Source organism: Osmerus mordax, chromosome 4 (assembly GCF_038355195.1).
Source record: "Osmerus mordax isolate fOsmMor3 chromosome 4, fOsmMor3.pri, whole genome shotgun sequence".
In the NCBI taxonomy this organism is placed as follows: domain Eukaryota; kingdom Metazoa; phylum Chordata; class Actinopteri; order Osmeriformes; family Osmeridae; genus Osmerus; species Osmerus mordax.
Window position 1 is genome coordinate 16329754 of NC_090053.1, and position 66541 is coordinate 16396294.

Here is a 66541-nt window from a genome sequence, read left to right on the forward strand (position 1 = left end):
CATCTGGAAATCCCAACCTCCCCCATACCAAGTTTCACTTGTGTAATATTGAACCACTAAATCGTTATGAAGTGACTAAATATCAGTTCCTTTGTAACGGCAATGTTACGATAGGTATGTTATGCATGGTAGTTAATGTAACCATAATGCAAAATGTTGTCAAATATTTCTATGAACTTGACTGGAAAGGCAGATGGGTAATCTTTGTACACCACTAGTGGTTAAGTGCTAATCAGAAACTCTTAATGGCACAGTAATCCATTATTCATCTCTCCAAAGTGTACTCTACTAACATAAAAATACGAGATAAACCTGGACAATCTATAGATCTATGAATAAGGTAGCCATTATGTTAATTGCTTAAAATGTTACTTTTTGTGAGCCATCATAGTGGGCTGTCGATAAGCTATTTATATCCATGGCAGCGTTCCCACATGAATTAATGATTCAAGCCTTTTTAATTATTTATTGTCATTGAGAAACATGTTTTGGTCGGCTTCCCACGGTCTGGACACTTTGCCTTTGAAGCACCCACCTGTGAATTTGAGTGTGTGTTCTTGTGTGCATGTCCATGTGTGTATGTATATGTCTATGTGTTTGAGAGTGTGTGTTGGAACACCTACCATCAGAGCTGTCAAAGGAAGGGGAGGTTGTGTGGATGGTTCATTCATAAAAGACTTGCATTTAATTATTCCGTGATGGAGTGGCGTCAGAGCCCTGGGGCGAGGGCCAGGCACAGGGTGGCTGTAGGAGATCACATCTGAGCCCTGTGTCACATCAGAAGCCCCTCTAGCATCCCCGCTCGCCTTCATTCATGTGAATATGATTTCGCTCTTCAAAGCCAACACCTCAGAGAATTTTCCACACAACTGACATGTCAATCCCAGTCTAATAAACCTGTTTTTGCAGAGCGAGGCTGAAGATACTTGATATTCCTTCCAGGGAGTAGTCCAGACTCCACAGACTTGCTCTAACCCTTACTTATTAAATCTTCCGCAGCTATCATCACACACTGGCGTGTTTGTTGTCAAGGTTACCAGAAGCTATTGAAGTGTTGGATACAAACAAATGGGTTTCCACCATCTGCATGAAGGGCTCTTAGTATTCCTCTCCTTCACATTAGCCTGGAAGGTGCTTCAATTTGCCCTCTTGACCTTAATAATTGGCTGCTTTTTGCACATTTAACCTCCTTACTGTCAGGTACTTGTGCTAAGTGTTGTGTTTAATGGAACTAGGCACATTGATCTGGCAGAGGAAGCCTGCCCAGAGCCAACCTCCCTCCCTGGGCTGTCTGCCCTCGGATTTAAACTCCAGCTCAGGTGTTGTCACCGATCCTCTGCATGTGTGTACCTGTGGATGGTGTTCGTTTCTCTCTGGGAAAACGTTGGATTTAATTTGAAATAGAGCAAGTCAATGCATATGTTTTCGCCTTGATTTGGATCCCACAGTAGAAAAGTCACCTTGACTTTGGGTATTTGGTTGCAGGCTGGTGGTTTCTTGCTTATTCCTGATTTAAATGTTTCATCTGTGATGGAACTTTAAGCCCCGCCTCCTGTGTGTGTGCATGTGTGTGAACAAGTGTGTATGTGTGTGTGTGAGCATGTATGTATGTGTGTTCATGACAACTCACCTGTTATAGACGGCATGTGAGTTCTCAATTCGGTCATACAACTGAATTACACACATGACTTGACTTCAGGTGTAAAGGGGGCTCAAATATCAGTTTGTCAGAAATTGAATTGAAGAAATCTTGAAATAGGACCGTCATGGAAAAAACGAATGGCTTGTCAATGCCCCTGCATGCAAGGCCCATTAACTGAGAGTGGGAACACAATCCAGATCCCCTTTTTACTCAGGCAAAGGGCAGTTTCACGATTAATGTATTATGACCAGTAATGAAGGAGAGCTGGAAGGGCAGTGGTGAGGAAAATGTAAACCAGAATACTTTTCTCTTGTACATCCATAAAGATTTAATAGTATTTTTTTTACACAATTATTGTTAGGGAAGCTTGATTCGCTATGTGTAATCATTTTAAGTGTTACGTTGAAACGTAGTACTACCAGAAACCGTACAATGGTATCAAACCACACCGTATCAAATAGTATTGTCCTGTGAGCAGGAAGTGAGCAGTTTTGTTAAACGTTAGTATAATGTGTCAATCCTGCCCCTAGGTCACATTGGAAATGCAGTTTCAGGTAAATTCTCACCGGCAGAATGTAGAACCCAATGCTGTAAAGCACCTCAGGAGGGCTTTTATCAGTCTTAATGTTCTCTTCGGAGGATATCCTTCACTCAACACGTCCCATTGAGAGGAGCCGCTTGACCGCAGGCAGAGGCTCCAGTATCAGCCTCGCCTCAGGGAGGAGGAGGAAGACCATTAGGCTGACCGATGGGCATCTTAACCTTTATGGGTTGGTGACCACAGCATCACAAAGTGTTGGACAACCAGTGCTGTTCCCTGAGCAAGGCAGTTTTTTGCAATTGTTTTGTTATTAATGCCCGATGTTCATAATGGTGTGGGTGTTGTCAGCACATTCGGGAGGTAATCGCTGTCTTGCTGCGCACACAACACTCCGGTTGTTTGTGTTGTGGGATCCTCCAGGATTCTTGAAAAGGCCTGTTTAGCAGTTTGCTTCTCCCAGGCATACATGTTGGAGGCCCTTCACCTCTACACAAACATGTCCGTGACAGACACAGTCTCACTCCATTTCAACTGGTCCTCCATCACTCCCGCCGCTGCCTGCGTCTCCCATTTTTCACTATTTTCACGGTGTGAACAGAGAACGCTCACTACCCCCTTCCTCCAAATGCAATATCATACCACTACTCACCAGCCACCCTGCAAGACTCTTTGATGTCAAATTGATACTTTAGTGAACAGCCCTTCGTGGTATTTGGTATTGCCAGGCAACAAGAGAAAGGCTGCTCCTGTAAGACACTCCTGAACGAGGAGATGATGGTTAGAGGACAGTGATGGTTGGTTGGAGGGGGGGGTTGGGGTGCTGGGGGTGAGTGGTTGGGAAGGAGAGGGGGATGGTGGATAGTATTAACCGTAATGGTGCTGCGTGATGTAGGTAGCTGTTTGGCTTGCCTCCAGGCAGTAGAGTAAAATTAAAGCCCAGAAAATCGGATTATGAAGTCCCTGGGGGAGGGATGCCTGGTAGCCAGCAGATGAGAGCTCATCTACTCCTCGCCCCGCTCCGCTCAGCTCACCGAGCTCTCAGTTGGCTGGGAGGCCAATTTGTTAACAATTACTGCTCGTTAGTGAAGCTTCCTGTTAGCGAGTAGGGGGTCCCACCGTTGATATCGTGGCCAGGGTCTATTGTCTTGTAATTATCACAGTTTGAGAGAAACCAGCGGTTGATCCATCTTCTCTGAAGTCTCCAGCTTCTCCTGATTGCCAATTTGTTGTAGAGTCTCCATTATCGTAGACACCTGCAACGTCTACTTAAAGTTTCAAATGAATAAGGTTTTTTTTTTCTTCGACCAGTCACGTCACGTCTCACGAGGGAGGGGGATATTTATGACCTCAAATATGGAATCACACGCTGCTGTTGTCACACATGCCGCAGTGCAAACAGTTGTATCTCAATGACCTTTCTGTTATTGGCTTTTTCCTATTGCCTTCGTATATGCAGTCAATACATATTGTAAACACCCAATCCGCGATTGCTTTAGCATACCTACTCTGGGGAGAACTGTTGTACCTCAGAGAGAAACACGCCCTCGTCTTCCTCCAGTGTGGAACGTTCACCACACTAGACAGGCCAGGTGAAACACTTCAGACACGAGTGGGATAGTGGCAGGGAGACTCCTCTCCCCTCGGTGAGGAAGGCCGCGTGAGCGTCGCCCTGCCTTCTCCGCGGCGATGCTCGCACAAAGGAGCTTGTCGTGTGACTGCGCCTCCGTCTCAATGAGCCAGCACTCTGGCTCTCGCACCCCGCCCACTTCAACAGTCCCCTCCCCTTGCCCATGCCTTCCTCATGAATATTAACCAGGCAGACTGCGTCATTATTCAGGAGCTGGTGTCGGTGTAGTCATGTGCACCGAGGCTACGAGGGGGAAAAGGGGGAGTGTCTATGCGCGCGGGAGCCACAACTCCAGCGTGTGTGCTTGAGAGAGGAGAGAAAGGGAGAGAGGAGAGCAGGATAGCACCGGCTGACACTGAAAGCGCTACTATTACTACGACTGCCAACGCTACACGGCTGAACGCTGCAGACGTTGCTCTCATCGGAGACTGCATCTGCTTCACAGGAGATTTTTCTGTCCCTGACTGGGGGGTCTGAATGCCCGTTTTTGGTTGTTGACACAAGTGTGTAAGAGTGTGTGTGTGTGTGTGTGACATGCCCGCTAAGGAGTGACTGATGAGAAGCGGTGGCCAGGTCTGGAGGGTAATCCCCTGTCCGTACCACTGCTCAGGGACGACTGACGCCAGGCATTTCCACGACGACTATAATGGGCTGCAATCTGTGCACTTTACAGAAACGAGAGGAACACTACAAACTGCTGTATGAGATTGCCCAGGTGAGTGGAGGCTCTTTACCGTCTGAAAGTGATCTAGTGTGCTGTGTGGAGTTTCTGCATCTCTGCTGCTGTGTGGCTGTGAGATAAGAGGAGAGAGGGGAGGGGAGGAGGAGGAGGAGGAGAGGAGAAGGAGGAGAGGAGTGTATGTATACAGAATGGAGGATATAACAGGGAGAGGAAGTGTGTTCCTATGGTGTGTTTTACCGGAGCAGCAGCTGTGTTGGCAGTGGATGAGCATGGTTGAATCGCCCACCAGGCTGAGGGAGCAGGTGGATTGGACAGGGATGCTGAAGCACACTCACCTGAGGGCAGCACACACCACCTGGAGGGGGCTCATGGCTTTTTGATCGAGTCATGGTTCAGAATGTTCTAGCCGGACACTCTAGCTTTTATTACAGACTGGTGAGATTGATTGTTTAGGGTCAGGGCTGCTTGTTCTGTCCATGTCTTTTGTGGAGGGTGGTTTAGACTGGTGCCAATATACAGAGGTCCCAGGCAAATAAACGTTGTCTTGTACAAGATGTCTTCAGGTGTTCTCAAGGAATTTGGTGCTGTCTTGACAGTAATGTTTCTTTCTTAGAGTCCTAGAGCCAGTGTAGATAAACACCATGTTATGCCAGTTGAAGTGATTTATTATCGATAAATGATACGTATCATTCAAGTCCATCTCAACATCACAATGATGTAACTACCCACCAATATCTGATTACACCCAAATATCTCCAATTCAAGTGTCAAGGATAACAAAAGCAAGCTTTAAACACTGCCCGCCAGCTTCTCTTCTCAAATCCTTCCCTACTGTCTCCCCAATTCCCCTACGTTCTTCCCATCTTCCCCCACTCTCTCCTCCATTCTCCCATACTCTTCCCTCAGTCTCCCCCAGTTTCCCCCACTCTCCCACACTCTCTACTCTCTCCTCCACCCTTCCATACCCTCTCCCCCAGTCTCCCCCTGTCTCCCCCACCACCTCTCGTCTCATGACAGGCTAATAACTGAGACTCTCAGAATCTCATTGAGCAGAGTAGTGCTCAGCCAGCCTCTAAGAGTGAGCTCTGGCTGGCTTGACTTCACGCCAGTGTGATCACAGCCTCATTAGCCATTTTATACAACCATCCTGTGCATTAATTAGACGTGAAATGTCTCTCTTTACCTTTGTGAAGAGAGGAGAGAAGAGGAGAGGGGGAGGTTAGCTGGATGTGTTAACCGCTGCCTGTGGCTTTCAGCTTGTAAGAGACTGGAGTCACTGTAAGACTCAAAGGATGGCAATTGTCAATGGGTTTGGCTTTTCTGGAACGTTTGAGTGGGTTTCGGAATGTGAAGAGGGAATACACAGGTTTCTCATCTGCTCTATTCAGGCAAGCCTAGTTTAGCTTGTCCAGCCTGTACAGTGCCATGACAGATGTCGAGAATGCCTTTGTATGGCATACTCTGCTCGGTCCCAGTCCTGGGAGAGGAGCATAGCTCTTCTGTAGTGCTGCACTCTTTAGCTCCAGCTACTGCATGAGGAGAGTGATGACTCTGTGTCTCTACATCCAGCAGAAGGACGCGGTGTCCACCAGGTGTGTCGGCCCCTGTGGAACACCAGACTGTGCGCTCGACTGTGGAGAGAAGCCTCCCCTGCTGTATGACAAATAGGCTAGCTCAGCTGAAGCCCCCAGAGATCACCTCAGGGGAGCGTGGCAGCATCAACACGCCCCTATCTGATCACTTTGGGGGAGACAGAGGGAGGGAGAGAGGGAGAGAGGAAGAGAGGGAGAGAGGGAGAGGGATGAAGAGCGTGGTAGAGAGAGAGGAAGAGAGATGAAGAGCGTGGTAGAGAGAGGAAGAGAGATGAAGAGCGTGGTAGAGAGAGAGGAAGATAGATGAAGAGTGTGGTAAAGAGAGGCAGAGTGTGGTATAGAGGGGGAGAGAGATAGAGAGAGTATGGTGGAGAGAGGGATAATGTGGCAGAGAGAGAGATTGTGGTAGAGAGAGATGGAGAGAGTGTGGTGGAGAGAGAGTGTGGGAGAGAGGGAGAGTGTGGTGGAGAGAGGGAGAGTGTGGTAGATAGAGATGGAGAGAGTGTGGTGGAGAGAGTGTGGGAGAGAGGGAGAGTGTGGTGGAGAGAGGGAGAGTGTGGTAGACTGAGAGAGACATGGAGAGAGTGTGGTGGAGAGAGAGTGTGGGAGAGAGGGAGAGTGTGGTGGAGAGAGGGAGAGTGTGGTAGACTGAGAGAGAGATGGAGGGATACAGGCATAGAAAATCTAGAGTGAGAAAGACGGATTGTGATTAAGTGGGAAAGAAAGGCGGAGGGAGAACGGGAGTGCTTTACCTTTCCTGTCAGTCAGAGGAGTGGGTGAGAGAAAGAAAGGGGGGGAGAGAGTTTGAGATGGAGAGAAAAAAAGAAATAGGGAGGGAGAGAGAGGTAGACAGATGGGGGGACAGAGAGAGTGTGATGTGGATAAGGGAGAAAAAGAGAAAGTGTGTGAGAGAGGAAGCACTGATCCAAACAGAGAGAGAGTGAGATACAGCCGCAGCAGAGAGGGAAAGTGAGTGTCCTCTGGCCAGCAGAGCGCTCTCTGTGGGTAGAAGGTAAGTCAGTGTGTCTGTTGTCATTAGGAGACAGAGCAGAGGAGTATTACTGCCTCATCATCCTACACGCCTTCTCTCCCTGTTTTTACACATCTCTCTGTCTCTCTCATCCTATCTGTCCCTGTCTCTCTCATCTCTCTGTCTTTCTCTATCTCACACACTGTTCTACAGTGACTCTCCTTCTGTTCATTCTCTCTCTCTCTCTCTCTCTCTCTCTCTCTCTCTCTCTCTCTCTCTCTCTCTCTCTCTCTCTCTCTCTCTCTCTCTCTCTCTCTCTGTATCCATTTCACTTGCGGGGACACATCACATGCTGTCCCCCAGTGTGACTGCACTGAGCATGGGTGTGTGTGTAGATGTAAATGCAGTGTGTTGGTGCCAGGTTGTGAGAGGCTGCCCTTGCTGCAGGTTGATTCCTAAAGCAGGAGTCAGTCATGGTGGTTGGTCACCCTCCTACCTCCCTACTACTCACACCCAGAAACAATTTTGACACCATACCTGTCTGCCTGACCCCGCTAGCTGTGGGGGATTTATGACTTCGGCTCTCACTCTCTCTCTCTGTCTGTACTCTTCACTCCCTCTCTGGAAATATGTTCACCTTTCTCTGCTGGGCGGCCAAGCTATTGCGCCAGGCTGACATTTTTTATTTATTGTATCAGCATTTGCTAACCGTGGGGACGCAGGAATTTTGGCCTGCCCTTTTCATTCTTTCACTCTTTTTTAACTTTGCATGTTTCCCTCTCTGATCTGCTTTTTACTCTTTCTTTGTCTCCTGTTTCTTTTTCTTCTGTCTCACTTCTTCTACCCCTTCCTTGATGCCATGAATACGGTCAATTCTTTATTCTTCCCTCTCATACATGGACTCTCATACATTTTGCATTGTGTTAAGAGTAAATTTGTCTCATCCCATACCTCTAACCTTCCCTGAGGGATTTCTGAAGACAATGGAATCCTTTCCTTGCTCCGTGGCCTCACACAGCAATGCAAATCCCTTTGTGTCCATGGTCTTCCCTTGTGAGTGTCACACATTGTCTGTGTGCTACTCAAACTCAGCGATGTGTAGCTCTCCAAGGCTAATTAGGACGACCGCAGATGTTGATGAGAGAAGCACTGTAGCTTATCTTAGTGACATGGCTAGATATGGGGCCGTTAGCTTAGGTAGTAATCTTCCCCATTGTGATGTCTGGACAGTACGATTTATAAAGATAAAGTTGATTTTGTGAACATAACTCCTTTATACCCAAGAGGATAGTCAGCCTAACCTCTGGGTTTGTGAATTGGATTTCCGGACCTTGAGGTGACGCTGATGTGTCACCACTAGGCTAAACCAACACCTAGATACTCCTACCATAGGACATCGTGCAAACAACAAGAACTTTCTTTTCGCCGCTTTATTTACTTCACCTCATTGGGTGTGCTTTGCCTTCGGCAAGGGCACAACCTTTGTTCTCTCACATATATATTATTATTATTATTATTTCTTTTTTTATTTCTTTTTGCTCCCCTAAAACTCAGTCAATATTTGGCCTACATAGACAACCTAGGTGTCAAAGGTTTTGTCTTGGTAGCGATTGAGTTGCTAACGGTGGCTAATTTGCTAGCCACAGTCACTGACGTTACTAACGTCACTACGTCACTAACGTCACGAAAACACGCGTGACTACCTGTAGCAGAACATTCGTTTCGCATCTGTTAACTTGGGGGATAGCTAGGCTAACTATAGCTTTACTGCAAGGCAGCTGCAGAAACGCCACAAGCAAAGAGGCCAGGGTGATAACTATTTACTCATTTTACTTTGTGATATGACACACAATTGTGATGTGTAATGTACAATATAAGCTGATATTATTAAGGAAGTACATCTACTTTCGGAAACAGTAGTCTTTTATTTCACTGAAGTATTAGCATCATGACATTAGCCTGTGTTGCCCGGGCAACACATACTACAGTGGTCTATGATGTATCTGTTTTCAATCGTTAAAATAAACATTCCTCACAAATACATTTTCGTTGTAGGATTTATTCTGACATTAGTAAACGATTTGTTGGTGAAATTACCATTACCTCTGGTTTCAAACCAGTGTAGCTCACTGCAACGCTGTAGCTTACGCGAGACACACTACAAAACATCTACAGTACAGTACACAGCTGTTTAGGAAGTCAAACGGCGACAGAACATGTTCGGCACTCCCCTTACTTAAATCAAAAGTCTATCTAACTACTAACCTGAACTTCATTGCCACAGCCTAAACGTTGTCAATCTGTTCATGAAAATAATTAATTTCAGCCTAAACCGTACAACGGAACGTTAAATCCAATTCAACCAACGCAATCGCTACAGTACCAAGACGAACACAGCAGTAGTCTAGTACTGTACCGTAGTAGTACAATTTACCGGAGCAGCTTCTCCACACAGGGCTCAATCGCATTTTGCGTTGTTACTGACAATGATCGCTACCAGTGAGCTTTTTATGAATGAGCGATTTTCGACTAAATAAATGTCAAGCTTATTTACGTTTTGGGGGGCATATTTTCTGTTAGCAGATGGTACTGTTTGAATCGCGATTCCATCTTCTACTGCCGGGTAACGTCGTAGAATAATCTTCAAAGGAGGTTCTTTATTAATGAATGAATGCAATGAGTAGGCTAAATGCCTGAAAATATCATGAGAAGGGAAAAACTTAAAATGACGTTTAAGTCATAGAGATTAGGTAAATTTTTAAGAAGACATCTATTTCATTCTACACTTCACTCGTATTTTCAGTTGTAAATGAGCAGCAAAAAATGCTTTTAAATCTATGTAATCTTTATAAATAATAAGTATGCATTTTTATATAAAATATACAGAAATATCAGTTGTAAAAATGTCATTCAAAACGGACCCCTGTGGAACCGACGCAAGCAAGCACACCCTACAATTTCCCCAGAAATTGTACCATCTCTAGTTCATCTTTGCAGTTCTTTTCAAATGGCCACATCAACTCCTGCTTTATAGGACAGAGTTCCAAGAATAGACAGCGGAGCCCTCCAGGTTGAGAAATGGATTTGGAAGTATCTGTCTAAGTCAATGAGCCTCAACTGGGCCTGTTTACTGACTGATGCATATAAATGAGGGAGGACGTCCGCCACACGCCAGCCCACTCAAAGCAATCCCTCAGAAAATCCAAATCAAAGGGTTGTTAAAGAACATTGTTAGCCGTAAGAAACCGTAGCGTATGAGAGTGTTGTGATGCTGAAATATGACCACTCCATCTCTGGTTCCCGCTCTTAGCAAGCCCGTGCGGAGGTGTCGCTCGGCGGAGAGGAAGTGACAGAGCTGAAATGAGGCAGAGTCGGAATTCATGTGCGCCTGAGGTGAAGGACGATTCCCAGGAGCTCCATCCTGCATCCTTCGCAGGAAGGACCCAGCGTGGTGGAGGGAGAGATGCTCGTTCTTCTCCCCCCCTCGAGTGTTGTCTGTGGGCCGTAGCTGGTGGCACCACAGAGCTGTTCTGCTGATGGGCAGTTAGTCATTCAGAGTATAGCTCCTGCATCTCTCCTGGCTTACCCTTTACTGAGCAGGACACATCGGGTCAAGAGGGATGCTGTGAAATGCGAACCCATCGCTTATTATAATAAAAAGAAGGCACATAGCACGACGAAGATGTTGTCTGTGTGCGCATGTGTATGTCTGTTTGTGCATGCGTGTGTATCTATCTGGGTGTGTGCGTGCCTCCAGGTGTGTGCATGTGTGTGCACGCTCTCAGGCATTGTGTGGGATGGTTTTTTATCGGCACCGGCTTTTGAACTCTGCTCCCCTCTCTCCTGCCCCCTCCATATCTCCCGCTCTATCTCCAGACTGTTAGCTACAAATGTTCTCATCCATCTCCCTGTCCCATTACATTTTTGTGAATGATGTCCCTCAACCGTTAAAATTGATAGGAAAGAACAAAGGAGGGAGGAAAGATAAATGTACTGCTTGATTGATCTCGTGTCCACCCTGGAGAGATTACGCTGAAATATAATCTGATGCTGTCCTCCCATTTCGCTGGGAATACCTCGGTCCATATTTCTGGCCGTCTCCCTCCCCCATCCCGAGCTCAGCTTCATCCTGCATGTTTTTATCACAGCGCTGACCGGCCAGGCCTACCATGTTTGATCGCTACACAAATGGGTGTCTGCTGACATCAAGACATCTGCCTCTGGAACTCCAGACATGGGAAATGAGATCAGTGATATGCTGACTAGATCTTTTTCCACTTTGCCTGTTTGCATTCGCAAAGCAGCGGTAGTATTTACCTCCTGCCTCCAGTGGCCCCTGCGTCTTCACTGCTCACAGACTGATTCAGACACTGCAGTGGGTTACATAACCCCGGGCTCACACTGAATGTAAAAGCAGGGACTTTATTTTCCCATATTCACATAATGCAGTCCCAGACCTGTGGACCTGGTAGCTGTTTCCTAGTGAGAGTATAGAGAGCAGCTGTTTATACCTGTGGTTCTGTTGATCACCTGTGTCAGGTGAAATGAGACCGGCGTCATGTAAATGTGTGTGACACCGTTGGTTAGTTGGAGCTGAAACATGGATGTGGAAGACGGGAGACGAGCGCCGGCAAGTTTACGACCCGATAGGAAGTCAATGGTCTTTTATCAGTCAGTCCACTAAATCTCGTTCGGGAGGAGCAGCGAGGATTTAAGAGGCAGTTGATGAACTGACCTTTTGCTTTTCCGTCTCTTTCTTATCCCAATAAGAGCTATGCTGACCTTTTCCGCCATGTATCAAATCCCTGGACCTCCTCCAAACCCCTACACACACACGCACACCCCCTCACCCCCTTTGACACGACTGCGAGGACACTCTTCAAAATGAGTTTTATCGCATCTCCTCCACACCCATCACTGTCATCCCTTCCACATGGGACATGCAGGTTACACCAAACAGCATACACCAGTCACTTGTGTGTCTACGCTTCTTTGGAATGACAAATCTGTTTACTACAGTGTATTTTAGCTGTTTATCCCATTGTGTGGTAAGGGGGGGGGGGGGGGGGAGGTGTAACCTCACAGATTGATGATGACATAAGTGCGGCGTCATCCAACGAGAGGGACCGAAACGAGAGACTCGTCTTCAAACGCATCACGGCTTGGCGCTTTCGTTAGGATCAAAGCCACTCGACTTCAATCAGAGACGAAGAGCAACGATGGAAATGAGCCACGTGACTGAGTGTCTCAATACTTAATCCTGTTGAACTGAAGCGTCTGTCTAATGAATTGATCTTGGTGGAAGATGAGTCATAAGTCATTGCGTGTGTTACAGCTAGAAATGTCATGGCACTGTGGTGCTTGGGTTGGAAAGCCTGTCTGGCCCAGTACTTTGTTGTATCCATCTCCTGAGGTAAACATAAATCAAAAGATTTGAGAGAGATATTGTTCCTTGTTTTAACACCGATAGGCTCATTATTAATGGTGGAAGGCAGGAACACTTACTGCAGCTACTTCTCATAAATGACATTTTATGCATTTCAAAGAAGCAATCTTCTTCGTTTATACAGCAGCATAAATTTAGCACAAGCTAATGAAATACATGGTGTGTGTGTGTGACACCAGTTCCAACAGCTTGGGCATCCCTCTTTGAACATTAGCTAAAAGGAAGCGCCATGGGATCTTCCCAGGAGGGTGTGTGTGTGTGTGTGTGTGTGTGTGTGTGTGTGTGTTAGGACTCTCAGTACATCAGCTGTGTTTAGGCAGACTGAAGGACCCTCATTAACTCATTACCATATTCTCAAGGAGACATCTTCTGCCCCAATTAAAATAGGACCACACTCAAGGAGACAAGAGAGAGGCACCTTATTGTAGGACTCTACACTGAGAAGGAGCGAGGCCAGCAGTACCTCAACACACAATGGCCCAGGTGGGATGCTCAGTTCAGAGAGTTGTGTAAGCTGTTATAGTCACTTTCTGAGGTAGATGGTATGGTCTTAATGGTCCAAAATATGTTAAAACTCTCTTCACCATGGCTTGTACAAAGTGTGCAGTGTTAGTGCCATTCAACGGATTTATATCCTGTTAAAGAAAAAATTTATCTTTTAGAGCTAAGACTTGAGTCTGACCTTTCGAATGGGAAGTACAGAGTTAAAACGAAGGGCTGTTTCTGTTTCACACTAATAAGAATGATAATGAAAACCAAGCTCTCCCTTTGGTTGCACTCCAGTGGGAGAGACATACCTGGGTGTCGTTTTTGTGTGTGTGGCTGTTGGAGAGTGAGAGACAAGGTCTCTTCTTTTAATCCTTTCACACCGTTCGCGAAATAGGAGAAGACACGGAGGAATACGGAGGACCAATCCTCCGCTTATCTACACCGCACAATAAGCCAGCGTCCGTTTTCCCCCCACGCCTGGTCTGCGGATATCATCTCCCACCATCTCTGCTGACATTTGGAGAAATGGGACAGTGTCAACCCGGAGCTGCCCATGTGATCCTTCGTCGATAGAGGATGTGACAAAGTAATGTGCTCTTCCTGAACATTGTTTGTCCCTTCCTCTCTTCCTGCTCTGCCCTGGCCCCTTGGCTAGCAAGGCGTTTGTGCATTATCTTGGTGTGATGTGGCTGGGCATCTGTGTGTGTGTGTGCACGCGTGTGTGAGTGTGAGTTTGTGTGTCCACTTGTGAATGTGTACGAGAGAAGGGAACGTGTCGACGCGTGTGCATGCGCCTGTGCGTGTGTCTGAAAGGAGTGTGTCTGTGTGTGTGTGCGTGCGCGTGTGTTTGTCTGGATGAGTGATGCTGAGAAAGGCCAGGAGATCGGGGGGGGGGGGCTGGGAAACACAAAGCCCCGGTGAAGCAGGCTCGCTTGGTGTCACTCCGCAGGTCAGCGGGCTCCCCCTGTGGCTCCTCTGATAAGCCCGCTCTGACAGGGGGTTGATGGGAAGGGTGACACACACTCACACCTCCCTGCTCCACAGCCCACATGGCCAGGCCCCCGGGAGGATACCATAAGAAGCTCCATGAATACAGACCCTGTAGCCACATTAACATTCTAGCATCCACAGCCACCAGCCACCTCCTCTCCACAGAGCCGTCTAGACATGAGAGCCTATTATTAACCACGCTATAGTTGCCACCTTCGTACAGCAAGTGGTGTGCATTTGAATGTTGCGTAGAGGGACTACTTGTCGTATAGTGTCCGTATTTGACTGAGTGTTTCTGCTACATTCAAGTGAAGGTGAGTCGAGGCAGGGCCTTTGTTAGTACTCTTGTCACACTGACACACTGACACACTTCCATCGGCCTTGTTTTCATCAAAGTCCTTTTTCAATGGCTTTTTAAAACTCCAGGCTTTGTCCAGTGCCAGGTTACAGCCAGTTGACACATATCTTATGACTCAGAGTATGGAAAGCTATTGGACTAATTGACTAGAAGAAAAGATGTGCATGTTCTACACATTGATCAGAAATGTAAAGACTGGAGCGTCTTCGAAAAGCCAAAGCCTTCACATTCGTCCAAACGTTTTACACGAGACACACCAAATCTTTGAATCAGACACATATTCGAGGCCCACGACCAGAAATATTCACCATACGTCCTAGTGCTTTCCAATCTCTCCTATGTTGATCTTTATATGGGGAATAGATCAATTTCACAGCCACGTGACTCATTCCTCTCAGTCTCCTCAAGATCGGAGGTTTTCTTCTCAGTGGGAGAGGCAGGCTCCTTCGGGTACCGTAGACTGGTGGCCATGTTCTCATCTCCCCTGCAGTGCTGCAGTAAACCAAGCACCTCCTACACACCAGAGGCTCTTCCTTCCTGTGTCTCTCACACACGTGAGACACACAAACACACACGCACGTGCACCGCACACATACCCCCCCACCGTGCACATACGCCATACTGTACAGGCACACACCCATAAACACACACCACACACACGTACGCCACGCATCACACACCCGTACAGGCACACCTCACACACATACAAATGCACCATGCTGTTGACACACACACACCCGTGCGCACACGCCAAGCGGCACACATCGCACACATACGTACATCACGCACCCATACACGCGCCTCAGACACACACGCACACCACACAAATACACTACACACAAACACACTACATACAAACACACTACACACACACAGCCCCCTCTCCCTCACAGTCAGAGTCCAACACTACGACAAACACTCTGATACTGTGCTGAGCATGGGCCCACCTGCTTCACTCGTCTCCTGCTGTGTTCTACTGTATCGCATTGTAAAGCGCTGCGTCCAAAACCGTTTACATCTCGCTATTTAGTTTAGTATGATTATATAAAATCTATGTGCTTATATGGTATCAGATCATATTATGTAATCCATTTCATCAGTCCGTTTAATCGTAAGTTCTAATTACAGTAGACCAGTATGAAATGTGAAATGTTATCCAAGTCTCCCTCTGTGGTCAATCTGTGCTCTGTTTCAAAAGCTCTACCCCTTTGTGTGTGTGTGGGTGGGGGGAGGGGGGGGTCGTGTGCGCGTGTCTTGTGCATGTGTGTGTTGTGCGTCTGTGTGTGTGTGTGCCATTCTAAGGGAGCGCTGATTGGGAGTCCATTAGTGTAACCGGCGCGTCTCCCAGCTCGTCATTACCATTCTGAGTGTCATCGTCCATGTCAGCTCCTCTACGTGGCCAGCGGTCGCGCAATCCTGAGGGGAGTTTCTGGGAGCCATTGTAGCGCTAGCAGCTTAAGTGCGTGCCACAATGCCACTCTCAGAACACCCATTTGAGCAATGTCCAGTCAGGGTCATAGTGAAACTGAAAACCAGGCAGGTGTTTTGAGTAAATATTTAAGTGTTAGCTACTTTCTTCCAAGCATGAACTGATTGAGTTAGGTGACGTTTACGTGGCAAGAGAGACTGACATGATCTCTGTGGTCTGTTAGTTGTTCTGCAGTAAAAAGAGTCACCACAGTAGATTTGCAAACAGCGCTTTGCTCGAAGGCTGCCTAGGGACTGGAACAGCCTGAGGGAGACAAACAGACACAATCAATGTGAGAGAGACTGTCTGTCTCTCAATGTGTGTTTAGACTGTGCGTGTGATAATCAATAGAAAAACCTGTTTTGGAAAGAGAGATGGGGCTTCCCTCCACCTGGGGCAAGGGATTCTTCATCGGAGCCCTGACAGAAGAGCTCTAAACGACAGAATAAGAGAGGAACTAACTCCCTTAAGAGCCTAACATTTGTGCATGCGTCTGTTTTGCCCGTTGGCGTGTATTGACCATTTGTGTGTGTGTGTTTGTGTTTATACACCACTAGTCCATCCCATCATCCCTGTCCAGGTGTCTGGCAGATCCTCCCAGCTCTGGGGAGGGATTTGTACTTTAGGACCAGGAGCCCAAAGATATCCAGTGTGCTCGGCAAAAAATCAATCATGTTTTCTCTTCTGTGTTTAGAAATGAACTCAGGGAGTTCCCTCTCTCTCTCTCTCTCTCTCTCTCTCTCCCCCCCCCCCCCCCCTCTCTCTCTCTCTCCCCAGGTGAATGTTTTATAGGTCAACGTATGGCAGGAAAATGGGTAGACCAATTCTCGAAACCCCCTCAGCCTCCTAACAGTTGTCTCCCACTGCATGATCGCTGTGTAGCTTAATACACTATCTCCAGTGTTAGCGTAGCATTCAAACCAGGCTGTTGTGGAGACACCAATTTGATATACTTCATAGTCGCTGCTGTAGGCTAATTATTTGCTGATGGAAAATAATCTGTTTGCGTGATTACAGGGTGACGTTTCCTGTGAGTGAACATCACTTGAGGTGCTCATTTGGAAAAACGGAAAGAAAGAATGTTTCTTTGTAAACACTTCTATGCTGCCAACAGCTAGCTAGCACAAATGGTGTATATTAATGACCATCGTTGGACCTGCTGCTGGGTGAACAGGTGTGCTCCTTTTAAATTAAATGACTGTGGACATTATGTTTCTGGGCCCTTTTGACCGAGGGGTCTAAGAAACAACTGTAGATTGGGGCTGCATACAGTGCCGCAGTAGTGAATGTAGGCCTACTAACCTTGTCCCATCTACATAATCACAGGAGATGGGCTAAGCTAGAGTAGCCGAGGTTAGGCTGTTAGTATCTACAGGATAACTGGGGAGTTAATGTCGTAGGCTGTGTTTGCTATTAAATCCAGATAAAAAGCCTTACCCTTTAAAACCACTAGGGGGCACAAGGTTGAACTCCATCAATTCATGGAAAGCGGTGTCAGGTTCTCTGACCTTTCGTGTTGAGACATGTTTCTTATTTACATAGAAAAATTTGTAAACGTGTTTGACTGCCGATGTAAGCGAATTGTAACAGCTGCAGCTAAGTTCCTAACAGGTTGCCCAACTGCTGTTAGGGAGCAATTTGCTCTTGTCAAATTGCTCCAACATGCCAAATTCCCTGTCTGCTTAAACACAGATTTCTTTTCTATTCACAATATGGTTAATATTTTTATTTGGTCATACTAATTGTCTGCTTTCTCCTGTTTTCCAACCCAAAGAATTATCGGGAAAATCACAGTAGAACAGACGCTTTGCTCCCAAGCAATTGCGCTCATCTAATTATAACCCCCCCCCCCCCACACACACACACACACACACACACACACACACACACACGCACACACGCACACACACACTGCCTCCCTCTGCTTTCCAATAGCAGAGAGCCATTTGGTCTCATTCTAGTGTTACATTGGCTCCACATGGAACAGTGGGTCTATGCCAAGCACCACCGTGGTATAAATGAACCTAATCGTTCTACCCTCCCCAACATACACACACGCACACACACTCAAACACAAGTACATGCATGCACTCACACTTACACACACATGCATTTTGCTAAAGTAAGAAGAGCTCCAGGTTTTTGCTGATCCAGCATATATATATATATATATAAATCACCCCCTTATTCTTCTGGTGAGACATCATGGGGTGAAGCAGCAACCAGGGCTTGGGAAAGAGGCCACTGGTAGGTGTGATGGCTGGACAGACACTACCTGGTAATGAGGGCAGATTTTGTCTGGTGCCCTGGCAAGCCCCGGCCACAATTAAGCATCTGCTATTGGAGGCGAGAGAATCGAGAGACATCGAGTGTGTGTGTGTGTGCGTGTGCGTTGGAGAGGTACAGAGAGAGAATAGAGACATAGCGTGTATGTGAAAGAGAGAAAATAGAGAGATATAGAGTGTCTAATAGGTGTGTAAAAAGATAGACAGTGTGACAAATAGAGAATAGAGAGACATAGAGTGTGTATGATATATCGAAGAGAGAGAGAGAGAGAGAGAGAGAGAGAGAGAGAGAGAGAGAGAGAGAGAGAGAGAGAAGATATAAGAGAAAGCAGATGACAGGAGCCACCCAGCAGGCTGCCCATTGAGTCTCATCCCTACCCATCGTCCTCCAGTATCCACATGTCCAGGCCTTGTGCCCAGGCTCCATTACCCCCACACCTTGCACCCGAGGCGGGGTAGGCGAGCAGCTGCCACCCTGATCTGGCCAGAGACCCCCCTCCTATCCACAGCTAGCAGTGACCTCTTTCTCCCTCTACAACAAACTGGATGACAGACCTGGCCCTTGTGTCCGACCCTCTGTTTGCCTTATTAGGATATATGGCCTAATTGTGGGTTCTGAGTGGACGCTTAACTGCCTGGCCATGATTGGTTGATGGCTGATTAAAGATTAATGTGGGCTGATCAATTGTAGGAGGGCCGACTTCCTAGACAACAGGGATCTGGCAGCATGATTGGAGCTTATGTACACACCTACGCAAATACACACACACACACACACACATACAGGCAGCATCCATTCCGTAGAGACAGGGCTGTAAATCTGCCTGGGAATTAGCCTGTGTGTGGAGCCTGATTGGTACTCAGTCTCAGCAGTTTCTCCCAGGATGGAGAACAGACGAGGGGACATTGTCGTGAGCCGTCCTTCATTACGGCCATTAGTCAGAGGAACCCAGGCCTGATAGGGGTGGCAACACTGAACGCAGCCAGCACAAACACATGTGGTTGGGTGACCTCCCTAAGGATCCCTATAGCAATGCCTAACCGACATTACCTTCCTGCAGGCACAAGAAACTTGCACACAAAGAAACAGATACGAATGCGTGCAGCTCGCACACACACAAACAGTAACACTCGAAAGTGTCTACCTCGTAAGAGTAAATATCTTTCTGAAGGGATGCCAAATGAGCATATCTGTAAAGTGCCACCCCGTAGTCTTTGTGTTCATCAACAAATTGTTGCTCGGGAACTTTTGAGAAGCGCCAGAATTATTAATCAGTTAGTTTGTGTCCCGCTTTAGATCTCTTCATTCGTACTTGTGCGAGCCCTTCAAACACCAGTAGCAGGTGTTCACAATCAGCATGGCATTGTTTGCCTGTGGTTGTGTGCATTCAGAATTAGCGTATGTGCTTCTGTCTCATTAATGTAGATTATTTTGAGGGAGCCAATGCAACAGTTCATTTCCTTCGCAAACCAGTTTATTAGTTTACGGGTCAGGTAAACATGTTTGACAGGCGTTTCATTGGAAGTGGACCCCCTGGAACAGATTTGCTGTTGTTATATTGGGGGACTAATGCTATTAACAAAAGCTAGATCCTCTTTGTGGTGTATGGCTGAAATTACAAAAATTGCAGTCTGGTGAGTGATGGACCTGTATCTGAATTGAAGTAGATACAGCTGTTGCGCACAACATATCACTAATAAAGGTGAATCATCATTATCCTCAGTGGTACTCCACAATGCAGCTTGAATAAAGATACTTTCATTTAGAAATATAAAGTAACAAGACACAAACATGGGGTTGTAGCATGTCCACATCAGGCTTCTTTTTATTCTCTCTACCTCCCTCTCCTCTCCCCCTCTGTCCCTCTCTTTCTAAGTGCAGCAATCTTTTCACCCAGTGAGACTGAGTGACAAACATAATCAAAGGAAGCACATTTGAGAGTAATGAATCATTCTCCCTCCCTCCCTCTTTCTCCCTCTCTCCCTCCCTCTCTCTCCCCCTCCCCCTCCCTCTTCCTCTCTTTGTCGCTCTCTCCCCTCTCCCTCTCTCTCCCCCCTCCCGTCTCTCTCCCCCTTTCTCTCGCCCTCTCCTTCTCTCTCTCCCCCCTCCCTCTTCCCCCTCTCTCTCCCTTTCCCCTTCTGTCTTCCTGCCACGCACAGGTAGTTACAGTATTCATTTCTAACACGACAGCGGTGGCTATCACTTCGGACTCCTTTTTTCCCCACTGTGTAATCAGGAACATTTTAAACCCAGCGGAGGCCAGCGGCTCCCATCTCCTTGAATCAGATCCCATTTTTTCCTCTCTTCCTTTGTTTGTTGTGGGGAGATTAGAAGAGGCGTGAAAGGCGTGGAGTGAATGAGAACGCCACAGATGTTGGTGCGTTTGACTCCACCCTGACGCTACCAGAGTGAGTTGGACCGACAAGGCAGGGAGTCGTGAAGTAGATTGATTACGCTCGTGATCCAACTCCTCAGATAACGTCCCTCTCTCTAACGGCGCATCGTGTACCCGGTCTTTACACGTTAAGATTATCGCCGGCAACTCATCACGGTCTCATTGTTAATGCTGAGCCTAATTGAACAGCTCTACTATTCATTGGAAGTTTCGAAGTGCTTGATCGAGTTTATTGCTGCTGCGCATCCATCTGTCGGAGTGGGATTGGTTCGAAAGACACGCTGTCACTTTGCACCCTCTGGTTTTGATATTTTTTAATCTTTTGTCTTCCTTTTAGGAACTGAAGTTGAATTACTTACCAAGCACAGATGGGAGACATGAGTCTATGTTAATCTGGCCAGTCTTGAAATTGGTAATATACAGGGTTTTGGTCATCATAGTGAGTAGATGGTCCTGTTGGAGACAAGACAGCATCCCGTTGACTCCGTGAATTACGTCTGTAGATTGTAGTCCGTGCTTGCTTGTGCATGTCTCTAATTTTGGAGACCTTTTGTAGTTTCCTTCCCGCCTCATTCAGACACGGACGTTGGTGCTCTCGTAACTCTGATTGAAGGGTTCATTAGTACATTAGTACTCCAGTCCCTGTGACTTTGGCTTGGAGTGAGTGCTGTGCTTTCTCTAACTTCTCTTATTTGCTCACTCAAGACGAGAAGGAATAGAAATGCGTGTGAGAGAGAGACAGAGAGAGAGAGAAAGAGCGAGTGAAACCGAGGAGTCCACTCACTCCATAAAGCTAACACTTTATCAAACAATGGCCATTTACCTGTCAGTCCACCCCTCATCTCAGAGTAATTTCCTGGCCCTGAATTAAGATTTGAAGAAAATGCACTGGAAGAGCCTGGATGGGATATTAGCCGTCTAGCCCTGGGCTACCATCACAACTGCCTTTTTATTCTCTCTGGAGTCGGCTGGATTGACTGGAACTTTTTGCTACCACTCTGTAGGGCAATTTAGGTTTTCCTGCTCTTTCCTCACATAAGGCCTTTTTGAGGCGGTTGACATTTGTGATGGGACACTAATTGCTCTTATGGCTCTGGAGAGAGTGATAAAAACAGCTTCCAGCATGAAGAACCAAGAGTTACAAACAATATGTCTTTGACTTTCTCCTTTTCTTTCTTTCTCTCATTTCATTTCTTCCCTATTTTTAAGTGTACTGTAGCATCCAGAGTCTCATGAAACCCCACCTCACCAGGCTACCAATTACTGCTTAACAGGCAGATCAATGGGTAGCCACAGGGGTGTAAGTGACCCATCAAACAGTCCAAGCTTATTATGTTGGATGTTAGAGGCTCACGCGTCACCCTCTGACCCTACGGCCCATCTACCTGCTGCTGAGATGAGATGAGCACAGCACAGGCAACAGTATGACTGTACCACAGAAGGAGGTGTTTGAGTGTGTGTGTGTTTCTTTGCGTGGGTCGTGTTTCTTTGTGTGTGTGTCGAGGGGGAGATGGGGGGGGGGGGGGGGGGGGGGTTCAGACATGTCTTTGTTGTGAGTGCGTCTGGCATTATGTAAATAGTGCTTATCCAATGCTAATTGCCTTCACTGTGATGTGCTTTAAGTGCCAGGAATTGCATATTAATGTGAACGGAAGCTACTTCCCCAGCTTTTCAAATCCTCTCTCCGGTTGTTGTGAGTATGGCAGGGTTGGCATCCACTATGTCACAGCAGGTACCGTCTGTTACCTGCACTTTATCCAAACACAGCCCAGGAAAAACAGGCTCAGTTAGAGTTGGAGAAAGACAGACAGAGGGAGAGAGAGAGAGAGAGGGGAGAGGGAGGGAGAAAGAGAGAGGGAGGGAGAAATAAAGACAGGGACGGAGGGAGAAAGAGGGAGAGGCAAGAGACAAAGAGAGAGAGAGATGCGGGTGAGGGAAAGAGAGAGAGAGAGAGAGAGGAGAGATGGAAGGTAAGCTTCTTGGGCAGCAGTTCAAAATTGAGCTCATCCATTTTGGCGCCATGTCTCTTTTGTTCCAAGATTGCTCTCATGAGGCATCAGTAAGACTGACGGGAATGTGTCCTTCCTTCTCTTCCCTGTTCAATCTTAACACATACAAAGCTGTTCCATGACAGTACCCACTTGTTTTACGCAGTCAGCGTATTGATGGCACCATTATTCCTTACTACATTCATTTTACGCCAGCCTGGTCATCCTGCTGATCTGCACAACATACAGCTGCAACCATTATCACTTATCATCAAATACTCTACTCAGAGATGATCTCAGTCCTGTACTCAATTCATCGATTCATCGATTCATCCATTTTGGCACTCTTCCTTCAATTAAAACTCATTTTAAAAGGAAGCTTATAACCTAAGTGAAGAAATTATCTGTGTATCTCTTTAACGTACGTACTCTACATGTGCCATTAACCTTGAACAAGCTGATTAGCTTAGCTCTTTTTCCTCCAGTCCCAAATCACATTTTAAATCCACAGTGGAAATTCATAACTCAGCTGCAATGGGATGGTGTAATTATCTTCTATTCTGCTGTAATATGTTAGTGATGAAGATGGAATCGTTTATTGATCTAATTTCATGCTGAAGCGGTAAGAGGATGATCTTAGGGATTGTACGTGCCCAGTGCCTCTGAAGAAGACCATGCAAGCACAATACGCAATCCACTTACACTGTCTGGGTTTTCTCAATGCATCGGCTGTATTCCTCTGTGCATCATGAACTGACATCAGTAGTGTGTTGTGTGTGCACAACGTTTCTCTCATGTCAATGTGTGTGCAGATTGTGTGCAGATTGCCTAGGTTGGCGAATCCATCTTCTCAAACCTTGAGGAAAGTTTTGGAACATCTGCTAAATGAATGCATTACTACACATTACTGTACATTACTTCTTCAGACTTACTGTATTACATGACTTTAGTCTACAACTAGCCTTGGAGCACCTTGACTACTCTAGAAGCGGCTTCACACCAGCACAAACCACTGTTCCTGTGGATGTTGTTGTTGACGGGTTCCTTCCAAATTGTGAGCTCAAGTCATCAACTGTTTATTTTAATTCCAGGATGTTGAACATAGGTCACTGTTGGACAACTTTGCCCCTTTGTAAGGGTTGCCCTTATATTGGAACAGTAATATTAGCCGTGGATAGTGGAGGTAGCCAATGAAACACAAAAGTAATCTGACAATGAAGATAGATGTTGAGTGTCTTATGCAACAGAGTGAGCACTACACTCAAGGTTGAGCTCAGAGAGAAAATTGGATAAATTCATCAAATGTAACATGGACATAAACCTCGACAGGAAGGAGTGGGTCTTTTAATGTGAAAAAAAAGCCTGAGGGCCTTGCCCAGAGGGAATGTGTTTTATGTTGGCGAAGGGTTAAAGTAGGGCTGTTAGTTGGTTCATGTTGAGATGTTGGAGGGGGGGGGGGATTGTCAGATTTCCCCGGTGGCCTCCTAGTTTTTTACCACAGTTCCATGTCATTGGAGCAGCGCAGGACTAGCCGAGGCGAGCGAGCGTCCCTCACACTGGCTGTGCCGCTCTATCTGGCTGTGGGTGATTGATGCAGTCATAAAGGCTTTACTGTAGCGGACCGCTGATCGTATTTTACTCTTGACACTTATTATTGAAATGAGACATTTAGGCGGACTAGAAGGAGGAATCCCAGTATAGTTCTGTCCTGGACGTGGTCGAGGGAGAGACACTTCTACTCCGCACACAAGGTGGCAAAACCTCAGCTTTCGGAATTACCTTTGGGATGGAATCAGCCTTTTCTCCATCGAGTGTTCCCTGTTCTGTTTTTGTACCTGAATTTTGTATTTTCTATATCAAAATGCAAATTGATTTATGTGTGTGCTCAACAACGGAGTTGACAGTGTGTTGTGAAGGACTTCAGCTGCGTCTATTCCAGCATTTGGCGCGATTGAACCGACACAGAATCTGAAAGGGGCTGTCTTCCTCTTGCTCCAACGCCATTGTTGTCTAGCCCAGGCGGGAAAACACAGACAATATGGCTAGCCATCGTCTGGGACCTTTATCTAAACAGCCGCTTCAACCTGAGAGGTTAGACGTAATGTGGTTTTCTCCACGGGCGAGCGAGGGGTTTTTCTATTTCCTATGCACCGGTGTGTTGTCCTGCGGTTCTGTTGTGCCTATCTATGGAACACAGCTGTTGAGGCCCCGGCGTCCATATCTCCCTGAATCTCCTCTGGCAGTGTGTGGACACGTCCTAATGCAGACCGCCCTTGACGAAGCTCTATCTGAGTTCTCCACACATCTGGCTTGGGCCTATCGCTCCGGGGCCATCTCACCTGCTCCCTTGGGGGAATGGAGCTGGGGCCACGGATGCAACAGGCATGTAATCAACGGTTGTAAGCGCCTCGCTAGGCTCCCGAGGCCACATGACATACATGCTAGTCTCTCCCAGCCTGCATATGTTTCAAACCGACCAGGTTGCTACTCAAAGCAGCAGGATGTAAAACACAGTGGAGTTAGGGCTGGAGTGTGCAAGCTGCCAGTTTTGTGTTAAGAAAAGCACTCAAGGTTACGATTTACAAGGTGACGTACAATATCTTCCTACTACAGAAGAAAACATTTTGGGCAAATGTGGTTTTGGACTGGCTTCAATTTAACCATATTCTTTCAATCCAAAACCCAAATACATCCATTTCTAAGTCATGTAAACACCAAAAAAAGGTTAAGTACAATTCATAAGACACAGCATGCAAACTATGAAATTATGTATGTGGTTAATTAGAAAGCCTAAAGAAGATAATGGTACATTAGAGCGTTTTGCCCAGAGCGGCTTTCCCCTCCCACTTCCACCCATCCATCACTGGATCACAGATCCCTGCTGGCTCAGATGACTTTCCGCTCCCTGCTGCCTTACAGCAAAAGACTTGTATGGCACTCAGCAGAGGCAATGGCAGCAGAAGCATCAGTTGACATCTTAGCAGATAAAGTAGGCTCTACTTCACTACTACTGTCACCACATGCTGCCTCCAATCTGTTAACATATTGATGGAAGTCGGTGGTCGATAATACAAAATACCGACAGCGGCAACAACCAGAGGAGACTGCGCTGTTTCCTGGCTCCCTCAAACAACCATTTCATCTTGAAGTAGAATACTTTAGGACACCTATGTTGGCAGATGTTGGTGGATGCTTTTAGATTCCGTGGGAATACACGGTTTTCATAATTGTTGGGAGGACGTAAGTTAGTGAAACTTTGAAATACTTTCAGGTGTAAAGAGATTGGATGTTTTTTGGGGCATTTCTGCATTTGTTATTTTTATGGTGACAACACAGAAGGGCATCAAAGGCAGGCAAGAAAGAGAGGGGATGACATGCAAAGAAAGGCCCAGGCCAGATTAAAACCCATTGCTGCGTTAAGGTTTCATATGGCACACGCATAAGTGTGCCGGTGAGCCTCCGTTGCACGACCCAAGTTTGAATGTTTTGAGATTGGTTGGATATAAAATCTCCATTTTAGTTTGTCAGTAACTGTCACAAAGAGAAATGTAGACACATAAAATGGGAATTCATCCACCTCGGTTTCACTTCAGTAATCCAGTGTATTGCTTTTTTTTCTTCGTGAAAGCTGGTGGCTGTCTCGCGGGCTTTGAATAAACGCAGCGTTCTTTGCTGGCCACAGCTGCCACGTATCCATGTGCAAACACCAACAGATGTGCCACGCTACAGCCATTCTCCTCCCTCATCCTCTCCTTCAACCTCCAGCCATCTCTCACATGGCTTTCACTTGGAACAAACGAGACTGGACAAGGGAAATAGAGCACCATGAATAATCACTATTGTCTGTTGCTACAAACAATAGGAATAATTTATGATGTCTGGATTTATGTGGTGTTCTTTGAACTATGTTTAGGACTGCTTGACTGTATGATTTGCTAAATATGTTGCAAACGGCTTTTGTCTACCAGTGGGTGTGACTGAATATGAATATTGAGATTATACACATCCTTTGTGTGCACCTTGGAGAAGGATGTGTGTGAATGTAAGCAGAATAATATCTCTGTGCTGAAATTGTAAGAAGTTGGAATGTATGTGAATATCTGAGGCAGAGTCTCAAAGTTAGTACAGCTCATAGAATAGAACGCATGTGTTGATCAGTCATAGAGACATTTTAAGTAGAGAGTGAAAACTCGAGTTTATTCTTAACTCTCCTCAAGGACAGACCTATTTGAAGATACCCAATGTCTTTGTTTCTACCCTCATAAGGTGCTATGAAAGACGCTGGTTGATGTTCTTTGAAGTGAGAAATCCTCTCAATCTGATGACGGTCCAAGGACTCTGTCAAAACCAAAACCTGTCTCTTGATGTCTTTTACCTTGTTCTCCTTTTGGCTTTAGATGTCCTTTTATTGTCTGGTGTGTATTCAGAATCTATTACCCCAACCCAGACGAGCTAGGGAGCTGCATCTACTGAGCACCACACTGTGGGACACGACAAGGACCTCGTTAATATACCTACGTTGATTGGGGATTATTTGTACCATCTGGTTCTCATGAAACCATAGAGTAGCACTAGCCTGCACCTTCTGACGAGGTTCCCCCTTGTTCCATGCGGCTGTGCTACAAGGGTACACACAGCGAGGTTGGGAGCAGAGGCAGGGCAGACTACACCAGAGGGAGGGTTGAGAAATGTGATCATTTTTCTCCAGGACTGTCATACACCATCGGCAGCCTCATTTGTCTGTTCCTTTGTCTCCACTGGGCTCCTTTTTGTAGGATTAGACTGCCCAGTCATAGAGAGAGAGAGAGAGAGAGAGAGAGTGAGTGAGAGAGAAAAGACAGAGGGAGAGAGAGGGGGGGGAGGAAGTGGAGCAAAGCTTTGACCAAGCCAGCTACAGTACATGGGCTAATTATTCACAGTCCCAGTTTTTAGCACAATGCTAAGAATGCTGCAGAATATAGCAACTGCTGACGTGTGGAAAAAGGGGAAGAAAGCAGGTCTGCACAAATAGAGGGCAAGAAGAGAGGGGGGCCTGTTTCACATCTTGAGGTTCAACAGGAGACTCGTTGGCCCACTTTACCGTATCTTTCTGGTGATTAATGAAACACCTTTCACACAAAGGTCACACTGGGAACCAGACCAGGACTCAACACCGACTGCAGCTATTTATGGCCACTGTTGTGGTTGAGAATACATTGTGTGTTTGTAGGTCAGACACCACTATGGCTGCCATAGCTCCAGCTCTTCACATTCCTCTCCACCTGTCCTGTCACCTTTCCTCAAGGTGTTCAAGTCCGGCCGGGGTGTAACTCATTTTTAGGGCATTTGACTCTCGACCTGAAGGTTCAAGGTTCAAATCCACATCTGAATGGTTCTTTGGATAAAAGCGTCTCTTTCTCTCTCCATCTCCAAAAATGATTTGTTGTCACATTATTACGTTACAGTGTTCTTACAAAGCTTGTAACGTACAGTGATGCAGGGTGGCAGATATCAAAGTCAAGATGAAGTTTAGAGCTCTCTGCTTTTCCTCAGTAGGAATCCCTCAGTGACCTACATACTGTACATTATGAAGTATATTTTGCTCATAGATTCATTTACATTTAGTCATTTAGCCGACGCTCTTATCCAGAGTGACTTACAGTAAGTACAGGGACATTCCCCAGAGGCAAGTAGGGTGAAGTGCCTTGCCCAAGGACACAACGTCAGTTGGCATGACCGGGAATCGAACTGGCAACCTTCGGATTACTAGCCCGATTCCCTCACTGCTTAGCCACCTGACTCCCGTCTCCCCATTCATCCAGTACAGGAACCCCCGAGGACTGATACAGAATAATAAGTAGGTCATTTTGTACAGTATAACTCTAGAGGACATATCCGAGATATCTTGGAGTTAAACTTTAAACTTTTGGATAGCGCATACTGTTAATATCCAGACAAACTATCTTTTCTTTAGTTTCCATGTTATCATCCCAACCCATTTCCAACAACCGTGGTCTGCAAGCACAATGCCACAGTCCAAAGCCATATTTGAATATAACTGCCAGCGAATTGTGCTGCGTGTTCCCTTTTCCAGAGTCTATCTAAATTATAATCTGCGGTGTCATATTCATACCAAGCCACAATCTCTGAAGTAATTCATGCCCATGGTTTCTGTTCCAGTCCAATTACTGGGGCTAAATGAACCAAAATATTTTCTCCATACACGCCTTGCAAACGTTCTCTTCTCTGCCAGAAAATAGGTGAGGCCTGGTTCTGTTTCACTGACCCTAAAGATTTATAAACTTGGTGATAGACAATCAAGGGCCACCGGTGTAGAACCGAAAACTTAACACATACATTTGTGAATGTTTGGTAGTGTTTTTCTTGGGTGAGGTCATATAGAATGAATATTATGTGATTCCTGTACACTGGTCTGGATATCACATTGACGTCACTCAGCAGGTCCAGTGACTCAGAGAAGGAGTCATGGTCACCAGCCTGTAACCATCTGATTGTCTGCAACATAGACTAAACAATTCCCTTGCCGTCATCCCATCAGTTATAGATTTCCTGTAGTTTTTTTCTCTATTTTTGGATTGAAATCTACATTTATAATAGACCAGTAATTCCCAACCTGTGGCCCTAATGCAGGTGGGTGGCCAAACCAATTCAAACTAAAATGTGAAAAATAAATATCAACGTATTTATATATACTGTTGGTAAATGATTATAAACATGTGTACACATTTTTTTATGACATTTTGCCTTTAATTCATCATGACCGAAAGCCTATAGTTACGCTTGGCACGTTAACTTGAGCCCACTTCAATATAGCAGTTTCCTATGTAACTTCATGTTATGTGGAGCTATAGGAATGGTTGTATGCAGGTTACCTCTCTTTACAATGTGTGCTTGTAGCGCTGATGGACACTATGTCTTATTTGATCGCTCTAATAAATGTAGCCGTGAAAGCTAACTGTTTGGCTCCCGTGGTGCTGTTAAACATGTGTGATAAGAGCAAATTAAGTGAACGGATGTGTTGGGGGGCCGCAGAAATCTTTGAGCTATGCAAGTGGGCAGCGAAGTGGAAAAGGTTGGGAATGGCTGTAATTAAAATAGCCTACTATTAATCCTCTTATTGGCTTATATATATATATATATATATATATATATATATATATATATATATATATATATATAATAAGAGGATGTATATATATATACGTGTTGTAAAGATAATTAATGCCTACACATGTTTACACAATGAGTTTATGGCATTTGCCATCTTTGCATAACACTACTGTATACCCATCATCTTGGATTGTTGACAGATGGAATGTGGCTTCCAGACAGGATACAGTATATTTACTGACAATGGATTGTTATATCTACACAACTTACTGTATACATTAAGGACTATCTGATGTCTGTCTATTATTAGGGTCGATCTGATGTCTGTTCAATATCTATCTGATGCCTGTCTGATGTTACATTTACATTTAGTCATTTAGCAGATGCTCTTATCCAGAGCGACTTACAGTAAGTACAGAGACATTCCCCCGAGGCAAGTAGGGTGAAGTGCCTTGCCCAAGGACACAACGTCATTTTGGCACGGGAATCGAGCCGGCAACCTTCTGATTAAGAGCCTGATTAATGTTAAGGTTGATCTGATGTCTGTTCAATATCTATGTGATGCCTGTCTGATGTTAGGGTCTATCTGATGTCCTTGTCTCTGCTGCTCTCCAGGTTAACGGCAAGAACCTCTCCAAGACCAGCCACGATGAGGCAGTGGAGGCCTTCCGTAGCGCCAAGGACCCCATCGTGGTGCAAGTCCTCAGGCGTAACCCCCCTGGCGCCCGCGGGCCCCCTCAGGAAGTCCTGGTGGTGGACGTTTGCACCCAGACCGACATCACCTTCGAACACATCATGGCGCTGGCCAAGCTCCGCCCTACCACCCCTCCCGTGCCTGACATCTGCCCCTTCCTCCTCTCTGACAGGTATGTAGATGGAAGATGCGGTTTAAACTCACAGCGTCCTGTTTCTGTTATTACTGCACAGAAATGTTATCAGAAGCATAGCATGCTCAGAGGATTTCAAGAAACACCACAAAGCTATGTTTATGTTGTTGTAATAATTTATTCAGCATTATTTAATCCAACTTTAATCTTTAATCCAAACCAATTATGTGGATTTGGAACCTACAACCTCTTGATTTGCATTCATACGCTCTGACTACACACCACACCACTGAGCTATAACCATCCTCTAAAGAGTTGACCCTGTAGGTGGGATTGACATTTAAGATTCACAACAGAGTCTCATCTAATGTCATCCTGGGGTTTCCTCGACAACAAAAAAGAAAGTACATTATTTTCTCTTCCTGGGTTTTGTTCATATTCTATTCATCTCAAAGGAGAAGCTAACTGTGAACAAGACAAAGTTTAGCTGAGGAATATCTGGGTTTCTTCTCCAGGGAACGATACATTGGAACATTATGTATTCAGAGGCTTCTTTTACACAGCGCTGCAAAGTTAATTGAGACGATCTTGTAAAGGAGGGTGTGTATTAATAGATAATTAATTCCACCAACATCCCATGGATAATAGATTGTCTTGAATTCATTTTAATTTGGCTGGATTACATTTAGAGCTCCTGCTGTCATTCACAGATCAGATGTGTATAACCCTGCCATAATGTGTTCATTTAGTATACACTTTTATCCCAAGCAATGTACACAGGGGGATTCAAACCAGCACCCTCTTGATCTAGTGCCAAATTCTCTACCACAGAGCTATCCAATAACGGAATGCCATGATGAATGTGTGGCACAATGATGTTGTGTGGCACAAACAGACAGAACATGGGTGACCAGCCACAAGTGTTCAGTGACTCCACACACCACCTGACCCTTACATGATCCTATGTTCATGTATGTTCTCTTGACCATAACTCTGCACAACCACCCACAAGCCATGTTTGTAATAATTGTGGCTGCTTGGCATATCCATTTGGTTTCATGGAAGGTTTACAAGGTGATTAAACCAAATGGGTCTAATAAAATCTGAGGCAACATAGCCCAGTGTTCGTTCACAGGCTAGTTATAGCCCTAGGCCGGCTCCAAATGTAATCAATGTGTCCCATAAAACACACATTCTCCTGTCTTCATCTGTGATCAGGTGCGCAGGCCAAGATACATCACATTTTATAGATACAACAAATGTTTTGTTTCCCCCTCTTTGAGACAAAGACCGTAAAGTCTAGTAATTGTGTGCCATGCTCACATACTCTCAAAGATGTTACGATGTGTAATATTGTTATGCCCAGAGTATAAAGCATTTGGACGTTTACCAAGCCAATTTTGTCACCATGAAAGTGATTTGGGAGAGAAAAGGGTTTGAATGTGATAGTTGTAAATGAAAAGGATGCACTTCAGAATAATAGCAGAATAAAGTTTAACAGTATGATCAAGTCAATGTTGTGAGCAAATATTATTGTGAAATTACCTTCCTACCATGCACAAATAAGAATGTTTTTTGCAACAATATTAGATCTGTAAAATATTTTCCTCTGCGGTTTTGGCTGAAGTTTACAAAGACAAAACGATGAGTGAAGTGTTGAGTGTATTAAATGACTGAATAGGCAATGATTAATATGAGGGAGAGCGTTTATCACCCAGACAGAACTACTGCTGAAAGCACTTGACAGGCCCTTTCTTCCTGTCTGCCTAGCAGACATAGTTACTGTACAAGACAAAGGGAAGGATTCCCTTGCTGTCACTTCCCCCATGTGTGAGAGCGATTGTGTTTTAGCAAAACCTCCTCTTATAATCTTTCTGTCTCTCTCTTTCTCACTGTCTTCTCCCTCTAACTCTCTGCTTCTCTCCATCTTTATCTCTCTTTCTCTCTCCATCTCCCTTCCCCCCATTGCCTCTACTCCTCCCCACCTCTCTCTCTCTGTTTCCCTCCACCCCCCCCCCCCCCCGCTCTCCCTCTCTCTCGTTCTCCCGGCAGCTGCCACTCTCTCCACACCATGGAACAGGAGTTCTATGAGGGGACAGACTACCTCTCCACCCTGCCAGTGGACGGAGAGAGGACGGAGGAGTTTGAGTACGAGGTAAGGCTTGATCACATCATCCATCACGTGCATTAATAGAAGCTGACACTCTGACACACACATGCACGCACACACACACACGCACATACACACACATACCCAACCCCCACATATTACACGATATCTTCTAAAAGGTCTTTATCAATCAGGGGGGCAGGCCAGTTATAATTGACTCCACAGGATTCTCCCAAGGGAGTGCTGGGACACAGATGAGAGGCCACACACACACGCACACACTTTACTGGACTCCCCATACTGCAGTACTACTTTGGGGCCATATTGATGTGACATTACCATTATATTAATGTCTTAGTGATTACACATCCTCTGGAAATGTTCTTTTAGCAAGATAATTGGTTTACTCACAAAAGGTGTTTGTGAAGATGTGTTAAGCAGGTGTTGAAAAGGAACAAGCTTCAGGTGGTCCTTCCATGAGCACACCACTCTGCCTCCATCTTCATCTGAGCTGAAATAACAGGCAGGTGCTAGGGCTGACTGTTGGCTTAGGCTACTCACACAATCTCTCCCTCCCTCTCTGCTTCTTTCTCACTCACTCACTCACTCCCTCCTTCTCTCTCTCTCTCTCTCTCTCTCTCTCTCTCTCTCTCTCTCTCTCTCTCTCTTTCTCCCTGTTGTGGATGCAGATGAGACAGTCCATGATAAACCGATTCTACACCAACACATAGCTGTTTCGTTCCAGAAACGACGCGCTCTCACACACACACATACACACACACACCCCCCCGCGCGCACTCACACCCCCACTTTCCAGTCTCCTACCCTTTATTCCCAAGTCACTGAGGAGCAGGCAAACTGTGCCAGCCTTTGACTGATGTATGGTGATTACCTTCCCTTTGTTTCATCTGAGAGTGTCTGAGTGCTCCCACCCTCTCCACACGAGCTGTTCTTTCCCCACTCTCAGGAGATTTGCACATCCACTTGTGTCGCCAGGGCTTGCCGTTAAACTTGCACAAATATAATGTATTAAGCTCTATATGCCTCATTTCTATTAACAAATCCTATTATGCTATAAGTGCTTCGGTGCCCGTACCCGCTACATTTCATGCATGGGATGGTGTATTCCACGCTAACGCACCTCCCTTTACCATATGTCAACAGAGGAGGCTGGGGGGTGGTTCTAGTTTGGAGCCAAAAGCCTCTCGCAGAACGAAGCCTGTTCCTTTTTTCACGGCACTCTGAGATCTCAGAAATCACCTCAGCCCTGATTAGAAAGCACAATTCTGGGCTTTTTGCTGTTACATCAAAGGAAACGTCTGAATCGAATCAGATTTTGGAATACACGAGGATATTGGTGGGTTCCTTTGGCCCAGGCTTAGCAGTGAGAGTCAGGGGTCGCTAGTTTTACCAGGAAGAAAGATTAAGAGAAAACACCAACAGTGGAAGACTCAATTGTTCTGTAATCCTCTTTAGATTATTACCTGTCAGTGTTGGCCTCCAAATGGGTTTCCTACACATCTGCAATCTACAGTGCAAGCGCTCAAGTGAACATAAAGAGGCATGAAGATGTTTGTTCCGTGACACAGGGGGACATCAGAGCGTATGTGACCTTGCTCCAGGCTCTAATATACCTCCATTGATACCAGCTCCGGCTCCATCTACCAGTAAACATTGTGCAGCTCTCAGATAGGAGAGCGGCTCTCCCTATTCTCCTCTCTCTCTCTCCCCTTCTGCTCTCTCTGCACTCTACCTCTCTCTGCGCTCTACTCTTTCTCTACTCTCTCCAATCTCTCTCTCTCTCTCTCTACTCTCTCTCTACTCTCTCTCTCTGATTTCTCTCCACTCTCTCTCTAGTCTCTCTCCACTCTACGCTTTCTCAGCTCTCTTATACCGTGCGCCTGCCATCCACACGTTTGTGACTGCTTTTTCAATTACTGCTAATCAAAGGCGCGATTATGATGACAGCATCCAATGCGCTCTGACGGTGGGCGGCAATCCCCCTCTAATCACGCCATCGCGGTCATTAATTTACTGTCAGGCCCCGTCCCCACACAACGCTGCAATCTCTCGCCTCAGAGGCTGAGAGCTCGCCCGGAAAATGGAAAAGCAGAGAGGAAGAGGCGGCTTCCGGAGCAGTGTGAACTTGTGGGCCGGATCAGGAGACAGAGCTCTTATCTGGAATTTGCACCAGCCTGTGTGTGTGTGTGTAAGTGTTTATGTGTGTGGGTTGTGTGTGTGTGTGTGTGTGTGCGGGTGTGTGTTTGGGTTGCCTGTGTCTGTGTGTGTGTTTGCACGCCTCATGTCCGAGTGTCTGTTGAAACGCTTGGACACGTGTGCGTGTTTATGAGTGTGTATCCACTCCTGTGTCCTTCCAGCAGAACTCACTGCCTATATCTTGTGTGCCAGGAAAGAGAAAGAAACATGTGTTGTGGGAAACAGGGCAACCTGGTGTGCTTTCCCTCTCTCTCTCACACACCAACTGTTCCTCCAACACGCTGTAATAACAGCTATCTGTTTTCCCAGTTAATGTACCCACAGGTCTTCTCCAGCTCTCCCAGTCATTAATTAGACAGGAATTTCAGGCTGGTTCACTCATATAGGAATGGCTCTCACACATTCACTTGCCTCAGGAAACACTTGTTAATTCGTTTGGTGTATTTTTAGCTGCGGTATAATTCTTCCAGATATTTGGTTGATGTTTTCATAATGGATGGAATCAAAATCTCCTCAGAAGCCTGTCCATATTTTGAAGATTCAAGATTTTGTCGGCTTGCAGTGTTGCTGTAACGTCTTTGTTCGGTTGATTCCATTATCAGTGGGGGTCTTACGGATCTGATTAGCAAGTAATAGAATACTTATCAGTCACTGAATGATGTTTTCCTTTAGCTTTGTTCGGCTATTCAGCACCAACACCTTTTGTTCCTTTCACATCCAGGGATGGGGTTTGAAGTTGTCATCGGTTCTGAGACAGTCAATTAAAGATCTGAGTTCCTGTCAGGTAGAGTGTGTCAGAAGAGATGACACGACGCAGGCTTGACGATATGCGTTTTTTTCGGACTGTATTCTTCACTATTTTCTTTTTGTGCTGGAGGAGCGCAATTAGGGGCAGCAGTAGGTCCCCAAACCAGGGGGCTCTTTGACAGTCCGTCGGTTACAGGGGACAAAGGGGGAGGAAAGTGGAAGGGTGGGGTGATGAAGGGGTGGATGAGGGAGAGTGGCCAGAGGAGGGAGGGAGAGAGGAGGGCCACACGTATAGCCGGAGCGGAAAGGCACCAGGTGGCTGTCTGTGGCATCTCCAGTGTGAGAGCCTCATCCTCCCTCCTCCATCCTCCACTTTTCCCCCTCACCTCTTTCCCCCATACTTCCTCCCATCCCTTCGGTCTGTGGTCTGCCCGCTCTCCACCTCCCCAAAGAGATGACATGTCTGACACGTGTAACCAGCCAACCCATAGATGTCAGGGGAAGCAATGAATCTCTCTATTTCGTCTCCCAGCCCCCACAGTACCCTCCGGTGCTCACTCACGTCCTCCACCCTCCCTCTTTTACTCCTCCCCCTTCTCCCCTCCTCCCTTCCTCCCCTCCTTCACCTCCTCTTTCAGAGCACCTACAGGAGGAGTTAGTGATGTGTTTCTGCTCTAATGAAGGCTTGGTCGAGAGGCCATTTCACACTTGATTCCCTTCGCCACCCTTGACATGCTGCTGTAGGACTATAGGGAGACAAGCTCTGCTGTTTGTTCATGTTGTTGTTGTGCTTCACGCCTCGATGTTGTCAGAGCAGTGTGTGTTCAACATGAAAGTAAAGCTGTAATTTACCCTGGTTGTCAATGCCCTGTGGCTAATGTATACATTCGAAAATGTATAATACATGAAAATTATGATTATAAGAAACATTGTTTTCGGAAGTTATATGACGGACAGTATAGCACTGCTTTCTTGATGTTATAAGGAGAATACTGTCATTTTGAGTGGTGGTTATTAGGAGATTAGGATTTAATTTCATGGGCTGTTTTGATAACTTTTGCACAATAATAATACATACACTATCCATAAAGACCTGAAGGTGTTAGGTTGTGTTTTAAGAGGCTCATGGGAAATCTGAGGACCAGAGATTTGAAAGTTAATAGAATTGGATTATGCACTAAGAGAAGAGGAATGTTTTAGTGTTTAGGGTTTAGCGTACCTGAGTGAATATTAGCATAATTTTTTACTAAATGTATATTCTAATGTCAGGCAACGTCTCAGTAAGAAAAGCTGAATCCCTCAGACTTTTATCAAAGCACCTCTGATCAGGTGGCTCAGAAAGCGACTTTCAACATCAAACACACAGACCGCTCAGTCAAGCTTCAACCCTCTAAAGTCAATATGCTGCTTGAAAACAACGCATGCTGATATTTCTGGGAGCAGTTTTAGGAGACATAGACATAGACATCGACATACGAGGAGAATACTAATGTGGTAATTGTTCCTGCCTGTGTTGTGAGAGTATTCACAGAATATGAAATTAATTAATGGCAAAATGTAAAAGAAAATGTTAAAACGTTATTCAAATCGTAAAAGGTATCTTAACCGTGCAATACCGTAGCTGGAGTCCTATTTAAAATCATGTTTTTGCTTGTCGCTGACCAACAAACCCTCGCTATCTTTTGACACCAGGAAGTGGAGTTGTGTCGCCTCAACAGCCAGGAGAAGCTGGGCCTGACTCTGTGTTACCGGACAGACGAGGAGGAGGACATGGCCATCTATGTCAGCGAGGTGAGACACTATATGCTGGGCCTGAGGGAACCAGGGTGGGAACAACAGGGGTTAGGTGTATGGTCATCTTTTAACCTCTCTACTCTCTTTGTGCGAGGGCTACTGTGTAGCCTGGTGGATCCAGACTACCCCCCCCCCCACACACACACACACACAAGCTCATATGGATGTGATCTAGGAAGCAAAATAGTCAAGATAGCAAGACAGTCTACTTCCTTAGGGGGCAGTCTCCAGTCTCTGTGAGGCCACCTGATCTTAAAAAAGGTTTTCACTCCTTTGGTTTTCATCAACGTGTGTCATCTTCACTGAGTTTTATAACAAATCTGGAAACTAGTGCTATGTATTGTTTAGATATATTGAATAAAATGTGATTGATGCTCATCAGAAATCTCTGTTTATCCAGTTTGAAGTTTCAAAAATAATCTGTATCATTCTCCACACCATACTACTGTAATTATAACAGTGGCTGAAAATAAATATGTACTGCAGATGTCTCTGAAGAAAAGGCATGAATATTGTCACTTAAAAAGTTATGACATTTCATTTGATTCCACTGCGTGGCTTGACTGGGAATTTACTTTAATATAGTTTATACAGTATATTAAATCGGTTGAATGTGGTACATGAATGCCTTCATTGCACTGACTGAAGAGAAACACAGTGGCAATGGAGAACAGAGATTTTCGTGTGTCTGACCGACACAGTGTAGCAGGCAAGCAGCTTCCAATGTTTGTGCCCGCAGTCAAATGTTTTGGTCCCCCCCCCCTTGTGTTTCTCCCACTTGTTGGCAGCACGTACAGCACAAAGCTTTGTCCACCACTCTGCCCAAGTTGCTCTGCCTTTCGTTTGAAGTCTGTTCTGAGCCGCAAGGTACTCTGCTCTGCTGCGCTGGAGCTGAATACAGATCGCTCCGGTCCGTGCTTCCCGCCTGCTGTCTACTCAAGTGTTCGCTCTATAAAAAGTCGAGCCAAGGAGAGCATGCCGATAAGCTCTCCGTATGTCACTCCATACAAATTGTATTTGAGACGGTGTTTTGTATACTTTGATCTCACGTAAGCACTGGCCATTATTTATGTATTGAACCATGCAGGGTCAGATAACTTCAGTTGACCTGTTAGCTTTGCAGTGGATTGAGAGCCTGTGTCATGCACTAAACCAAACTCGCATCAACCAATAACTGTTAAAAGTATCTGTAGTATTCCTAGTATTCATTGAGATTTGTCTGGCTCTCCCTGAGTAGTGCATAGCACAACCAAGACTTCCATGAACAGAGGCTCCTGGGAACAATCTCTGTGTGTATTCTGGGAAAATGTGTCCAAACTTTTGACTGGTAATGTATGTATGTGTGTGTAGCCTATGACTTTTTTCTGTCAAGTCAAAACAAATATGATTCTTCCGGCCCAGTCTAGTGGCCTCATGTCACGTCTAATGAGTGCCTCTGTGTGAAGGACCGGCCTATCATGAAGATGGAATACAGGGGCGCGCCTGCCATCTCCTGAGATCTGCCCTGATTGGACAGAGTGAAACAAACGGCCCCAGACGCCAATTGACTGGTCGTTGAAGGAGTGTCCATGCCTCCTCGTTCAGTATCGTTAGCCCAAGAGAAAGCATGGAGGGGCCGGTGTGCTGTACAGGCTGTGCTTCTAACGTTGTGGTAGAATCCTTCACAAAATATCTGTGGATGGGCGTGGGTTATCCCAACAGGGAAATCAAAGGATACAAGATTCCGACTGGACCACTGCTTGCTCTACTTGTCCCAGACACAGGTGTTGACAAGTTAGTTGCGTTCATTTAGCTGCTAGCGCAGGTAAAAGTGGTCTTGATGGCAGACCAGGCAACTGTCATAACGCTTTCTGACAGCTAAGGTCTTCCTGTAACCCTCAGGCTTCAACTATTCATTATCCATTCTCTTCAAGGGCATGATTCATTTGATCGGTCTAGAAGTGTTATGCTGTACATTTAGTTGATGTATCTTAAATGTCTTTTCTGGAGGTATTTTTTGTTTCTAATATGGTGGAAAGGACACAATTGAAGTACTAATGCAATCATTTGAAACATTTCATCGTTCAAAGCACTGAAGCAACCCGTTTGTCGTCCCTGAACAGGTCGGTCCGAACAGTATCGCAGCCAGAGACGGTCGCATCAGGGAAGGGGACCGCATCTTACAGGTACTGCATCTATATCTGGCCCACCAGCTCTCCTCTCCCACCTCTCATCATCACAGTTGACAATAAACCCTTTTTATTTCCCTCTCCCAGCCATTGTCTCCCTCTACAAGAGCCCATTCATTTTTAATGGCCACACATTAAAGAGGAAACTCAGCCCCCTCTGTGACGGTTAGCGCTGGAGAAATGTCCCCTTGGCTGTTTTAGTTACCGACTCAGCACCTCACGGTCTCTTTAACAGCCTCTTGGTTAGGTATTCTCATCCCTGCCTACCTCCCCCTCCAGCCCCACCCCTGGGGGTCGACTGAGAGGCTACGAGTGTTATTACCCCTCAGTTCCAACCCCAGGTGGGGGTTGGGGCAGGCCCATGACCCTCCTGTTTACCCCCTTAGGAGAGCTTTTTGCTTCATGCTGGTGCAACAACACAAACTGCCTCGGCAGTGGCCTGCGTGGGTGATTATTGTATGGGGTGTGATTCGACAGCTCGTTGTAATCTGAAAGTGCAGGTGGTGGCTTGGGAGAGGTGGTGTCAGGGAGAGCTGCAGGGGATGGAAGGCCCTGAGAGAGACGGGGAACAATGCTTGAGTGGAGCTTGTAGAAGCAGTTACTTCAAGTAGAGGCCTTTCACAGCTCTGCACTGGTGTTGGGATTTCAGAGCATATTTGAAAGAGCGTGTGTCAGAATGGTTTCTATAAAGGAAATTAGCAAAGTAGAAAAGTTCATCTTGTGATGATAGGTCTAATAGGGCTGATGCGACAGACAGGTGAGGCTACAGAGACAGTCATTATGTCTGCAGCCAGGGGCATGGCAGTGTAAGCGGTGTTTGGCGAGAGATAATGCCAGGCTCCACTCTAATTGTCTGCTGGGGTGTGTGTGCTGTGACTGATTGGGGCAGAGCACCAGAGGAGGGGGTGTTGCAGAAGCAGAGGCCGGCCAACACCCCAACACTATTATCCCCCAATGACAGCCCCATTACTCTGCCTACAAAAAGATGGACGCCCCCTGTCAGTGGCCAGTTAATTGTGTGCCTAGATGTATGAATGTTGCCGGATGCTTTCGTTGCAGAGACAGGGGCTTCTGCCAGACCACTGCCCTGCTTATAATCAATTCTCAGTCCAGCGTCTTTCAATAAAACAACCAAAACTGTGTGGACCCGTAGCACATGCTTACTGTATCGTGCAATGGGTGATTGTTTGTGTGTGTGTGTTGTTCTCCTCAGATTAATGGTCAGGACGTGCAGGACAGAGAGGAAGCTGTGGCCATGCTCTCCAGTGAGGACTGCAGGAACATCCTGCTGTTGGTGGCCAGACCTGAGATGCAGGTGAGTGTGGAGCAGGAGATCGCCAGACTCTCGTGACCAGACCACCGGCATGCCTACTGTGCGGGTCGGCCATCAGATGTCCGTGATCTGATGCAAAGCAGTCTTTCAGATGCGATCAATGTGACACAGTGTGGTTTAGAAGGGTGATTGTAACCCACAGCCAGGGCTTTTAGGTCAAAACACAAATGCCATTGGTCCTCAAGTGGAGCCCTGTGCTCAGAGTAAACATGGCCAGGTTGTGACCCCACCTGCCCCACTGCCCCCCCCTCCTCCCACCCCCTGCCCACCGTGGTGAGACAGGGCCATGGCTGAGACATATCGTAATGTTTTATTTTTATGTAGCTGCGCTGTAATTGACTTCCAACGGTGAGCCATAAAATCTAATGGCATGCTAATACGGAGTGAGTTCAGGCCCAAGGCCACACTGGCTGTTCTGAGGAGAGAACACTGAGTGTGTTCCAGCTAGTCGCCATTACAGACCCCCCCCCCCCCCCCCTCCTTTCTCCTTTGTGATTAAAGACATATTTCGTAAACCTGAAGCTTCGAATATGGATCCCATTTGGTTTGAGTCGAACAAAGAACTGATGGATGACACTAAGGAACAGGGTCAAAGGTCAAGATGTGATGTCCATTAAAATGGATGGACCACACTCTCCAAGTGTATGGCTTTTCAAGGACTGATGTCCCAGGACTATCTAGTGTTCACAAAGCTGTTAAAGCTCTACAGTGTGGGCCGCTTGATCTTTGCTATATGATGTAAGTCATCGTCCTCTTTTCCCCTGTCCATCCTTCTCTCCCTCCTTCTCTTCCTCCTTCTCTCCCTCCTTCTCTCCCTCCTTCTCTCCCTCCTTCTCTCCCTCCTTCTCTCCCTCCCTCCATGTGAACCGTAGCTGGAGGAGGCCTGGCTGGATGATGAGCACAGTGAGTTCCTGGAGCAGTTGAAGATGGAGATGCTGGAGGAGCAGCAGAGGGAGGAGATGGAGCTTGTCGCCCTGCAGGAGGAACAGGAGCACGACCAGGTCGAACACGCACACACACTCATCCACACAAACACACACACACGCATACATACACACACAGTCACATGTACACACACACACCTAAAAACATCTGAATTCCAAGCTAAAATACTAATGTATATGTACTAATTATATTTTTCTGACCTGAGGCATAATGTGCATCATTGAATTGCCTCAAATGGTGAAATCAATTCAGGGCATAAGTAACTGTTAAAATCATAAGTTACTTCAATACGTCAAAAAATAGGGCTGTTTGAAATAATTACTAGTCTGGAGCACTTGTATATCAAATCAAACTCTGTATTGATGTTCTCAAATCTAGCGAAAACATGCAATGCCCTTTGAAATATGAATATAGTGCATGAATATGGATGGGTGAGCCTTGTAAATTCCAAACATCGGCAATAATTTACAATTTTGTGTTTTGTCGAGAGATTAGCATATTATAAAATGGGTGGAAATAGAAGTTCAAAGTCGGTAAAGCATTGCAGAGAAATTGAAGTGATTCCCAAAGCAGTAGACTGGTATTACAGAAGTCCACCAGAGGGGAGAGAACCCCAGGAGGAAAGCGCTGGAACTGGTGTTCCTCAGAAAATCCCATCTAGCTATGAATATCATTGACATTGTTCTGGATTTACACTTTATGTTGTGTTGGATTCCAGACACAGGCAGCACAGTCACACTCTCAGCCAAAGAAAAACCTTCAGAAGCAGTGAAGCTTTGATCTGTAATATCATGAATGCCTTTCAAGAACTCATCAGATTTCTCTCTTTTTTCCGTAGACAAAAGAGGAGGACGACCTGATAACAGACACAGCCACCTGTTCCTTTCTTACTCAGGACAAGGACAGAGGGGGGGGGCTTAGGAACAGAGGCCCAAGCTCCGAGCAAGATGTCCTGGCCCAGATTCAGCGCAGGCTGTCCCAGTGCCTGAGAGACACACACAGCCGGGACACGCACATCCTAGAGGAGGAGGAGGAAGAGGAGGAGACGGAGGGCGACCGTTTCCAGCAGCTGCTGGAGCTGAAGTGTCAGATCCGGAACAGCGGTGAGTACGACCTGTTCTACAGCCGCCGCAGTACCATCGAGTGCAGCCTGGGGGAGCCAGTGGGCGTGCAACACGAGCTACGCATGCTCAACGACGAACTGCGCAGCATTGAGCTGGAGTGCCAGAACATCATGCAGGCCCACAAGCTTCGGAAGGGCCAGGGTGACCAGCACCAGGGACCCCAGGCTGGCCGGCCCATGCCCCCCTCCAAGGACCCCCTCCAGGGGGGTGTCCCCCAAAGCAGGGGTAAGCTGGTGGACATCAAGGAGCGTCCGGAGAAGTCGGACAAGGACAGCTCCAGTGCGTACAACACCGCGGAGAGCTCGCGGAGCACTCCCCTGGCCATGGACCGCTCCCCGGAGCACTCGCTGCAGAGGAGGATGGTGGCCATCACCAACCAGAGGAACCTGCGCAGCACCAGCCGGCTGGCGGGCGGCCTTTCCCCCAGCCCAAGCCCCAGCCCCAGCCCCAGCCCTTCCCACCAGCGCACCCCCGTCCCAGGCAAGAGCAGCAGCCCGGACCACAGCAACCCCTCCGAGTCGGACCAGACGGCCCAGGCGGAGGAGGGGAGGATGATGGTCCCCTCCAGGGGCTCCCAGATCCCCTACCTGTCCCCATCCCACAGCTCCCAGCACAGGCAGGCCAATGGCTCCATCCCAGCCCACGCGCGCCACTACCAGAGCTACATGCAGCTGATCCAGCAGCGTTCGGCCGTGGAGTACGCCCAGAGCCAGCTCAGCCTGCTCAGCGTCTGCAAGGAGCCCCAGCGGCCCGCCAACGAGCCCAAGATGGAGTGGAAGGTGAAGATCCGCAGCGACGGCACGCGCTACATCACCAAGAGGCCCGTGAGGGACAAGATCCTCCGCGAGCGCGCCCTCAAGATCAAGGAGGAGCGCAGCGGGGGGATGACCACGGACGACGACGCAATGAGCGAGATGAAGATGGGGAGGTACTGGAGCAAGGAGGAGAGGAAGCAGCATTTGATGAGAGCCAAGGAGCAGAGGAGGAGGAGGGAGTTTATGCAGAGGAGCAGGTTGGAGAGCCTGAGGGAGAGCCCGCAGAGCAGCAGCGAAGGACGGAAGGAGGTCAGCATCATCGAGCTGAGCCACAAGAAGATGATGAAGAAACGCAACAAGAAGATCCTGGACAACTGGATGACTATACAAGAGCTGATGACACACGGGGCAAAAGCCCCCGAGGGCGCTAAGGTCCACAACGCCTTTCTCTCAGTCACTACTGTATAATAGTAAAACAAACACACACAATCTACCCCATGTGGTATATAATATACTTGCCTCGTTCAATGTGGCGTTTTTATGCGGACATTAGGAATATTTTTCACACTTTGTAACCCGAAAAAAGCATTTTGTAAAGAATTTACCAATGGTTTTTTGTCATGGCTTTTTTTAATGTTTTCATTCTTTTTTCCATATCTCAGTATTTCATAAAACACTTTTGTATGAAATGATTGAGCAATTATTTTTCTTGGTTCAACCTAAATGTATATCTTTACAATTATTTTCATACTTTGGTTCGGTTTAACCCTTATCCCCAAGTAACCAGATGTTTTAATTTGAATGTATAGAGACATATTCAGACCAGAATGATTCAGATGTTCCGGTACACCAGACAGCTTCTATATTTCTACAATCTCCTTGCTACAATAACTTTCTTCCGCTTGTGACCTTTCATCACACATACGGCACAGACAGTGACACTAACAGCAGTTTAAGGTTTACAACTCCAACAACAGTTTACGGCAACACACAAGCCAAAAATACACTGCTTTGACAAGGTAACATATATTTAGTGTATGACACGCCGTTTGTAAGGAAAGCCTAGTAGTACAATATGACAACATGGTGAATGACTACACAGTGAGATAATGTTCGACTCTGTATTCATTACAAACATACAGAAGAGGTTGAATGATAATGTAATGGTATACCCTGCACTCTACCTTCATTGCATTGATTATGTTGATGATTATTTTATTTTTGTACTAACCGTACTTATTGCATAATGTTACCCAACATAGCCTTAACAGTTCTTTGATTGAAAAATTCATTGACCTCATTTTGGGCAACCTGGCTTTACAAATATGACCAATCCTTAGAAGTCAGGATATTACTTAACATCAATAAAACATACTTAATACTTTCAAATACAGGATTTAGAAAGAAAATAATACACGTTATGTTATGTGCCACCCATTAAAATCTCCCATACAATGATTAACAATTAAGTACCCACTTAGATGATGCAACTTAGCTTTCATTACACTTTCAGCACATATTAAAATAGTTAAATCAAGTATCCATCTAAATGCATACATGCCTGTCAGGTTAGGTGTACAGCATATACTTGTTTCATAAATGCCTCATTTTCAGTGAAATAATGTAAATTCCAATTAAATCCCTGTATTTGTTTCAAGTCAATGTCAATGGTCTTACTTCAAGTAATATGTAGATGGAACATTTGTAGCCAGGTAAATGTGTGGTAATTGTGATAATTGAAAAAATAAATCTGAATAAATTATTGTTTTTTTTCTTTAAAAAGTCTCTGCATTCATGTGTTAACTATTCTGACCTCTCTGATTGGCTGTTAGTTCAATTCACCATAGGAAAGTGTGTTTTGTGTTATTGTGTGTCCTCCAAAAAAGAAAAGAACTCCTTCATCAGAGAAACGTTTCTACCTTGGAAGGTTTTGTCTCACAGGAAACGCATGAACTGAAACGGAAGACAAATTCAATTAAAGTCTCCTTCCACTCGAATTGCTCTCTGTTCATTAAAATATACCAACCACTAAATCATTTCAGTGGGCTTGTCATAAGCATGGGAAGGCTGATGGGATAGTTGGGATAACTATATTATATATTATCTTATGAAAGGCTTGCCGTGTCTGTAGTTGACAGTGGACTGTCACTGTCTTGACTTTTGTTATACTTGAGGATTTTTAGTTAATTGAATATGTGCTATATTCTCTTTTTAGGAAACATTGAGCCAGCTACAGTATATGATCACAATAGACTAAACTAAAACCTAGTTACAATGGGAATTACAGGAAGGGATTGTCAAATGAAAGTGACCCAATTTGCCCTAAAAGTGTACATAGGTAAGCCGAGTAGAGAATGTATTGTATGTATGTATTGTGTCATACCCATAATAATCCATGAGTAAAGACCAACATTATTTACCTTGAAAGTCATAGTGCACGTGGCTACCTTTGAGGAAGCTGTTGTTTGATACAAAAGCAGAGTATCCTCACACAGCTACTACGTAAGCCTCTTATATAAGCTTCCTGCAATGTATGGTCTGCTCAGTGATGCAAAAGTGGTGAACATGTTTCTCATTGAGGATGACATTGAGATGAGCAAGACCTGTCCTCCCTTGTTATGAATGGCTCATTCCAGACCCAGTCCAGTGCACTTTAAATCATTTCCATTTACACAACGACGAGAACAAAGGTTTAGCCAGTGTGTGAAATGTTGACTCCCACTGACCTAAAACTCAATTTCCTGTTCTTCTATTTTGGTCATTTTAATTGTGTATGCAGATAGGCCATTAATATCATATTTGAATGACATAGAAGTTGTTTGGGTTGCACCAACTGATAGCCTCGGCTCCAGATAATTAAGTCCATTCCAGAGCCCTGGAAAGATCTGGTCAGGTGTAATTAAAAGTGAGCCTGTGACAGCGGTGGCATTTGTCAGAGCCATCCAGAAGTTCGAATACCAGTCCTGACAGAAATGTCAAGCAGATAGCAGAACCCATCGCTTCTGCTCGCTGCTCTCTCTCTCTCTCTCTCTCTCTCTCTCTCTCTCTCTCTCTCTCTCTCTCTCTCTCTCTCTCTCTCTCTCTCTTTCTCTCCCCCCTTCTTCTCTTTCTCTCTCTCTCTCTCTCTCTCTCTCTCTCTCTCTCTCTCTCTCTCTCTCTCTCTCTCACATGCATAAACGTACATTCGCTACTGCATTTCTCCATTATGAATGTTGGCTGATAACCTTTAGGATTTCCTGAACAGCAAAAACTACAAATTTTCTCTCATTATCCAGCGAGAGGGGCTGATGTTTATGAATGCCTAAATCTCTTGAACATGGGATGGTGACAAACCTCGTTGCTACGATGTATCTCCCAGTGGCCTAGTGGCTGGCTCTATGGGTTGAATGAGGCCTGTAACAAACTGGTAATTGCCCCAGATGATGTGCCTCTTGATGTCACTGTGGATACTGATGGCAGCTGTAGCAACAGTGTCATGGTAATGGGTTCTGTTCAGCCGCTTTGCTGAGCCAACACACGACAGTGTGCCAATCAAATAGATTGAAGTCAAATAGCTCTAGCAAGTGTCATTGTATATTTTAGGGGGAGTTTGTGTGTTTCATTTCTTGTTTACAAGGTATATGAGGACTCAGAGGACTCCAGGGGGGGCATCCTGTGGTCATGACTCAACCAGTGATCCTCAACTGAAATATGTGCATCCCGACTGGTATGTAAAAAAATATCTAAATGTTGTTTCATTTGAAATGTGAAAATTGGCTCAAGAATTTCCAGTTTCTTCCTGTGTTCCAAATCATCTATTTCTCTTGTAAATGATTATCATTAGAAAGAAACGACTGGGGTATCTATTTTCATCAACAACAGCAGCATCGCTCAGTTTTCTGTCTGATTATCCCGCTGACCCGCCCATGGGAGACAGTTGTGCCCAGAAGGCCACAATCTCGCTCTTTCTGTGAGCAGTGATCCTTTTGTTATTTAGCTACCTGTGGATCAATGGCTTAGCAACACTGATCCTTCCATCAGTTTCAGCTGCGTTGAATCTGTCAAGAATAAAACAAAACCAGTTTCTTCCTAGGGTGAAGTGCTTTTCAATAACAGCTTGAAAACAGCCCACAATTGACTTTGGTACTACACGTAATCACGTGTAGTGAGACTAAATACTTTTTTCACAAAACGCTATTTCAGTGTCTACCATGCCTAATTAGGAGGCCTTGTATGCTACTGTATGCTATGTGGTGTTACTTTTGGCCAAAGAGTATATACAAATAAAAATAAAACAATCAGCAAAAGAACTCATCTTGTCCAAAGCTATCTTTTTCATATTGCTTCAGGCAGGCTTGAAATGTGTCAAAAGTGTCAAAAGCAGGAAATAACTGGCCCAGACTGTTTCCATTGATATTTCTATGTGGTGTTCATTCATAGTATGACACCCATCATTACCACAGTGCCGTTATGTTCCCCATATCTGACAGCAGGTCCAAGCAGCCCGACACTTCAATAAAAGAGTGGTTAGCATGTATGCTGGCCCAGATTTCCATCTGTTCAGTGATCAATTTATGCACACACTGTAGAGCCTCTCCAGGAAGGGCATACCATTACTATAAGGTATTTTACAGGTTAAAGTTTTCAAATTTGTTACAGGTACATTGGAGTCTTAAACCAATGAGCTGCTATTCTTATCAACAATGTATCTAATATGAATGTTAAAAAGGTGTTTTAATATTATTGAATAATGAACATTTTAACATTTTCAAGCCTGTATATAAAATATATATAATATATTTGATCCCCTGCTGATTTTGTACATTTGCGCACTGACAAAGAAATTATCAGTCTATAATTTTAATGGTAGGTTTATTTGAACAGTGAGAGATAGAATAACAACAAAAACATCCAGAAAATTTTTATACATTGATTTGCATTGTAATGAGTGAAATAAGTATTTGACCCCCTCTCAATCAAAAAGATTTCTGGCTCCCAGGTGTCTTTTATACAGGTAACAAACTGAGAATCAATCAATCAGATTCCAAACGCTCCACCATGGCCAAGACCAAAGAGCTTTCCAAGGATGTCAGGGACAAGATTGTACACCTACACAAGGCTGGAATGGGCTACAAGACCATCGCCAAGCAGCTTGGTGAGAAGGTGACAACAGTTTCGATTATTCGCAAATCGAAGAAACACAAAAGAACTGTCAATCTCCCTCGGTCTGGGCCTCCATGCAAGATCTCACCTCGTGGAGTTGCAATGATCATGAGAACGGTGACGAAACAGCCCAGAACTACACGGGAGGATCTTGTCAATGATCTCAAGGCAGCTGGGACCATGGTCACCAATAAAACAATTGGTTAAACACTAATCCTGCAGCGCTCGCAAGATCTCCCTGCTCAAGAAAGCACATGTACAGGCCCGTCTGAAGTTTGCCAGTGAACATCTGAATGATTCAGAGGAGAACTGGGTAAAAGTGTTGTGGTCAGATGAGACCAAAATCAGGCTCTTTGCCATTAACTCAACTCACTGTGTTTGTAGTAGGAAGAATGCTGCCTATGACCCCAAGAACACCATCCCCAGCGTCAAACACGGAGGTGGAAGCATTATGCTTTGGGGGTGTTTTTCTGTTAAGGGGACAGGACAACTTCACAGCATCAAAGGGATGATGGACGGGGCCATGTACCTTCAAATCTTGGGTGAGAACCTCCTTCCTTCAGCCAGGGCATTAAAAATGGGTCGTGGATGGGTATTCCAGCATGACAATGACCCAAAACACACGGCCAAGGCAACAAAGGAGTGGCTCAAGAAGAAGCACATTAAGGTCCTGGAGTGACCTAGCCAGTCTCCAGACCTTAATCCCATTTGTGGAGGGAGTTGAAGGTTGGAGTTGCCAAACGTCAGCCTCGAAACATTAATGACTTGGAGAAGATCTGCAAAGAGGAGTGGGACAAAATTGCACCTGGGATGTGTGCAAACCTGGTGGCCAACTACAAGAAACGTCTGACCTCTGTGATTGCCAACAAGGGTTTTGCCACCAAGTACTTAGTCATGTTTTGCAGAGGGGTCAAATACTTATTTCACTCATTAAAATGCAAATCAGTTTATAACAATTTTAACATGCATTTTTCTGGATTGTATTTGTTCTCTCTCACTTTTCAAATACAGTTAGAATTATAGACTGATCATTTATTTGTCAGTGGGCAAATGTACAAAATCAGTAGAGGATCAAATAATTGTTTTCCCTCACTGTATCTGTATGTAAGTGAAGTGACTTGTAAAATGAAGGCTTGGTTTGGTTTCTGGATGAGGAAGACAGTTTCCACAGAGAAGGACTTCGATTCCTGAAGCCTGGCGGCTGTTATAGTTGTTTTTGTTCACTCCTGGTAGTTTTGTTTGTTGGTCAAATTTGGCAAGGTGCTTTTATGGGATTGTGAAGCATTCATCTGGTGTGATTCTGATCCTTTTGCTGCACTGCATGTGTCATTTTTTTTGTTTCGTCTTTACCGTTAGCAAACATGTTTTATCCAATTAGGCAAAAACCTGTGAATTTTCCAGGGATAATTAGAGCACTAATTACAATTCATTATTCATGAAATGTGCGACCCTCTATTCAAAGTGCAATGGTAAAAACTCTCAAGCATGTATTATTTATTTGGATTCTAATCAGAACACCTAGGTACCATTAATGTGTTGCATTTTATAGAAAGTAGTAGACCTTGATGTTCAGGAATAGACAGAGAACCAAATTAATTATTTAGCATAATTAATCAGTTGTATTATATCAGACAGTGTGGTTAGAAACAGACCACTGTGGCACATAGGTTAGCCTAGTGCAAATTCGGAAGCTAGATGTACTGTATGTTAGAAGCTCAAATCTTTAGGAAAGCCTAAAAAGTATCTGTTTGCCTTTTAAGGTTTAGATACCTTCTCTCACTTATTCTTCCAGGTGTATACCATACAACAAATGCCAGACAGCCACAGTATCATTCTTCATCAAAGATTGGCAAGATTGAGCTTAGTTTAGCATTGAATATTGGACTCTATAGCCTGGTTAGTATCTGTGCACAATATAAATAGAAATCGAAAACTATCTTCTGCTGCCTGCGTTTGCTTCGCTGAGCACTGAAATTAACAAATGATGCCTGACACCTGGTTTATACGGCCTGTTTTACATTTAAGTCACAATGTAAACATTGATTCCCTCCACCCCTCCCTCATGACTTCAGTCTGGGCTCTCAGTGCTGATCTCTGTGCCATTTCATTAGTCATACCAAGCTCCATCTTTAATTGTTTTGAGTTCCCATGTGAATGACATAGTGCGCCTGTCATGAGGAGATTTCACACTGGGTCTGGACCTGCATGGTCATAATTGGCTCCAGGCGTACCTCCTAATGAAATTTCCCTACCCACAGAAGCATGAAATGTGTGCTGTACCTTTGATATACACTCCAACCAGTGTGGCGAGGAGGCAGCCCAGGCAGCAGGCCTCCTGCTGGTCCTGGAGGCTCACCTGGGTGGAAGTTAATAAGTGTTTGCCCCGGTGGCCAGGTGTCCAGGTAGGGGTCTCTGCTAACTCAGCACTCTGGCTCGGGCTCCATCTGGGCTGCGGACTAGAAAGCTAAAAGGTCTGGTCATGATGTATGATCCTGCTGCCACTTCCTGTATTATCATGACAAAGTACCTCCACGGTCCTCTTGCTCTTTAAGTGAGAAACAAAATAGTATATTTGTCTGTATAGACATTGTCTTTAGGCTAGGGGAGTATGAACCGACAAAGATTAATTTGTAATGTTACCAGGTGATCATATTTTTGGGAGAAGGAGAGTTTAATGACTGTGCCAGTATTCGCCTGGAGATGTAGATTGTCACTTCAACCTCTCACGTGAATGTCATCATAGTAATGTTGCTTTAGGAACCTGTTTGCACCTGTCTGACATCTTCAAATTCCAAATATTCATTATCATTCATGCAAGCATCTGCTTTTGACATTTTGCAGTGCACAGAAAGATAAGTCTGGTATTGACTTTAAAGTACAACCTTTTCTTATGCTCTGTCTTTGTTCGGCAGAACAAGGTAAGCTGCCTGCTGCACATTGAAGGATGAGACTTGAGCAACAGAATGACAAACAGAACCCACAGTGCCGATGTGGTCTACTGCACACTTTACTAGCTTGCTGTCTGACCCTCTCTTTGCCTCTGTGGAGGTGACCTTGACATGTTATGACTATTCTTCTTTATTAGGTTACAAAGGTCTGCTCAACTTTATGATTCATGGCCACCAATTTTATAAGGCTCTAGAATATTTTAATGTGGCACTGGTAGATACGGTATCTTAAAAAAAAGGACAATTTATGAAGGTAGTATTTTGCGAAAACAGGTCCTTTTTGATCTAGTTCACGTTCAAGATTCAAACTTCCTATTTTTGTGTGAATTGACAGATTATGTAAAGTGGTCAGACCAGAAACTCTTGACACAGTTAAGAGAAGGTCACATCTGAACAGTCACATTTACAAGGGGGTTATTTATACCTGTATATAGTATGTAGGTTAAAAGCACGGTACAGCTTCACTTCCAGCTTACTGGTGGAAAATATTAGAAAGTAGAACAGGACAAAGCTCCCTTTGTGTACTGTACCATTTGCCACAAAGCTACCCATGCTTGTACATCTTCACACAGCCAATATATCACTGTCATGGCAGTCCTCCCCTTTCCAATGAAAAACATCCATACTCCACAGCCTGTTGGTTTAGGGGCGTTAAGATGTTTGTCTTCAGCGGATCGCTGTAATTGTCGGGAGGAATTCATCAACATTGACGGCGAGAAGCGGTTGGTAATTGGGTTTTATTTGTTTGGTAAACTATGTTAAGGAGATATAAGTCATGCTGCTAAGTTGGATCCGCCAGAGCTTGTTGTTTTGCAAGTGTCAAAACCATGGAGGAATTCCACAGCTTTGTGTTTTTGACATAAAGAACGCATACCTTTCCATTCCGATCTCTCTGGTGTTTGAGCCGCTTATCCACAAGGATGTAAATAGATAGCATTTTTGTTGCTGGCAATATGTAAATCTCCGTCTCTGAACCTTGGAAGATTCAGAGGATATTTTTTTGTTCAGCAGATAATTAGCTGGGATTCCTCAAAGCACCAGCATCCTGAGGTGAGCCCTCTGCTCCTCGTCACCACCTGAGGACATGAGCACAGGAAGAACAATCTCATAAAGTATGTAAAGGTATGAGCTTCCTATTGTACTTGGTGGGGTAACCATAGAAAACTGCTTAGGATGCACCATTATTCACAGCGGAAGCAGGCAGGCCTGTATGACAAAAGGACAGAATGGGATTACAGTCATTAGCCTGAGTGCAAGTGATTTCATTTTGGTTAAGCATCATTAGAGATTAGAAACATCTGGGTTGGGCAGCTGTCCCTGTATGGGTCTGGGGGTGTACGCGTGTTGGATTAACTGGTCTTTAGCATGGCGTCATAGTTGGGTAGAAGCTGGAGACCTCAGAGACTGAACAGACAACATGGAACAATGTGGAAATGTGCTGTGACCCACCCGACTAAAGTGACTGATTGTATTTAGCTAGAACACTTGTTAGAAGTCCACTCAAGTAATGTCAATGAGAATTAACGTAAATAATGAAGGTAATTTTGGACGCATTCAATATGAAAATGTGTGCCATAAAGTCATCTGAGCTCAACAACATGTCTTCTAAAACACGCTCATCTTGTATCCTGAGAATGTCAAAGTGCACACCAGCATTATGTATTTATCTTTTGTTACAACCACCTCATGCACACCCACCATCTAAAAGAGATGTCAAGAAGAAAGGTTGCGTCAAGCTGAGCCTTAAAACACTGCTGGGTAGCTGTCACATGAGAGAAACCTTGAAATCACATAGCGCCTAACAAATAAGGCCCAGTAATTATGACTCTGACGTAGCCTTTTTTCAAAGATGCCTTAAAAGTCGGCAAATGTGCTGCTCACTACTCACTGTTCCTCTGAGAATATCATAGAATTGGACAATCTTCTTTAAATCTCCCTGTGACTTGGTCTGTCGATGAGAAACTGCTTATTAGCCACCAACTGTAGCCTCTTTCAGACTCGTACTTGACATTATGCATCCAACTATTGGGTCTGGAAGCACATATCTGACTTCCCTGCCAGATAAACCATTTCTAACAAGCAGGGTACACCACATTTATTGATGGGATGAGGATTCTGTCACATGGGGTTATCAGTTGCACCACAATTATGTCTTACAAGGCTCGGATTGCAAAGAAAATCTATTTCAAACCTCATTGTTCTCAACAACAAAAAACTCAGTTAATGTCCGATGATCCCAACTCCAGTTGTGCTAATTAGCTGGCCTAATAGCCAGACATTTGTTTCAATCATTTAGATAATCTGTGACAGATAACAAAAGAAATAAGACGCTATGAAATTTATTTAAACCATATTTTAAATATACCATGTTCTGAATAAAATAATGTGCCTTCCTGTGTACCTTTTGATTGAATCAGTTTTTGCCTCCTCTGCAGGTTTGAACAGCCTCCACTCTCTGCATCCTCTCCTCAAAGGATCGCAGCGGGCCTTAATGTTTGCTGGTATCCAGACAAAAGACAAGCGTCTGTGCCACCCCGTTTCTTTATGACCCAGATTGGCCGTGTTCCTCATCCGCGACTCTCTCACCAGCATCCCATTATTGGAGGGAAGGAATCTGAGTAGCACCATGCATATGAATGGCAGCCCCCACCGGTATTTCACCTCCCTTCCTCGCTCTCTATCTCTCTCTCATGCGCCCTCGTTCACAAACAAAGGGGTCCTGTAGGCATACTGTAAATTAGATTAATTTCAACAATGAACCTGCTAGGTTCATATTTCTTATTTTAATAAGAAAAGCGTAGCGACCTGGTGGTCATTCATCCCTTGCTGGCCTGTCTGGAGGTGGATGCACAGGGAGGCTTCCCCTATAACACAGACAATAGCTCTTCCATCTCCCGTAGACCATTAGGATCATTCTTCTACAGTGCACTTGTTTGGCGTGTATGGAAATAGGTGCATTTCAATGGCATGACTGAGTAGAAACATTAATTTCCCTAATTCGCATCACTATTCATCCTTTCTGAATATGGTTTTCTGAATAAGAGAACACTACCCATCCTTTTGTTTGGGGAACGTAGCATCTGGGTTTGCAATGTCAAAGTCTTTGAATTGTGGAGATGCAGGAGGCAGCCTTTTTTGTCCAGAGTCTCCAGGGATCTTTTAATCATCCTCAGCCTGTTAATATGAGAGTATGCGGATGCCCACTTGCCCTTTCTTTGACCCCCTTTGATGCCAGTCAGTCTGCTCTAACTGCCCAAACTCTTCTGAGCTCCACTCCCTCACACTGCTGATCAAATCTCTTACCATTTTGTTTTCTCATTAAATATGACTGCTCTTCTTGACCCCACAGAGATAAAAGTGTTAAGGTTGAGAGAGGTCTGACTTTGGATAACATCAATAGTCAAACAAGGTCTGTGCCTGCAGCAAAGCTGCTGGAATTGTTCCATTGTCAGATCCAATGTTGCAAGGAAACAAACAATCTTTCGTTTAGGATGGATGCACATTATCTTTGTTACTTGTAAACAAACCAGGCAAAACGGTCTTACCTCATTCTAGATGTTTCTCTGAGGCAAAGATCACTTAGGACTGTTGCGAGTCAGGATTAATTCCATAGACTTACAAACCTCATGTAAACCTTACATTAACTGACATAAGCCACGTCAACACATTTCCTCAAAATATAAAACTGAAATAACACCATCATATGGGGTGACAGATTGATAATAATATCGGGAGCATCTAATCTGTGTCATGAGAAAGTATAGAATGCAAATGAGTACATACTGTATCCTAGGAGATGAGTGAGGAGAGTGAATACACAAAGATGGTTGTAAAGATAAACAGGTGTGACGAGATCTGCAAACCAGAGACCAACCTGATGTGATTGGGGCTCTCCAGTGTCATTCAAGCATACACAAGTAGACAGGTTGACACACACTGATGTCCTTAAGAAGATGAACGTTCACCATAGAGGTCCCTTCCCTGCACCATTCACCCCTTGTTCTTGACACTCATCTGCAATGGGTCACAAACCTCCAGTATTAGCAACAGAGATTTGTATATTCAGTGTGAAAGACATTCTTTGTTTTATTGCCAGCAATTAATGATATATCTTTGTGAAAGGTTTCCCATTTCCCATTTTCGGAGTCAATGGGGACAGCAGAGATGAATTGACCATGGAAAAGAACTAATGAAAATCTCACATCACAGCAGACAAATCCTATTAAATATTGACGCTCCTTGTGTGTTTTAATAACACTTTAAGAATCATTCACCAAACCTGGGACGGTTGTGCTGGTTCGATACAGAGCATGAGGTCTACCATAGGCTAATGAAATGCATGTAAAGAATAAAAGTCATGAATTCTATTTCCCAGTGTGACAACGTGAACATGGCTGGTGATAAACACCCCCGGTCGGACTGGTGACCTTCCGCTTCTCTCCGGCGCCAGCTGACAAGGCCATGCATCACGACGCGTCGGCAGCCATTTGCAATCGGCCTCGCACCCAAACTGCAGAGATGCGCTGCTTCAGAACTGCTTACATTTCAGCGAGCTGTCACATGGAATTAGCCCATTCGTAAAGCGTTTCTTTTTCTTGACGCTGGCTGTTCTGCTGGTTGGAGTCTGGGTATGTCAAACACAGCTCTCCCCCAAGGGAAGGGGGAAAACTAACATGTTAGTAGGGCTGGCGGTGACATCGTTTTCTTAAAGACATGCATGCAAAAGTGTGCTGCGTTGACAGGAGGAGATTAAAAAGGGTCAGGATCCTGAGGCAACCAGGCTCCTTCAACGGGCCCCCCGTCTGGGTTTCACAGGGAGAAGAAGAAGGAGACAGGAGGCTGTCACGTCACTCAGGGATCCAAACACATTCGGAGGTAAACAGAGAAAGCAGACTTGCACATTTTCATTCACCTGTCAATCCACATTTCGTTTGATCTTATGTCGCTGTCAGCCTCCATCCATGTTGGCTGTGTGCAGATGGCCTTCATTTTGACTGAACACAACACAATGTATACAACCCAAATGAGTGGATGGGTTTGAATAAATCCATGCTAGTATTCTCCATGGGCTCACCTGTATTCCCAGCCAGGTGTTGAGTGGACCACGTCTTCAAAGTCTTTTCATCAAATGTATATTCTGTAGACTGCTGTGTGAAGAACAATGCTCTCAACCTCCAATCATCACCTTCCGTTGCCTGCTTCCTTCCCACTGCCGTTCCTTTTTTTGGCAAATGAAAGGAAAAGCCAGTGTTCTTTGGCTGGTTCAGGAACTGGTTTGATAAGCACAACAACGGTTATGTAGAGAAAGATAGAATACAGACGAAATATAGGTCATAGTATCTGACATCAATAGTACTGTTTCCTCCGCCTCTGTGGGGGGTCGTCACTGTGTCGCTCATTATATCACAAAAATGGATCCTGGCACACGCTTTCCATATGTCGTACAGTTTTGTCTTTCTAAAGTCAAGCACACAGTGAGATGGGAATACCTCCTTGCACTCTTTTGATGGAAGGCCATAAAATATTAATTTCACAACAGCTGTCTGAGCCTCTACGTTATTTGACGTGGGCTGTCGGCCTTCTAATAATCTTCCCGGGTTTTGTCTCATTTGTGTGTCCCCGCCGAGGTGCCTGTAATCTCCTTCATTATTAATCGCACTGAGAGGAAATGTCACGACGGCAACCTGCTCACAGACACAGCATCATTTAATTATTGTTTACCACTCTTCCTCTTTCGCTCTGGTTAAGCCACTGCACACTTTCCCCTGAAGAATAGTCTTTTCATTCTGTCAGGACGCTGAGCATTAGCATTAAGATCAACAGCCTTTCCCCTGCCAGACACTTCTCATCAGCGATGGATCACAACAGCCAGTAGCTAATAGCATTGCCATGCGCTTGTATATGTGTGTGTGTGTGAGTGTGTGAGGGAGTGCGGCTTATGAGAGGGAGCGTGTGTGTGTGTTTGTGTGTGCATGATACCTCTTTATGCAGTGATACGAGCAGAAGACATTTCCGGAGCTGATTTTCTTGCCCTCTCGCTGTGTGGCCTATTTCTCACTGGCCTCTCTGGATCAACACCCAGAGCAGGGGGATTTCTACCTGGCCAGGGCCCCCATGGTGAGAAGGCTGAAGGCCTGGGGTGTGGGCTAGAGGGGCTGGTGAAGACACTGGATGGAGGACTATGAATCAGAAGAAGGAGGAGGTTGAGGTTGTTACTGTGGCTGGGGTCGGGGCTTGGGATTGGGGTTGGAGCTGGGGCTGTGGCTGGGGCTTGCTCTGAGAAAGTCCTTTAGAACTGGACCACAGAGTAAGCACTGATGTTGACCTTGAGAAGGAGGTTTAGGTTCTCCAGGGAGGAGACCCAACATGGTGCTGAGGCTAGGGACCCAGCCCACGAAGGCGCCCGTGGGTTGAGCTGTGGGCATGTTGAGCACACACCAGCTGTCTCTCCTGCTCCTCCAGTATTTACTGATAGGCTCCCCATTGTCAGCTGTGGGACAGGGGAATGGCACCTGTCAGAATTATACATGGGCCTGCAGCTCCACAAACAGCCCCAAGGACAGATGGTGCTTGCCAGTATACATGGACTGTTCTCTGTTTGATATACTGGGAGGCAACCTGCCATGTGTCTCACTACACCTCCTCACCTTACTCGGGTAAAATATCTATATGAATCTGTCCATTGTTGGACAAATGTATGAGGGTTTGTCAGAGTTTGCTCCTGTCGTGAGGTGTCTTTTGGTATTTTGAGTTATTGGAAACCATGAGCAATGCTTACTTTGTTCCCTCATAAAGTCGCTGATGTAGAACTGCACAATGAAAACAGGCAAATAAACATCACTCTTTGCCGGATTCACAGGGTGAGTAAACATGCTTTTACGTCTTGCATAAACCATTCTCTTTCAAGTGTAGAAAACTTATTATTTTATAATCTGTGTTAACATAGGCTTTTCTTCACTGGGCACCATATTTCCATTAATGCACACACTCAGTCAGAATCTTAGGGGGGGGGTTACATAAAAAGTATGTATGTTCCATTCATAATGGCCGATTCAACAAATAACACCTCTTCTGTCCCTCAGTCTGAGTGATTCTGTGGCAGTGTGCAATGTGTAAGCTCCATTACAGAACCATTATCCCATTAACAAGCCTCTGAACTGTGTTTGCCAACTGCGAATGAAAGAGAAATATTAAACCTCTCATAAATAGATTTGCCATTACTTAAAGGAACTGTGAGACAACGAAAAGATACATGCTGAATAAAGGATAAGCAGGGATAAAGAAAAGCTGATAAATTATGAGTCTATTTAAATTCAAACAAGGGGAAGGCCTATTATTTGTTGACAGCAGAGGCATTGATGAAAGATGGAGACCCTATTCAGAGATATCATCATTTCATTCAACCTGTCTTTTCTCATTCAGGAGACTGAAGAGGCGAGGAGAGCATGCTTGCATCTATGGTAGAGTACACAGAAGCGCCATCGTTCCACAACACCTGTCTCCCTGTCAAACGACTTCAAATAAACCTCATAAACACACACAAAACACCCTGCGCAGAACATTCAGACACCGTATGTGTCCTGGTGTGAACAATGGACGCCAATATCAATGGCTTGGTATCGGTGGCCATCATATCAGTACCACACACTGTTTGGATGCTTCAAATGAAATGAAGTGAGCTGTGTGGCTCACAAGCTCAGCAGTAAGCCTGGGAGAGGGAGCTCAGACGATTCGGCTGAGCCTCACAGATGGTGTGTTCCCCCCTCTCCCCAGGACGCCGGGAGACACACGGCTAACTAATGAAAACGAATGGCCAGGTCCACTCATCCAGATTGACCAACCGCTCCTCATCAATATTACTAATAAAGGAGCCTGGATCTCAAGAAGAACCGGTTGGTCCTGTTTCATGGTAGAAAAGCACCTCACTCCAGTAGTGTGCAGACAATTTCCTCTGGTATTTACTGACAGTTGTACCTTGGAAGACTGGATGAAGAGAGAATTTATTCTAACTATTATTGTTCATCATAGTCTCAATGGAGGTCTAGCAGGTGAAACAAACAATAACAAGACAGTGAGTCACCACCAATGGAATTTTACTCATCACTACATGTAGTGCAGGGTGCATCATAGAACTGACAGAAATTCAGATTTGAAGTTGGATGTTTAATACATCAAATCACGTTCAAAGTGTCAGAGGTCTCCAATCATCCACAAGAACACACTTGCAGATTGCTTTCCCCAATGACAAAAGAGTGCAACAAAAAAGCATTGGCAATGCAAAATATTTGCTTTTAATCTTTGGCAATAACCCTTTGTTCCAAGTTCCAAGCTTGCCAGTAAACCATCCTTCACAATGGCTTCCCTTGTGAGGCACGATTAAAGCAGAGAAGGTTGGGTATTACCATGAACAGAACTCTTACTGTGACATGGACCTCAACGAAAACCACAATCCTCTGTTCAGGTGTCTTTGTAAAAAGACACAATCTAAATGCAAATGGTGAGTTATCCGCAGACGTCGTCATACCTCTGTCCTTGGGCGTGTAGGTGTTCAACATAATAGCCTGCATGTTGTTATTAGACTCCTGGAATGAGATAATGATGAGCCATGATCAAATAGTGTAAATTGCATTAGAAGCAAGCCTCCCCATACTTGCCACTTACTGCCTCTGGGGGTGAAACGATCCTTCCTGCCGTGTTCCTCTTAAACGCAGACAAAGTCTGGCTTTAATGAAACCATCAACACTGAACATGTGCTTGTTTGGTTTGACTGATCCCTCATGTTATTCAATGAAAGTCCTTCAGGCATCAGTGGACCCCAGGCAAGAGGATGATCACATAATGCAGTCTGTACTACTGTCTCAAGGCTATCTTAATACTGACCCAATTATAGCCATGTTTGAAAACGCAGCATAGCTGTCACAACATTTAAAAATTGGGATTTTGTGTTTAGTTGGGATGGATGAGCAATGGGATCACAAAATGACTGAGAGCAAAAATGTATATCTTTATCCCATCAGAGAGTATAGACTATAAAAGACCATGTTCTTCTCGAACTGTTTCTTTTTAATTACATCTCTATCCCTCCTAAGAACCAGTAGGGTCCTACTGACAATCCACCTGAAGAAAAAAAACGTTTTCAAAAGTATTTAATTCTCATCAAAGCATCTGAAGAAAGCCATCAAAGACCAGTCCCTATTCTCAAGTTGGCCAATTGAGAATAAATTAGATTGTCATCACCCACTATTATTTTTAAGTCCGGACACCCTGAAGCTAAATCCTATGGTGCTTCACCACCATGTGCCTTGTGCGCTTTTTAAGAAGAGGACACACTGTAACTGTAGTTTCTCTCAGTGGTATCGTAGCTGTGGGGAACGTGTAGTGATAACATTGTTGTAGTTTAGCAGATGCTTTTATTCAAAGCGACGTAAAAGGAGTTCAGTCAAGATACTCACATATTAGATTTGAGCATGTATTGATAACCATAGACACAGAAATAGGTTGGACTTTGGCAAAGTGGATATATCCGGGGGAAGCACTCCCTGCCTCTAGCATAAGCGAGCAACACACATAGAATTTGAGGCAGGGAGAAAATAGAGAAATCATTCCTCCTGATGGACAGCAACATACAGACAACCCGGGGGAGATGGGGATGGGGGAGGGCGGCAGCAGCACATAATACAACAATCGGGAGTGAGTATTGGAGTATCCGCGTGGCCTCGTAATGCCGCCTTATCGGACGTGGGCCAATGGGCTTGAAGCAGGCTAACACAAGTGTAGTTAACAAGTCGAATGAAGCGCGCTGCCCGAGAGCGATGCCTGAACTTTGCTCACGGCTCGAACCTGTGACCTCTTGATCTGCAGTCACATGTTCTACCACTGAGCAGCACCCTTCCCTTAAACTATACAGGCATCCCCCGTCATGCTGCCATAACGGAGCCTTGAGGACAAAACCTTCAAATGTATCTAGTATCCATACAAACCAAGCTCATCCCTTTAACCAACAGGACTCGGGTCTAGGTGATGAGCTCAACATGTTCTTCACATCTTTAAACACTCAGATGGAGGCTTTCCATTTCTGGTGGCCTACTTAACCAACAGCTCCATTGAGTCCTCATACCAGACATATACAGAATCATGGAAGATAGGCTCAACTACCACAATTGTCGGATGAACTGCTGGTCAAGTTCTGAAATAATTCCTGATCACACATTTTGTTGAAGTCAACGGAAATATCAGAGGTAAGAACTTGGGGCTGGATAATGTCTGGTGTATGATTGTACCCTGTCTTGTACGATAAAAGGTGGCCTCCCAATGGGAAAGTGCTTTCCTGCACATTTGAGTGTCTGTCCAGAATATGGCAAAGCTGCTTTGGAAAGCTGCTGAGTAAAGAGCATGTGGGATCAGGGTTGTGTTAGGTTAAAATATACTATCTGGCAAAATTGAAGAGATGTTGAATTGTTTGGTTGGAGGATAATTTTTTCAAGACCTTGCCAACTGATGTTAATAACTTCAGATCGTTGGTGGTCAGGGATAATGGCATTTTAATGAATCTTAAATATTTTTACTTTGCCATGATATTTCTGAGCTTTTATCAGTTTATTTGATCAGCTTTGAGAAATGAGTTTATGAGTGTGGTAATTGTTCATTAAAACATTCCTTTAGGTTTAAAGTTAATTAGCTTTCAAATCAATGTGTGATTTTAACCTTCTGTGAACTTTTAGTTGTTGTGATTTTGCATTTAACTCGGTCTAGAGGCAAGGAGCTTTAAAACAAGTAGGTAATTATTTTAAAGTGAGAATTACATTGATCTCTGAGGGTCAACATAGCAGACTACTTAATTGTTTCACTTCATGTATGACAAAACATGCACATGTACTGCAGAAACTAAATGATAATGAAATCTTAATCTTTAGCACTCATGTTCTGAACAATTATAAAAAATAAAATAAATCAGCAGGCCTAGGTTTAATATCTTCTTAAACTATGTCAAGTGAGGACGTATTCAACGCTGAACATGATTAAAAGGTGGCTATTACTTATTCTGATTGTTCAAGAGTCAAGTCTGATATGAAGTAATGAATTCTTTATGCTAAGAAAGTTCCAGAGGCAATTAGTATAACTCCTAATTAAGCAGCTGGAGCAGAACAAATGAATGTGATTTTATAAGCAACTCATGGATCCAAATATTTGGTCAACATGACCTAGATTACAGGACGCTTGGCTCAGAAACCTCTCCAAAATTCCTCTAACCCACTCCCTCTAGGAATAATTATATAGTAAATGTATATCAGGAGTTAAATTATTAAGGACCAACAAATCTCAAAACATCATGCACTGTCAAACAGTGGAAATCATTTTTGATCATGATCAAAAATAATATTGGTACCAATATTATCACAACCGCCTCCCCCTCTTGAGACAATATCAGAGGAAGGATAAGGGTCACCAAATGTCAACTATACAGTATATGAGCTTTATTAAATGTTCAATTGACAAGTGCTGCTCCTGTCATTTCTAGTTTTACTGTACAGCATATGTTTCAAGTATATAGACACACGACAAAGCCACACACAGTCAAATTTACAGCATGACCTTCCTGTCAACAACTCAGGCAAAGTGTAACATGCACACATGCTAAAAGTAAGTAACGTAAATGAAATGATATGTGCTGTCAGCCTGACTTAAACCATAAGATCACAAGCCATCAGGATATTGGAGATTATCTTTTGTCCTCCCTGGAGATTCCTCAGTAGGATAGCAATGAGGGAAAAGACTAAGGGGAAGGCATTGTGTGAATGTCACAGCGTGTCTTTTTGTGTGTGTCTCAATCAGAGAGTGTAGGAATCAGCTCTGTGTTTACAATGCCTCAGACGTGCCACAGCCACCAGGAAGACTGGCAATGCAGCAGCACTGGGGTAATCAATCTGCTATTGAAATGTGGCTGGTTTATGCAGCACTTTACAATTAATTAGACTCTGCTCGTGAAACACGACATGGTCTTGTAAAATTTTCATGGCTCCAAAACTTTATGGTGATCATTAGAATATACTGTGGAAAAAAGGATGTGATTAACGAACATTTGCAAGTCAATTTCAAGTGAATTCAGAACTTGGAAACAAAAATCAATGGAGAGTGTCTGGGCGTACTGAATGTAGCTGCTGGGATTGACACAAATGATATGATGGTATGTTATATCACTGGCAAATACATAATGCAACATACTGTACCTCTTTTGCCATGGTGGTTTCATTGAAGCATATTCATTGTGCTTATAAGATAAGTTCCAGAAAAGGAAGATGGGATATTGTACATGAAAGAGGTCCCTCCTGGACTATTATAGCCTGGTCCTGCATCCTAGTATACAACACGGTTCTCCTCATGCTTTCATGTCTCGTACCGTATCTCCCCTGATAACCTACTTTCCTGACGTCAATTCCAGAGTCTAAAATGTCAGTTTTGTCTTCTGTAGAGATTTCTAAATTCATTCTCCACACTCCCATTCCCAATGGAGCAGTGCTGTCTGGAAAGAAGCATTAAAGAGTTCTGGTGCTTGCAGGCATTTGAACAGGATAAACTATTTCTGTTCCCTATTTCAAATGTTTGTAGCACTTTTCTGGTTAAGCTATCTGAAAAACAGTTTTTCTGTAAGTGAAGTGTAAGTGCTGTACTGTGTGTCTGCAAGGCATTAGCCATTGGTTAACTAACTAAGGGAGCTAACTAAGAAGGCAGAGGAGCTGCTAAAATTCTGTTGGATCAAAAAGCCTGCCTACATCTGACATGCAGGTCCCATCCCTCAGGAGATTTCATTTGAACACAAAGAAGTGCACATTAACTTTGTATTCCTTTGCCAATCCCTACTGATACGAAATTAATTCCAACATTTTAGGGCACCCCAAGTACTGTACATCTCCCCTTAGATTATAAGACATGGATGCAAGAACAAGTAGTACAGAAAATAAAAAAATAAGCAAGCTGGTGTACCGTTTGATGGTGTTGACAGCTTTGGCAGAGCTCTGTCTGCAGTAGCTTCAGGTGAGGTGCTATTAACCATTGAAATCTCTGAAACAAACCATACACAATCTCTCTCGGCGAGAAGCCTGTAAAGCTTAGGCCTTTGATTTCTACCCGACAACTACAGGTTGTCCTATGGGACCACAGCAAGGAGCTACCAAGCAGAGAGATGTTTTAGCAGCAGAGACTGGTGTTCTTTGTCATTGACTATTTAACAAGGGAAAAGTAAGATAAGGAAAATCTTAATGTGAGAGTTCAGTGTATCTTAGCAGGGTCTCTGAGAGGTCTCAGGGAGGTACCCTGTAATAGTTAGGAGAGGCCAGCACCAACCTTTCACCCCCTGTTATAAAAATAAAATAATAAAATAAAAATGACATTGAAACTGGAGTGGGGTGTTGGTACATTACCTGTGTCACTGCCAGAGTCTTAAGGATGACGGAATATGTGTAATCTATCACAAGACATCCATGGGAAGATGACCACCCTGTGGTATGGGGAGTTGAGCTATCAACACCTGCCAGGTGGCCGGTCTGCCGACGTTGGGCCTAGTCACCAAGTGGACATAGGCCTCCTATGATGGAGTTTATAGGGTTAAGATGAGTTAAGATGTCAACTACTGTGGATGACAGCTACTACAGAGCACTGAGTTGGAACTTGAAACGCAGAAACATTCAATTGCACGTTTTAGTCTCTACTCTTGATGCATGCCTGTGTTTAGCCTGTGTTCTGCACCTCTCTGTCATCAACCTTCTCTGGAGGAGGGCATCCTTCACCGAATTGCTCCTCCCAAAGTCTCTTCCTTTTTTTCTTAATGAGTTTTCCTCAGTTTTTTCTTGTCTTCCTTGAGGGTTTAGGTCAGCTGAGGGGAAGTTCTATAGACGTATGTGAAGCTATCTGTGACATTTTTTGTAAAAAGGGCTATGCAAATACATTTGATTTGATGAAGTGGAGGCTTTACATTATCGCTTTGTCAATAGTGATGGAGAAGGCACAGCTGGCTGTCAAAACAACAGAATGTACAAGACATCTCTCTCGTTGAGCATGTTTGTACTATTCAGTGGAAAACCATGAATGGAATTCAAACACAGCAATTCAGCATCAGCAACTAAAAGGAAACTCACGTCTTAAAGCTTAAATAAGAAAATGACATCAGTTCGTCTTGATTATTCTGTGAAGCCTTTGGTGAGAAAAAAGTCATATCAGTTGGTGTAGTGTGTAATTTTAAAGGTTTAATTGGTATTGCAGCAGCGTCAGAAAGAGGATTTCACTTAGATAAGAGGCTCCAGTGGCAATCATCTAATGCTTTCTCTCATTAGGTTCATTTCAACCACATGACCCCTGAAGTCAAAACTTTTATCCTGCAGATAGAAAGAACAATTACATTAAATCATCTGCATCCTCAACTTTTACAGATGCACTTTCACAACCCTGCTCCACTGCTGCTGTAAAAGATTAAACTTGGCATTGCTCTTTCTAGCTATGCCTTATTCCTAAATGGCAGTTTGTATAATTATAATTAGGCAGAAGATTCTTCCTTAAATGTTAATTGAAACAGAAATTTGGCCAGTCATGAAAAACAGTCTAGATGTGTGATAGTTTATACTGTATGGGAGTCAGGTGGCTGAGCGGTTAGGGAAGCGGGCTAGTAATCTGAAGGTTGACAGTTCGATTCCCGGCTGTGCCAAATGACGTTTTGTCCTTGGGCAAGGCACTTCACCCTACTTGCCTCGGAGAGAATGTCCCTGTACTTACTGTAAGTCGCTCTGGATAAGAGCGTCTGCTAAATGTAAATGTGTTTTGCCAAGAGGATATGATGAATTTAATTTGATTAGAAAG

General features: G+C 44.8%; 1 protein-coding gene across 2 annotated transcripts; it reads left to right on the plus strand.

The window, feature by feature from the left end:
• Window positions 1–4456: 4456 nt before the first annotated feature.
• LOC136942142 (PDZ domain-containing RING finger protein 4-like) lies at window positions 4457–44072 on the plus strand. Of its 2 annotated transcripts, none has more exons than XM_067234935.1 (8): window positions 4457–4525; window positions 30200–30450; window positions 32464–32566; window positions 37178–37276; window positions 39382–39444; window positions 40661–40762; window positions 41653–41781; window positions 42564–44072. In XM_067234935.1, the coding sequence occupies exons 1-8, from the start codon at window positions 4457–4459 to the stop codon at window positions 44070–44072; spliced, it is 2325 nt and encodes a 774-aa protein (XP_067091036.1). The 2 variants fall into 2 exon arrangements, with proteins under 2 accessions (XP_067091036.1, XP_067091037.1); XM_067234936.1 differs by having other exon boundaries at window positions 42573–44072.
• The last annotated feature ends 22469 nt before the right edge of the window (window positions 44073–66541 follow it).

Bases quoted from the DNA above. Each gene is read 5' to 3' on its own strand.
- LOC136942142 (XM_067234935.1), top strand. From the start codon at position 4,457: ATGGGCTGCAATCTGTGCACTTTACAGAAACGAGAGGAACACTACAAA. The intron at 32,567-37,177 runs GTAAGGCTTGAT...TTTTGACACCAG, and splicing joins CGGAGGAGTTTGAGTACGAG to GAAGTGGAGTTGTGTCGCCT. The intron at 37,277-39,381 runs GTGAGACACTAT...GTCCCTGAACAG, and splicing joins TGGCCATCTATGTCAGCGAG to GTCGGTCCGAACAGTATCGC.